This window comes from Sphaerodactylus townsendi, linkage group LG01 (assembly GCF_021028975.2).
Source record: "Sphaerodactylus townsendi isolate TG3544 linkage group LG01, MPM_Stown_v2.3, whole genome shotgun sequence".
Taxonomy (NCBI): Eukaryota; Metazoa; Chordata; class Lepidosauria; order Squamata; family Sphaerodactylidae; genus Sphaerodactylus; species Sphaerodactylus townsendi.
In genome coordinates, this window is record NC_059425.1 from 176,731,835 (window position 1) to 176,803,923 (window position 72,089).

At 46.9% G+C, this 72,089-nt stretch overlaps 1 protein-coding gene across 2 annotated transcripts; it reads right to left on the reverse strand.

Moving 5' to 3' along the window:
• Positions 1-624: 624 nt before the first annotated feature.
• ASB18 (ankyrin repeat and SOCS box containing 18) lies at positions 625-50,384 on the reverse strand. Of its 2 annotated transcripts, none has more exons than XM_048509654.1 (5): positions 50,159-50,384; positions 26,539-26,806; positions 14,461-14,965; positions 10,946-11,059; positions 625-1,215 (listed from the first exon to the last, which is right to left on the reverse strand). In XM_048509654.1, exons 1-5 carry the CDS (start codon positions 50,382-50,384, stop codon positions 1,030-1,032), a joined length of 1,299 nt encoding a protein of 432 aa, XP_048365611.1. In that variant the 3' UTR covers positions 625-1,029. The 2 variants fall into 2 exon arrangements, with proteins under 2 accessions (XP_048365611.1, XP_048365601.1); XM_048509644.1 differs by lacking the exon at positions 50,159-50,384 and adding an exon at positions 41,680-41,920.
• Between the last annotated feature and the right edge of the window lie 21,705 nt (positions 50,385-72,089).

Below are 72,089 nucleotides of genomic sequence, written 5' to 3' on the forward strand. Positions count from 1 at the left end.
ATGCCTTTGGGAGCTCACGTGCAGGATGTGAAAGCAATGGCCTTCTGCGGCTGTTGCTCCCGATCACCTGGTCTGTTAAGGCATTTGCAATCTCAGATCAAAGAGGATCGAGATTGGTAGCCATAAATCGACTTCTCCTCCATAAATCTGTCCAAGCCCCTTTTAAAGCTATCCAGGTTAGTGGCCATCACCACCTCCTGTGGCAGCATATTCCAAACACCAATCACACGTTGTGTGAAGAAATGTGTGATCGGTGTTTGGAATATGCTGCCATTCTTGCCCTTCCTCCCTTGCAACAAACACCCTGTGAGGTAGGGTGGGGCTGAGAGAAGAACTGTGACTAGCCCAAGGTCACTCAGATACTGAAACTCTGAACAATTACGGGGAATATGATCCTTCTGAAAGACCAAACCTTCAGGATCCAATCTTCTCTTTCTCTGTAGCAAGAATTTGGGATGCCATTTGAGAAGAAAAAGGCTGTGGACAAGCCAGAAAGCTTGTTGTACCTTTCCTATGAACAAGCCCCCCCCCCCCCTTCTAAAGATGTACTTTGGCTGACCGGGTTTTTTTTTATTAAAAATGGTGGAAAAAAATTTGCCATTATATATTTTTCATTCCCACTTTATTAGCCTTTTACAATCCAATTCTAAACAGTTTATGAACTCAATAATCACTGACCTTTTACTGGAGTCCAGGGTATCAACAGCAAATGCTTTATTCTGAAATTCTCCTAACCCTTTATTATTCATGCTCTATGCTGTTTATATGGTACTAATAGATCACTACACAAGAAATCTATGAAGCACTAAACAAACCAGAGCATCTGTGAAGTAAAATGTAGCCAGAAAAGTCATATCATAAAAAAAGAAAGGCTTTGACACTCTGTGAAACTGTACACTTGTGTGAACGCAGAAGGCATTTTATCTGCAGCGGGAATGGGAAATCGTTGATCGACAAACGGAAAAGTTTGTTGTACATCAGCGAGGACGAGCCAGCGAAAGGACACAATATTGAAATTCCGTAGGAGCTTCAAAGGAGGACTCCCTCTGGTTCCAACAGGAGGTAGCTTTGTAAAGATTCAGGCATGGGGAGGAGGGCAATGAGACAATAGCACCTCCTGCCAAGCCTTCTTCTGATGGCACAGCGACACAGATGTTGCAGAGTCCGCACGGTGTACATCTGATGGAAGAGGGACTCATAAAAAGGCAGATACCTCTAAAAGGAAACGGATAGTCGGTTAGTAAAAGTTTCAGGCCTCAAACAGAAGTTTCGCCAGACGAAGGAGACAAAAAGTATTTCTACATAGATGGCAACTGGTGATTGTGTTGAGATGTGTCACTTTGTGCAGTGACGTAGGAGGTTAAGAGCTCGTGTATCTAATCTGGAGGAACAGGGTTTGATTCCCAGCTCTGCCGCCTGAGCTGTGGAGGCTTATCTGGGGAATTCAGATTAGCCTGTGCACTCCCACACATGCCAGCTGGGTGACCTTGGGCTAGTCACAGCTTCTTGGAGCTCTCTCAGCCCCACCCACCTCACAGGGTGTTTGTTGTGAGGGGTGAAGGACAAGGAGATTGTAAGCTCCTTTGAGTCTCCTGCAGGAGAGAAAGGGGGGATATAAATCCAAACTCCTCCTCCTCTTCTTCTTTGTTGATGCTGAGTTAAAAAAATATAACTGACTAGCTGTTGTGGGTTTTCTGGGCTGTGTGATCTGATAGTTTTAGCTTCTAACATTCTGCCCAATCTGTGGTTGGCATCTTCAGAGGCATATCATTATAAGATGTGTTTCTCTCTGTAGCACAGTAATACTAGCCAAAGATGCAGGCAGAACATTAGAAGCTAAAACCACCAGACTATGGCTTCACAACCCAGAAAACCCACAATCGCCAGTTGATTCCAGCCATGAAGGCCTTTGACAACGGACTGATTTTAAAATATGTAAAATCGTCAGCATTCTTTAGATACAGCTCCTAATGTCACCTCAACCAGTAGATTTAAAGATCTAGCAGGGAGGAACCTTCTAACAAAATCTGAGTAATACAAATTCAGACTTACACAAAGGTGCACCCATAAGTACTGATCTTCTCACTCTGCAGTGCTTTGGTGATCTGCAAACATAGACTTTTGGGTAACTTATGCACTTTGGCAATCCAGAATGGGTCTCTCTCTCTCTCCCTTTTTTGGTTTCTTGTATAAGTTCCAGCATAGTGTAGTAGTTAAGAGCAGGTGGACTCTAATCTGGAGAACTACACATGAAGCCTCCTGGGGTGACCTTGGGTTTGTCCCAGTTCTCTCAGAACTCTGTCAGCCTAATCTACCTTATAAAGTGTCTGTTGTGTGGAGAGGAGGGGAAGGAATTTGTCAGCCGTTGTGAGACTCCTGATGGTTGAGAAAAGTAGGGGATAAATCCAGAGTTTTCTTCGTCCCAGAGATCTTGTGTGGTGTAGTATGGTGGATTTCTCAGGCCAGTCGCATTCTGTCTCTCTCACTCTTTCTTTCTCTGAGAGCCTGACCTCTCTCAGAAGTTGTGGGGGAAATGGAATATTTCTCCATTTGCACCCTCCCTGGCTGAGATAGCTAAAAGTACTTAGGGGCAAGTTGCTAAAGAACAGAAGAAAACCATTATGTTGTCACTGACTGGTCAAAGAAAGAAATCGGAACGCTTCAGTCAGCTGGCAAGAATCCTGTCACTGCGAAGGCCACCCTGAAAATGTTGTGCCACCTAAGGACATGGAAACCCCCTCCCCCCAAATACACCGTTCTCCTCCTCTTTCCTCAAGCACTGATGACTCAAGGGACACCTATGAAGAGGGAACCATCTAAAGGAGTTAAAGCCAGTGGTGGGATCCAAAAATTTTAGTAACAGGTTCCCATGGTGGTGGGATTCAAACATGGGAACTGGGGCTGGGCGGGGCACGACGGGGGCGTGGCCGGGCATCCCAGGGGTGGGACATTAATAATTTCTTTGTTACTGTAAAAAACTCTTACTGTAAAAAAAAAGTTCCTAATTTCCAGCTGGTATCTTTCTGTCCATAATTTAAACTCATTATAGCAAGTCCTATCGTCTACTGCCAACAGAAACAACGACTTCTCCTCTAATTGACTGCCTGTCAAATACTTAATACTTTCAAATACTTAATTTTGTTTCTAGAAATCAGTGTGATATGGGTTGTATAGGTTAAGTCCGAGCTGTATGGTTGTGCATTTTAGTTAGCATTCTCCTTTTGAGAAGGCTTTCACTCTGTGGCTGGCATACTTCAGAGGATCATCATTCAGAGGGATGCCAGCCACAGATGCAGGCTAAAACGCCCAGGAGAGAATCGCTGCTAGAACACGGCCATACAGCCCGGAAACCACACAGCACCCAAGTGATTCCGGCTGTGAAAGCCTTCGACAATAAAAAGGAGGATACTTTCCTTAAACAAGGAACTGTACCATATTTCTAAAACATTGTTTTTAAAACAGCCCAACAGGGAGAATTATCCCGTTTTCTACCTTCGCTAACCAGCCACATAGGAAACAACAGGACTCTTTATGCGATTTTGAACCTAATGGAATTTCTAACGGAAAAGCAGACCCAATTAGTAACCCCCTCTCGGCACACACAAATAATTAGTAACCCACTCTCGGGAACTGGTGAGAACCTGCTGGATCCCACTTCTGGTTAAAGCGGGTGGAAGCAGCTAACAGGGCACGTCTACTGTTGGAATGTAGCAATGTTTAGATTGTGTACAAAGAAGAAGAAGTAGAATCCTGCAGGGGGCAGCAAGCTCTAGCTAGACAGGGCTGCGGGGGAAGTATTTTCTTGCTAAGGGGCTAGTTGGAAGACTCTCTCGCCTAGAAAAGCAGCAAGATTCATCTCTTCTCTTTCCCATCCGGTTTGTTACTTCTTAAATAAAGTTCCAGGGTTGCCAGCCGTGGGTTGGAAAATACCTGAAGATTTTTGGGGGTGGAGCCTAGAAAGGGTGGGGTTTGGGGAGGGGGAGGGGCTTCAGCGGGTCAACTAATCCACCTTCCATTTTCTCCAGAGGAACTGAGCTCTGTCACCTGGAGGTCAGGCATAATAATGATCGATTCCCCACTTCAAAAATGAAACTAGGTACAAACTGGGTAGGTTTGAGCATGTGCCTTTTGAGCACGGTTTCAAGGTCCCCACTGCAGTTTCTGCCCCATAAGCGGCAGCAACGCAGCAGCCAGGCAAGAGTACTGTCGGCAGATCAAATGCACGATCCGCTCAGGGGCTATCTTGATTGGCTGCTGCATTGTGCTGGGGCGAGATTTTTTTAATTTTCAAACTGACGGATCCACATCTCTGCGAACATGCGCAGAACAACCCTATGCGGTTGTGGATACGACGTTTAGTGTTTCATTGTATTGCCTTTTACTCAGTGAAGCATTCAAACTGACCCCACGTTGTTTCATTTAGACGTGGATCTTTGCTTCGCGAAATTTTTTTAAAAGGGCTGTGAGCGATGCGCTTCCTGATTGGACGAAAGACTCCATGTCACTACCAGCGGCAGCAAAAACGAAACCAGATTCACCCCTGAAATTCCCCACTGCTCCACACTTAGCGCACGTTTTTTCAAAAGGTCTACTTTCTTCCAGGTTCTGAAATAATGCGCGCTGAGGAGGGGAAAGAGCGGCAGAGATGGGGTCAATCCGTTTTCGGCGCTGGTGTAGTGGGGAGTTCTGCTGGAAACCTGGATATTTTCTGTGACAAGCATGCATCTAATCGTGAGTGGGGAATCGACCAATGAGAGATCTCCAGGCCCCACCTGGAGGGTGACAACCCTGACAGATCCATAGGCAGTCTGGCAACATCGGCATGGGGGGGGGAAGAAAGGGGTACATACAGTGGCTGCTGGCATCTGTCCAAGACTCTTTAATCAGATCAGCTAGTAGAAGCTCTTCTGGATTTGGATAAGTTAGGTCACATAAGAGAGAACTTGGAGGGAAAAGGGGGAGTGAAAGAAGAGGTGTATTGCAAAAGTGCTAGCGAGTACGAAAATGCCAGTCTGATACGGCAAAACGTTCTTTTAAAAATGAGAACTGAGTTGGACAGAAAACAGGACAAACCTATGGGCAGTAAATCAGCTTAGAGGGGAGATGGTAGGGTGGAGGAAGCAAGAGACAGGAAGAAGAGACCAACTTGGGTCCCTTCCACACATGCAGAATAATGCACTTTCAATCCACTTTCACAACTGTTTGCAAGTTGATTTTGCTATTCTGCACAGCAATATCCATCTGCAAAGAGAACTGAAAGTGCACTTTTCTACATGTGTGGAAGGGACCCAAGCGCTTAAACTTCTGCTTCCACCTCATCAAGCAGAAAAGATGAGTCTGGAGAGGCGTATTACCTACTAGCTCCATATGGCTTAAGAAGAATAAGTATTCACTGTTATTTTCTAGGGCAGTTCTGGTTGTCTTGGAAGAGAGTAATCGTTTAGTTTAGTTGTGGGAGAATACAACTGATATTAGCTGGTGAGAAAGCAAGAAAATGGCACCCAGTTATGGAAAGAGAAAATTACCCTCTTGGACTGTTGCACTGCCTGTTGGCACGAAATTGGTGTGCCAGGAGATGTTATTCGGGAGAATTACTTCCACATGCTTCTTTGGCTTTCCTTGCTGCAGCTTCCAGTTCAGCCCAGTGGGCTTCCACAGAGTGGGTTTCACCGAGAGCTTTTTCATTTTTTAAAAAAAAAAACAGTAATTGACAATAGCAGGGGCCCCATGCTTTATAAAGAAGAAGAAGAAGAAGAAGAAGAAGAAGAAGAAGAAGAAGAAGAAGAAGAAGAAGAAGAAGAAGAAGAAGAGGAGGAGGAGGAGGAGGAGGAGGAGTTTGGATTTATATCCCCCCTTTCTCTCCTATAGGAGACTCAAAGGGGCTTACAATCTCCTTGCCCTTCCCCCCCTCACAACAAACACCCTCTGAGGTGGGTGGGGCTGAGAGAGCTCCGAGAAGCTGTGACTAGCCCAAGGTCACCCAGCTGGCATGTGTGGGAGTGCGCAGGCTAATCTGAATTCCCCAGATAAGCCTCCACAGCTCAGGCGGCAGAGCTGGGAATCAAAACCCGGTTCCTCCAGATTAGGAACCTGTGGGCACCTTTGGAATTCTGACAAATATAGGTATAATCATGGCTGCTGTAGGAGGTGGGGCAAAGGACAAATATCAGGGATAACTGGAATACATAACTGTAGTAGTAACTCTCAAACATTTCAGGAAGAAGCTCTGCTTGACAAGGTGCCTTTTGAAGTGCACATATTGTTTAAAAGTATTTTGTTGCTTACAGACAGCTTGCCTTCAGTCATGCAGTGGCCATCTTCATACCATGAAGGCCACTGCTGCTGAGGCATTTTTTTTAAAAAAATTGCACAGCTGATCAGATTTCCAGTGGCCTATAAGAAGCCAAACTGGACAAACTTTCCACTTTCTAAAAAAATACTGACACCAGGAATGCCTCCACTTGATGAATGGATACCGCGAGCCCTCTGCGCTATAGCATTATAATGTTACTAGCGGGCCCGGCCACGCGTTGCTGTGGCTGAGTCTGGTAAAGTGGAAGAGAAAAAAAAGGGGAAGCAAACATTTCGAACATGTGTGATTGCACAATGCTTGCAAGGGAGGGGAGGAGCAAGTGGCCCCTCACTCTCCTTCCTTTCTCCCGTTCCCTTGCATGGCAACCCAGCTGTTCCCTCCCTAACATTCCCCTTCCTCCGCTAGGGTGGGTGGGCCATGTGCAGATGGCCCGCCTCATCTCTTTCACTCCATAAGACAGTGGTTTTCAAGGAAGGCATGGTTGGTTCCCTTGTATCAGAGGGTGTGTTGCGGAACAGAACTGTGGTTCCAACTGTCACAGGTGTGGCATGTACACAATAACTGGCACAGTTGTGACATGTACACAACAGGAGGTGTGGAAACAGTATGGAAACCTGGCCACACGCGAATGCGACTTTGTGTGAAAATTTCAAAGCAATTGGTCCAGTAGTTTGGGAGATTACCTGTCAGCAGAAAAACGAACTGATAGATTTTTATATATATAGATAGCGACCTGTCGATTACCAGTTTTTCACACAAATGATAAAAAAGGCCCTCAGATGGCACAGGGGTGTGTGGGGCGGCTGAGTGCTGGTTTGGGCAGAACTAAGAAAGATTTGGACATATGAAGAAGAAGAGTTTGGATTTATACCACGCTTTTCTCAAAGAAGTTTACAAACTCCTTTCCTTCCTTTCTCCACAACAGGCACCTTGTGAGGTACCAGGCCTCCAACCAGACCTTGCTCTGTGTGTATGTGTGTTTGTGTGTGCATGTGGCTGTCTGTTTCAAGCTGGACATTTTATCTAGAAAAAGCTTTGGAACCCCTGGATTTCGTATGATTTTTCCAGAAATATCAGGCGGTGCCTCTAGTTTAGTGATGGAGTATATACTTTAGAATCATGCTTGGGCATTTTACTGTGTGAAACAGCAACATCTAGTTGCAAACAATCACTGAAGTGCATTGAAAGTGCATAATTCAGCATGTGTGAAAATGCCCAGAGTCCATGTTCAATCCCTGTTCTAAAAAATCTTGGGGTTCATTTAGAGCAGGGGTCTGCAACCCGCGGCTCCAGAGCCACATGCGGCTCTTTCGTCCTCGTACTGCGGCTCCGCAGCTACGATGGCAACGATGGCAAGTTGCACTTGGGACTTCCTTCCTTCCTTCCTTCCTTCCTTCCTTCCTTCCTTCCTTCCTTCCTTCCTTCCTTCCTTCCTTCCTTCCTTCCTTCCTTCCTTCCTTCCTTCCTTCCTTCCTTCCTTCCTTCCTTCCTTCCTTCCTTCCTTCCTTCCTTCCTTCCTTCCTTCCTTCCTTCCTTCCTTCCTTCCTTCCTTCCTTCCTTCCTCCCTCCCTCCCTCCCTCCCTCCCTCCCTCCCTCCCTCCCTCTGGTGCCCTTTCCCCTCCTTCCTTTGTCTGGCACCTGGGAAGGAGAGGAAAGGACGCAGGAGGGAGGAAGGAAGGAGGGGGCAGGGAAAGAGGCGCGCTTGCAGCGTCCCAAGTGCAACTTGCCGTTGTTGGTGTCGCCGCTGATGTCTATCCCGCCCGCTTGGCTAAAGGCAGGGCTTGAGGAGGCCGGGGGCAGGGGCGGGCCTTGGGGAGGCGAGGCCAAATGGCTCTTTGGGTGCTAAAGGTTGCCGACCCCTGATTTAGAGTGAGTAGAGGAAATCCTCTCTGCAAGGTGTGACATTAAAAAAAATGAAAACAGAAAGTGCCTAAGAGGATCAACTGAAACTTAATCCTCCTCTGTATTAGCCCTGTTTATATTGAAATTATTATTACTATTATTTTTGCTGTCAGGTTATCCATTTCATTTATTTAAGGAAGTTTATATAGCACATAGGCTTTTAGACAAAAAAATAAAAATTATTAAAATGCATTAGGGAAGAACATTCATCGCTTTGGGAATATTAAATGCATATTTTAAGGTAGCAAATTAAAATTGCAGGTTAAAATAGCCACAGAATCACAGGATATTTAACTAGACACTGAGTTAATGGCAGTCGCTCGAATTTTTAGTGTAGCCGAGATATACTTGGCCGCTGCCAGAGAGATGTGATATTTGTTTCCAGACAGAAGATTAAGTGATAATCCTTTGAACAGCTGGGAAAAGTTACAAGAAGCGGGGTGGGTATCAAAGAGGCTCTTAAACTTCCATAGAATTTGCACGAGAAAAAAATGTGACACGGTTTCAAGCACCTCAAGACCACGGGAGCAAATCCGTAGGCAACATAATACCGTAGTTGGGTTTTTTTGCCATCAAGTCATGGCTGACTTATCGTGACCCCGTAGGGTTTTTTGTTGAAATAAGCGACTTCTGCATGCCTGGACACTGGGGGGGGGGGGGGGGCTGTGTATCTCACTCTAACTGTGATGTTGCCTCTCTTGTTTGCCCTCCTTGTCTGGGCCAGGAGACCGCCCACTAACTTCCTTTCTTCCCCATGCTGGTTTCACTTCTGCTCTAGCCTTTGACCTGAACGCATGGTCAATGGCAGCCTGCTCAGTGGGGCTTTCCCACTGTAGCATCCTCTCACCTGCACACACGTGATGGCACGTTACTTGTGCCCACTTGTCGTAGGGAAAGTAATCTCTTTAGACTAGGGTTTCTTTCTATCTACCTTTTTCCTGGAACAAAGCTGTGAACTGGAGACGCTTGAATAAATGTAAGTTGTACCTTTTACATTTATCTCTTAGGAAGTTTCTATAAACTGCACTCACACACACTACTGGGCAGATCCATGACTCTAAACTAAACTAAATTTAACATTTTTAAGGCAAGAGACATTTGGTTGTAGTTTGCCATTGACTGCCTCTTCATCACAACCCTAATATTCCAAATGCTTGCCAGGATCACGGCAGAGAGTGTCTCATTGGCCCAAGGTCACCCAGCAAAGTTTCTACGGGACAGTAGGGATTCGAACCTGGTTTCCCAGGTCCTAACCCAACATTTTAACCACTATACCATGCTGGCTGTCAAAAAATAATACTTTGGGTTTATGCCTGCTTTTCTCAACCATCAGGAGTCTCAAAGTAGCTTATAAACTCCCTTCCGTTTCCCACAAGAGATACCTTGTGAGGTAGGTGGGGCTGAGAGAGTTCAGAGAGAACTGTGACTAGCCCAAGGTCACCCAGCAGGCTTTATGTGTAGGAGCGGGGAAACCAATCCAGTTCACCAGATCAGAGTCTGCTGCTGCTCATGTGGAGGAGTGGAGAATCAAACCTGGTTCTCCAGATTAAAGTCCACTGCTCTTAACCACTAGACCACGCTGGCTCTCGGCACATACAATCCTTGATTTTTCTTTACATGTGCGTTGAGTCATTCTCATGTGACATTTGATGCATGTACAGCGTGCTTATTAAAGTTCTGGTCCCCAGTTTCATTTGTAAAGTGAATTCACATTGACATTTTCCTCACAAACAGAAGGACATGTGGGGTGTAGATGAGTTCATTGCAAAATGTGAACAAGGCCCTTATCTCATTGCAATTCTGTGGTTGAAGGGTTTCTCTGTCTACCTCTACAACGAGGGAAGGTGAGAAGGAGGGAAGGTGAGAAGGAGGGAAGGTGAGAAGGAGGGAAGGTGAGAAGGAGGGAAGGTGAGAAGGAGGGAAGGTGAGAAGGAGGTGTTTGTCTGCTTTTGTAGAAAACAGTAGCAATAGACTCCCTTCAGAGATTTTGTATTCCAGATAGTGTATTAGTAGGAACCATAACACTCCCATGAGGGGATTGCAAAAATAAATTTCTTCCAAACATGTGCAGAATGGCCTTTCCTTAGCTCAGTGATGGCGAACCTTTTCGAGGCTGAGTGCCCAAATGGCAACCCAAAACCCACTTATTTATCGCAAAGTGCCAGTATGGCAATTTAACCTGAATACTGAGGTTTTAGTATAGGAAAAATGGTTGGCTCCAAGGCGCGCATTACTCGGGGAATAAGCTTGGCGGTAGTCGGTGGCTTTGCTTTGAAGCAACTGTGCAACGCTTTGAACGGGTGAATCACGACCCTAGGAGGGTTTACTCAGAAGCAAACCCCATTGCCAGCAACTGAACTTACTCCCAGGTAAAGGATCATGCTTTCATTCTTCCTATGGAAATCAGCAGGGTTTAACAGCGCTTAACAGGGTTACCTACACCGCTTCCCCAAAACTAGGTCTTAGGTCTAATGCTAATAATCTCCCTGAAATAATTACACTATTATCACATGACGAACTCTGTGCACGCGTGCCCACAGTGAGGGCTGTGAGTGCCACCTCTGGCACCTGTGCCATAGGTTTGCCACCACTGCCTTAGCTGGTGGAATACCCCAGCCAGTCTCCAGAAAGGTATTTTAAAGGACATCCTTCTTGTTTGCTCTTTTCATGGGCAACCTCATTATCACAACACATTCTATCACTGTAGTGATGCAGTTTGTATAATTTTACCTGAAAATCTTCCTCTGGGATAGCTTCCACCCACTTCTCAGAGATGGGCAGATGAGAGTAGGAATTGCAAAGGATTTCGATGATCTCTGGCACAGAAGCGCAAGATTTCAGCACCTAGCATAGACAGAATCAGTCACATTCTCGAAATACACGTACCAGACGGTCAATTCTCTTTGGTTTTGGTCCATAGCAAAACTTTGAAGAGATGGGGAACTGATTCACTTCAAAACTGTGTATTTACGGAAGCATATAATTTGATTCATATCTTATTTATGCATGCATTAAGCATTATGAGGGAAATTGTCGAGCAAAACAGGGTGTTTTGGCTGTTGGTGAAAGACAAAGTGACTTTTGAAGTACAAAATATGGATGTTACTTTAAAGAACAATTGCCACCCTTTTGTCTAGAAATAAATAATAGACAATGCATCGTCAAAGGCTTTCACGATCGGATTCAACTGGTTGTTGTGGGTTTTCTGGGCTGTGTGTCCAAGGTCTGGTAGAACTTGTTCCTAACATTTCGCTTGCATCTGGGGCTGGGGTCTTCAGAGGTGTATCACAGAGAGAAGTCTACCAGAACAATATCTACAAGACCATGGCCACACACAGTGGTGGGATCCAAAAATTTTAGTAACAGGTTCCCATGGTGGTGGGATTCAAACTGTGGCGTAGCGCCAATGGGGCTGGGTGGGGCACGACGGGGGCATGACCGGGCATTCCGGGGGTGGGGCATTCCTAGGCGGAGCTGTGGCAAGGACGCAGCCGCTGTGCCAGTCCTTGGGCGGGAAACGAATGCATGCAGACGCAGGCTGCCACACACACCAGTGCACCTCCTGCTAGACTGCTTCAAGTTCTGCACGCTACTGCTGAGAGGAGGGGCGTAACTAAGGCAAAAATCACGTGGCAAAGTCACCAATTAGTAACCCCCTCTCGGCACACACAAATAATTAGTAACCTACTCTCGGGAACCTGTGAGAACCTGCTGGATCCCACCTCTGGCCACACAGCCTGGAAAACCCACAACAACCAAATAATAGACAGTTTGCTTCCACACAGGGAGGGAAAAGGCACTCCCGCTGTGGAAGTAGCTATGGGCGGAAGTAGCTATGAGTGGAGTGGAAGTGTCTGTGAATGGTGTCTGCAGGCCCTGTCCATACACCACTCTCTGCTGATGCCGTCCAATCCTGCCTCTCCACCATTCTTCCCCTCACACAGGCAAAGAAGCCGTAACAATAACATCAGCCCACCTGTAGACCTGAAACCAACCTTTCCCAATTGATCCATACCTCTTCTACGGCTCAGCTAGGAAGAAAACTAAGTCAGTTAAAGTCCTAATGTATGGGCTGGGGGGCGGGGAGTGGGGAAGAGAAGCAGTATGTTGCACAGTTTAGCTTCACCATTGGAAGGCGAAACTCAGCTATGGCCCCGCCTTACCCAGATGGGCTGAGTGTCATTGTGATATAATGCTTGTTCTTTCCTATAAAATTTAGATGTGAGTCCAGGCCCTGACCTGGGCCCTTTCCACACAAACAAAACATTTTGAGGCAGGGAATAAAAACGTTTCCTCGATGGAGTTCCACATGGTTTTTAGTCCAAAATGTTTTATTTCTTGTCTCAAAACGTTTTATTTGGATGCTGTTTTCAAGCAATCTTTTTTCAAAAAACAGTTTTCTGGAAGCGTTTCTTTTGGGGAAATGTTTTCACTTGCTGTGCCGATCTCTTAAAAACCTTTCCCACTACAGTCCATGGACTTCCTAGTGGGTGCCATTTTGTGAGCTCTGTCATTAAAAAAAAATTCTGTCATTTAATAGCTACATAGAGACAGCACCTAGGTGGATTCCGCATGGGCCAAAAACAGCAGTGTGAAAATGGTGTAAATTCTTTTATACCGTTTTAAACCCTTTTACACTGTTTTCACACCACTGTTTTGGCCCATGCGGAATTCGCCCCAGAGAATCACAGCACGAGGCCTTGAAGCCTTGTAGCATCAAATCTACAAACCCAGAATGACCAGAAAATGGCAGATTGGAAGCATTTTTGAGGGGGGAAGTGCAGACAAACGGTGGATTTTGAAAATGTTTTGCAAACGTTTGCAAGAAATTTTCAGGGGCTTGTGCAGGAAGGGCCCTGGATAGCCCAGGTTAGCCTGATCTCATCGGATCTCAGAAGCTAAGCAGGGATTACTCTGAGAAGAATTTGGATGTCTCTTACTTTAACCCCCCCTCCCCCAGGGATTGCTATAAGTCACATGTGACTTGATGACCAAAAAAGCACCTCAGAGATGAACAAAATTGGAGGGTGTGAGCTTTCAAAAGTCAAAAATGTATTTATACTGTACATTTATTTATACTGTAATTTTGGTAGTCATGTATATGTTTAATGCTTTGTTATTTTTAATGCTTTGTTATCAATGATGCGGCTGGCCTCCACTCGGGCCTGGGCCTTTTCAGCCCTGGCCCCAGCCTGGTGGAACACTCTCCCTCCAGCGGTCCGGGCCCTGCGGGACCTTGGTGAGTTCCGCAGGGCCTGTAAGACTGAGCTGTTCCACCGGGCCTTTGGAGTGTCCAGCCCAGGGGTAGGGAACCTTTAGCACTCAAAGAGCCATTTGGACCCGTTTTCCATGGGAAAAGAAAACACTTGGAGCTGCAAATAATTTTTGACATTTAAAATGAAGATAACACTGTATATATTGGGTTTTTTTTACCTTTTACTCCGCTCATTCTAAGAAGCGCATGGATGCGTCCGCCCTGCTACCTGCAGGGCGGGCAAGGATGGGGCCAGCGGCTCAGCCTCGCCAGCCGCCGGGAAAGCTTTCCCGCTCCGGCTTCCAACAGGGGGGGGGGCAGGCGAGAGGGGAAGCCTGCAGGCAGCGGCCCAGCCCGGCTACAGCTGAGGTAGTTGAGGGCGCTCGCCCTAAGCTGCCCTGCTCACATGGAGCCCGCCCAGTGGCAAGGGCAGAAGAGCCGCATGCGGCTCTTGAGCCACAGGTTCCCTACCCCTGGTCCAGCCGCTGACTGAAGTGCCCATTTTATTCCTCTGGCTCGGAGTTCCCTTTGCCATCCACGGGACCACTTTTTCATTCTGCTTTCCCCCTCTTTGGGAGGGTTTTAATTGGGGTTTATTGTGTGACGTCATCTTTGTTAATTTTACCGCTGTGTTTTAATTTTAATGGGGTTTTGTTTGTATGTGTTGTAAGAGGAAACTATGCTGTGCACCGCCCAGAGCCCTTCAGGGGTAGGGCGGTATACAAAACCCATAAATAAATAAATAAATAAATAAATAAAATTTAAGGTTTTAATTTGATTTTTTTGCAGCCCGCCCTGAGCCCCTCAGGGAAAGGGTGGGATAAAAAAATAGAAAAATAAACAAATAAGCAAATAAATAAAACTCTTTGTCAGATTCTCAAAAGCAAATCCCCTGAAACTCCTGTTGGCCTGTATGGTGCCTCTAGACTCGAATCCAGCTTTTCAACTGTAGACCAACATGGCTGCCCTCTTAAACTGCAAAACTAGATACCTTGACAAAAGCTGTTGGCCATATTTTCGGAGAGCCGTGGTTCAGCAAGGTCTGTATTGTACGGTGGGGCCTCAGCTCTTTCTTGAAAGCTGCTGTCTGGAGGACGCAGGACAGTGGGGACGCCCCGTTGTAGTCCACGGCACTGACATCTGCTTGGCTTTGCAGCAGAAGTAGAACCAAGCTGTGATGAGCGTTCTTGCAGGCCTTGTGAAGCGGGGTCTTCATCTCTTCATCCTCCGAATTCACTTCTGCTCCGTATTTAATCAGCAGTCGGCACACTCGCAAGAAGCTTTCTTGCTTCGCCTCTTCCTTTGCTTCTCTGCAAGCAACACCGAGTGGCGTCTCCTCCAGGCTGTTCTTCATATCCACTGTCGCGCCGTTCCTCAAATACAGGTCGACGTGCTCCTTAAGGCCATGTTTAGCTGCAATATGAAGAGGGGATTCCTGGGTCTCTTCACTGGGCTGGTTGACCAAGGCACCAAAGGTCACCAGAGTTCTTGCACACCTTCAAATAAGGAACATCGTCAATACATGGACAAGAAACAGCAGCGACAAACATTCAACCATTCATGTGTTAGGTTGCTTTATTCCTGACTCTTTAGGCATTACTTTGGCCCCTTCCGCACGGGCCAGTAAACCCAGGGTAACACAACATCCTAATGTGCATTGTGTCTACATTGGGTAGAGAGCAAATCGCTGACCATCCAAGAAGAATCTTTTTGTGCTCATAACTCAACTGAAACTAAAGGTTGGGTACCATTCATTGCTGAGACAGAGATAATGGTTTGGGCTTAATTTCCATGGCTTGTGTTGAGAAACTGACATGTCTGCACATTTCTCTGTTTCAAAAACATTGACCATGTAAATAATTTTTAATCAAGAACTAGAAGTGCACATTTGATAAGCAGACAAAGCGGATTAAGCAAGGAGCAACAGAAAAGGTGACAGCGTGGAATCCTGAGCCTAATTCTTGATGCAACAATGGAAAATCAAGATAGGAGTGGAAAGATTTTAGAACAGCAGTTCTCAACCTGTGGGTCACGACCCCTTTGGGGGTCGAACAACCCTTTCACAGGGGTCGCCTAAGACTCTCTGCATCAGTGTTCTCCATCTGTAAAATGGATAAATGTTAGGGTCGGGGGTCACCACAACATGAGGAACTGTATTAAAGGGTCGCGGCATTAGGAAAGTTGAGAACCACTGTTTTAGAAATTATCTGTTGTTCGGGGCTCATCCACTGTGATCTCAGTCACATCTACTCAAGATGAGTCCAGGTATAGGAAAGACAAGAATGGCTTAATGTATTGACGAAGGCTTTCACGGCCGGAATCACTTGGGTGCTGTGTGGTTTCCGGGCTGTATGGCCGTGTTCTAGCAGCATTCTCTCCTGACGTTTTGCCTGCATCTGTGGCTGGATCCTCTGAAGATGCTGTACCACAGATGCAGGTAATAAACGTCAGAGAATGTTATAGAACACGCCATACGTTCTCGAAACCACCACACAGCACCCAAAAGATGCCAGCCACAGATGCAGTAACGTCGGGCGTCACTACTAAACCTGTCTTAGCGCCAGCTCCCCTGGCACCTAAAATGGCTTAATTTTTCATGGCAAATGGCTGCTCAAAAGCTCTGAGAGAGCTTCTTTCTAATGTTCAGATGTTCTATAAAGTCCTGGGAAGGACCTATCAAACATGATCTTGAAGAAACACGCAAGTGGAAATCAAAAGAACTTCCTGCAGTCGAAGAATGGAAACAAAAAGTCCATAACCTTCATTTGATTGATAGAATAAGTCATCAAATCCAGAACTTGCCATTTGAAACTTATGAAAAGAACTGGGTCATATGGGTTGATCATATCAAGGAAGATAAGGATATCCGCGTCTTATCTATATATTAACATTCAAAGCAAAATTGAATAGATGATAGAAATCTGATCGGTTCATGTAATGTTGATGCGACAATAAGTATGAACTTGTGATGTTTCATTGTAACTGACGTGTGTTATTTTATGGATGTTATTTAATTGGAAAATACATAATAAAAATTATTTTTTTTAAAAAAATGTCAGCATTGTCCTTCCCAAAGCCTAGGAAAAAACCCAAAGAGATGCACAAATGAAACTGCCTCTTTCCTTTCTGTCCCGCGTGTTGGGCTGTCAGAGGGAAACCTACGCAGTGGTTTCGTGAGAACTAATGAAAAACTCAAGGAACACACCAGGAAATCCTGGAACTTTCAGGGTCCTTCCAAATGAAAGTGGACAGAATGATAAGTGCAGGATCTTCGGGTGCCATTGCAGGGGCGTACCGCCCACGGGGACATGGGGTATCACATGTCCCCAAGTGCACGCCATTTGCTCACGTGGAGGGGGGGCACCGGGCGTCAGCTGGTGGGGCACCACGTGGAGCTGGGGGGCACCTTGTGCCTGGCCTCTCCTGTGCCTGGCAGCTGTAAGGTTGTGATTTAGTTAGAAGGCTGGTTTGGCCATGAAAGAGATTCCTCTGCTGCATTGGGCTAACTGCCCAGCATAGTTGTTATCGCTTACTTAACTTTGCTTTCTGTCTGTGTGAAACTGCTTCTGGTTTGTGGGAATAGGTTATTGTTTGTGTCTAGTTCTTGGCGGGAAGAAGAGACCTGTAAAAGTGGTCGCCCGACAGGGGGGTGTTTCAGATTCTGCATTGTCTGTAGAGCCGATCATGAAAGCCAGCAAATAAAGAACTCTTACGGTTACTTTTGGTCTGGACCTTACTGATTCCTTACAGCAGCTCCCTCCATGCTGGGTTGCTGCTTGCCGGCCGGGTTGTCTGCTGCGGCCACAGGCCAGCTCCTGCCCTCCCCAGCCTCTCTGATGACAGGGAGGCCGGCTGGGGAGGGCAAGAGCCAACCTGTGGCTGCGACAAACAACTCACGTGGGCACCTGCAGCTGGCTCCCTCCCTCCCTGCCGACAGGTGTTGCCCCAGGTGCCATTTCCCCCGTATGCCTCTGTGCTATTGTGCTCTATCTACTGGGCTGGAGCTGGTGCTTTGCACTCCTGTAGAAAAATTTGGCTTCATTTCCTTCCAGAATCCAGGGTCCTCATGCTAGTACATCCAGAACTAGGGCAGTAGGCCAATGTACAGCAGCTCTGGCCATTTCCCTGAAGCTTGAACTGTGGACACCTCGTTCCTGAAGCTGCATTTCCTTCAGTGTCACTTGCTTCCAAGCACACATGCACAAGAGTTGAAGCATTTTCTGAGACAGCAGAAGCTCGGGACAAAGGGACAGGGGACCTTTTCTGTCTTCACGATCTAAATTTACAGTCACTGCTTAAAATACCTTCTGACAAACACAAGAGGCTGAAAGATAAAACAGTCCACAGCGATGTTGTGAATGCAAGTAAGTGAATGTGATAAGCGAGTCTAAATGAATCAAGATGACTGCTACTTCGCTGAGTTGTTGGCACTGAGGCAGAGGAAATGGTTGACAGGGCCGAACAGCAAGGGCAAACCCTTCAGAAGGTGAAGAGCAAGAGAGCTGCCAAACAACGCCAGGCCAAGCGATTGTGCTCTGCTCCATTTCCAGCAGGTAGAAGAGAAGAAGAAGAAGAGTTTGGATTTATATCCCCCCTTTCTCTCCTGCAGGAGACTCAAAGGGGCTTACAATCTCCTTGCCCTTCCCCCCTCACAACAAACACCCTGTGAAGTAGGTGGGGCTGAGAGAGCTCCGAAGAACTGTGACTAGCCCAAGGTCACCCAGCTGGCGTGTGTGGGAGTGTACAGGCTAATCTGAATTCCCCACAGCTCAGGCGGCAGAGCGGGGAATCAAACCCACTTCTCCAGATTAGATACACGAGCTCTTAACCTCCTACGCCACTGCTACTCTGGTTTGGCAACCAGGGAGGTATGGAGACCATTTGCTGAGGAGGGTACTGCCATGCAAACGTTTGCACCAGTCATTTTCCAAACAAATGCTTTTGTTGGGCTTTGCAGGTGTCTGTCACAGCCAGTCATGAAAATGTCAACTATCTTTTTACACGTAAACAAGAGTGTGAGGTCACATTCTAATGAGCTGACCTGTTGGTTAGACATTGGCCAGTGTAGGAGCCATTTGTTACATATCTATGAGCATGGAGAAGAAGAAGAGATTGGATTTACACCCCACCTTTCTGTAAGGAGAGTCAAGGTGGCTTACAAGCTTAGTTCCCTTTCCTCTCCGCACAACCGACACCTTGTGAGGTAGGTGGGGCTGAGAGAATTCAGAGAGAACGGGGACTAGCCCAAGGTCACCCCATCAGGAACGTAGGAGTGTGGAACCACATCTGGTTCACCAGATAAGCCTCCGCCACTCAGGTGGAGGAGTGGGGAATCAAACCCGGTTCTCCAGATTAGAATCCACCTGCTCTTAGCCAATACACCACGCTGATTGATACCATTGATACCAGAGTTTATGAAGTTAACTTGCTTTCTTTGTTCTGTGCTCAGTTCCTGCCATGTGCTGAGACAAGAGTAAGAATGTAGCCCGTATATAATAATGTTCATTGTTTTCCTCCATGTTACCCTACCCTTAAGCTAGTAAATTTTTATATCAAGCAACTCACTGGTATCTGGGTCCTTTTGGTATCTGCTAAACTCTGCTACAAACAATAGCTGATAGCAGGAGATTGGCCACCAAAAAATAACAGTACAATATTATCCAGCAAACACCAAGTTCTGTTGTTTTAAGACCACAGCACAGGTGAATGCTATTTTCTTGCTGGGCACATGGAAGCAAACTAGGGCAGAGCTGTTTTCAACTACTTTTCGGGGGGATTAGAATCGAAGTGGGAGAGGCACACTCAAACGCACCTTGCCTACCAGAGCACGGGACATTCCCTTCTTTTGTTTCTATGCTAGGCTCTGCCTCTTTTTGCATTAAACCTGCTAGACGCTGTGTGATCAGGCTCTTTGCAATGCGGATCCTCCAAATATTCGCCCGCTTCTGTGTCCTGAATAATGGGTGACGAGACAAAACAAAGCAAACGTGCTTGTCTTGACCAGATTTGTTCGATCCAGAGAGGGCTGGGCCCCTCTGGGCCCCTTTGTACTTCAATCCAGACTCTGGACGCCTTCTGTACCAACCAGCAGGGCAGATGCTCTCCGTCAAAGGGCAGCCCCGCAATCACCTCCTGATCCCCCTTCTGCAGATCCGTGTAATTAACCAAAAGGTGGTGGTGAGAATGAAGGATAGAGGCCAAACACACTGCCTTGGATGCTGAGCTCCCAGGGGGCCCTGCGGGGTGCCTCCTCCACGGCAAGAGGCTCCTCTGTTTTAACTGAAGTAACCAACCTCATTAAGTTAAAAATAGCCCAGGGGAAAAAACCCGGCAACAATGAACTACACTGACAACCACTGGCAGGAAAGAAGGGGACTGTTTACTGGAAAGGTTGCCCGTCTTGGGCTGCTTCTAGGCTGTTAAGAGCTGGGAAATAGCTAGGCTATTAGGAGCTTGACTTCTAGGTTCTCAGAACCAGAGAACGGAAGAATGGATTGCTCTCCATGGTTGGAAGGTCAGAAAGCAGTCATGGAAAAGTGTTGGTATTTGCAAGCGTCTGTCTCAACTTAGCCATGAAAGAGTTAACTGTGTGTATGTCAACTAGCTACTGAGGTCACTGTTTTATGGGCAGTCTATTGAATAGGCTATTGGTCAGCTAGTTGGACGTTGCTTACATGCTAGTGGTCACATAGTCAGAGGTTATAAAGTTAAGTCTGTTTCTTTGTTTGAGTAGTGAAGTCATGTGCTAGAAGCCACGATGTGACCACATGAGGTAGCAACATGTAACTTAGTGCAGCAGTGGCGTAGTGGAGCAGCAGTGGTGTAGTGGTTAAGAGCAAGTGCATTCTAATCTGGAGGAACCGGGTTTGATTCCCAGCTCTGCCGCCTGAGCTGTGGAGGCTTATCTGGGGAATTCAGATTAGCCTGCGCACTCAATTCATTTATACAAAAAACAACTGTGAATCAGTCTCTTCTCTGCTACTTTGCTAATTTACCCTACAAAAAGGGGGGGGACTCTCCCTTCATTTACCCAGGAAGGATCCCAGTGGGACGCTGGAGTGAGCTGCCCTCACATTGGTCGTAGCACTACTGGGATCCCTTGGCTCAGACTCGGGTCCCATGCAAGCAGCACACACATGATGCTGCCTTATACTGGATCAGACCATTGGTCTATCAAGGTCAGTATTGTCTGCTCAGATTGGTAGTGGCTTTCCAGGGTTTCAGGCACAGGATTTTCGCACAGGTGCGTAGCTTTATAAAATGGTTCCCAGACAATCCCGGGGCTTACCAGTCAGGTGGAACTTGGGGGCGGAGCCAACAGTACAAAGCTTCAGTTGCTCAGTCTGCCTTTGATTGAGCTCTAAGCTGCAGGCTGGAATCCTGCAGCTTAAAGCTGGACCCAAACCTGGCTGAGGCCAAGTTCAAATGGGCCATTGCTGCTCCTGACCTCCACATGGAGATGAGGGTGCGGAAGCCCTGCTCCCCAGCATTCAAATGCACCCCTGTCCAAATTCCCTGGAGTTTGGAGTGGGGTGTAGTTGTGAGCGAAGGTATGGCCCTGCAGTGCCCCCTATGAAGTGATACTCAGGGCTCCAGCCCATTCACCCTCTAGCTACACCACTGCTTTCACATCCCCTACTGTTGTAATAAGCAACTTCTGCATGCCGGGACAATGGGGGTGCGATGTATCTCTAAACTGTTCTATTGTTTGCTCTCCAAGTCTAGGCTCCGCCCACCAACCCCTCCTTCTTCACCCTGCAGCCATTTTCTTTCTTCTTCTCCTTCGCACCAAGCACAATGGTAACGGCTACCTGCTCCTGCTGGGGCTTTCCCATAAAAGCAGTTCACACTTGCACATATGTGACAGCGTGTTAGAATGCCCACTTGCTATAGGGAAGTTATCTCTTTAGGCTAGGGTTTCTGTCTAGCTTAAGGTGACCAGATGGTCACCTTTGTGAACCAAGACGGGGAAGGTCAGGGAGGTCAGTGGTAAGGCTACACAAGATAAGCATGCAGTCAAGTAGGAGCACACGGCTTTCTGGGGCTTGCCATTCCCCGCCCTGTCACCGGGCGGGAAACGGCAAGCTCTTAAAAGGCCAGCAAGTAGTCTCAAGTGGCCGCAAGCAAGACAGGGAGGCTGCCAGACTGCTCCTATGCCTCCCAGTGGCAAAGAGCAGGTGCACTCTGATCTAGAGGAACTGGGTTTGATTCCCAGCTCTGCCGCTGAGAGTTGTGGAGGCTTATCTGAGGAATTCAGGATTAGCCTGTACACTCCCACACACACGCCAGCTGGGTAGGACCTTGGGCTAGTTTCAAGCAGTTCCTTCTTGAGCTCTCCTGCAGCCCCCCCACCCCCCCCCCCCTCACAGGGTGTTTGTTGTGAGGGGGGAAGGGCAAGGAGATTGTAAGCCCCTTTGAGCCTCCTACAGGAGAGAAAGGGGGGATATAAATCCAAACTCTTCTTCTTCTTCTTTATGGACCACAAGGCAGCTTACAATACAAAGTAATAACTATTTAAAAACCTACAATTTAAAGTCACAATTTAAGATAGCCAATGAATAGAAAAACTAAATGCATCAAAGAGCGGCTTAAATAAAACCGACATGTTACAGTTGTCAGAGGAGAAAGGCCGTGCTTCTTTTCAGTAAGTTTTGGGGAAAGTGAGATCCCCAGCAACCTCCAAAGCTTATCTTCAAATGAGCTTATCCTCATTCTGCAATTGGGATCAGGTCTTTTGGAAATGAAATTCTTGTTCAGATTTATCTGGAACAACCTTGCTCAATTCAAAATGCGGGCATTCGCTCCCACCTGTCAAAAACCTCTTAATTTTCCTTCCAACTTCTATACTTTGGCAGTTGCTTCCCCTGTGTTTTGTGGTGGAGTACCCTTTCTGAGTTCATCCTGACTCCGAGACCCTGTTTGGGTCTTCTTCTTCTTCTTTGCCCTGTGGCACGGCCAATAGTGTAGAAACAAAGAACCTTTTCTCCCCCTCAATTCTAGCTCCTACAAAAGCCCGTGTGAAATCTTTTTTTTTAATCATTCTGGCTTTAGCAAAAAGAGTTCAGTGAATTTGCAGACTTCTCTTACCCCACCATGTTAATTATCGCTACTATAAAAAGAAGGTCAAGGTGCGGAACTCTACTAAATAGGGCGAAGTTGGCATGCATGACTCCTAAAGTGAAGGAGATAGAAATGAACTTTGCTGGAACTTTTTTTTTTTAAATAAAAAAAAATCTTCAAAAAGCTTCTAGATTAAAGCCCTGTATCTTTTTTGGGGGTTGAATTCTCATGGAGTCTGAAAGTTGAAATGGTTGGAAGGAAGCCCAGATCATTTTTTAAAAATCCCAGGCACTGAGAGGCTCAAAGGTTTTAAGTCCTGCCCCCATGGTGAATTACAGACTCTATGGGAACACAGAGGAACATGACACATTGGTGTTCAGTCCATTGTCACAAAGAGGGAACCAAATAAAATAGCTCTCTATGTAGGTCAATGACCTGCTTTATTGTCAGTAAAAAATTAAGTATGACCTCAAATCTGTTACTTGGGGAGGAAAACAGGGGAAAGTCATGTCCTCTAATCAAAAAGAAAATGTTTGTTACCCAAAGCTTGACCTCCTCACTATCTAACTTTGGCACAAGTCTTTGCTGTGGAAAAGCAGTGGTCAAATCTTCACAACCTGTGTGAAATATCTGTTAATTTTTGATCCTTCAAGGTACACGGCTTAGTTATTGTAGAGGCCTCCAGTGGCGCAGCTGTAGTTAGGGGACTGCCAGCGTTTCCACTATAAAGCGACAATATTCAGGGGCACAGAGTTGGCTCGGCTCTTTCAACGTGGCATCTGTGAATGATATACCTGGATTATAGGATGGCAGCTCAAATGCCACCCTCCTTTCCCATTTGTATAAAACATGATGTAAATCAAGGAAGGTTTCCTCACAATTGGGCAGCCATAGTGATGGGCTCAGAATCACGAGTCCACGGGAAAAAGGAGGGATCCTTGTTTTGACAAAGCCAAGAAGCATGTGACAAATTTATTTTAGTGCCCCTGAGATATATGATGCACCAGCGTCAGGTGACTTCGTCATGAGGAACAGCTACATTTTTCAATATGGTAGAGAACGAAAGGGCCAGGGATGCCCCTTTCTCTTTTACCCCTTCCTCTGCAATCAACATAGGATGCTCCAATTCATTCCATTTCTAGGACACAGTTTTAATGAACTGTGGCAGTCACATGAGGAGGCGGTATTAGATGATGCTCTGAGGCAACTATAATCTAGGCTCAAGGCTCTATTATGTTAAGCAATTATGTTTAGCAATTGTGTTACATCGAAACACTTCAGGGTCCTTTGCAGTTGCTGGAAACTTTCTGCAATGGCCTCACCCCAGTGGTGGGATCAAAAATTTTTAGTAACAGGTTCCCATGGTGGTGGGATTCAAACAATGGCGTAGCGCCAATGGGGCTGGGTGGGGCACGACGGGGGTGTGGCTGGGCATTCCGGGGGCAGGGCATTAATAATTTCTCTGTTACTGTAAAAAAACTCTTACTGTAAAAAAAAGGTTCCTAATTTCCAGCTGGTATCTTTCTGTCCATAATTGAAACTCATTATAGCAAGTCCTATTGTCTACTGCCAACAGAAACAACTCCTCTGATTGACTGCCTGTCAAATACTTAATACTTTCAAATGATTTTGTTTCTAGAAATCAAAAGAAGGACACTTTCCTTAAACAAGGAACTTTACCATATTTCTAAAACATGTTTTTAAAACAGCCCAACAGGGAGAATTATCCCGTTTTCTACCTTGGTTAACCAGCCACATAGGGAACAACAGGACTTCATGATTTTTGGACCTAATGGAATTTCTTACGGAAAAGCAGACCCAATTAGTAACCCCCTCTCGGCACACACAAATAACTAGTAACCCACTCTCGGGAACTGGTGAGAACCTGCTGGATCCCACCTCTGCCTCTCCCTCATATCAGTCTCTTTAGCCTTAAATTATCAATTGCCCACAGTCATGAGAATGGGTGACATAGGTTTCTGCTGAAGTGTTTGTATTGTGTCACAGTGTGACCCCAGATGCTATTATAACAATATGGGACATGTTTATGAGGTAAATTTAATCCCTCTTTTTCTATACGTTTGATTGGAGAGATAAAACACAGGTGAAATCCCAAACAACATGTTTTATTCAACAGAAAAAAAAGGATTCGACAGAGTGTTAGGGGTGGAATGTTTCATCTTATGTTTCAAACTCTCCATGGCGATCCAGCAGTTACAACCTTTCTCCCTTGAGACTGAATATGTTGTAACTGGACCCAACTTAAGGGTACCATCCCCCAGGTGAGCGCTGGAGATTCCCCAGAATTCCCCAGTACAGATAACTTCTTTATTATTTATTTATTTGAAACATTTATTCCGCTTCTCTTGAAGAAAATGATTGTTACAGAAGATAGCCTGCGTGGCATTGTATCTCATACCAAGGTCTCTCTTCTCCCTAAACCCTTTGCTCTCAAGGTTCCAACTTCAAAACTCCAGGTATTTCTGAATTTAGAGTTGGCAACTCTAACTCAATTATGGTTGGAAAATAAAAAAATTCCTGCCCCAGCACAACGCAGCAGCCAATCAGGATAGCCCCTGAGTGGATTGCGCGTTTGATCCACCAACAGTGGGGACTCCTGCATGGCTGCTGCGTTTCTGGGACACCAGGGCAAGGACACCATGGCAAGGGAAGAGCAGCTTGGCCCCAGCCATCAGTCTGAGAAGAAGCAGACACGTGTCCGCCTCATCTCTGCCAGGAAAAAAGCGAATAGCCCCAAAACTGTGCAGAAGAGTTGGTTTGTATAGCCTGCTTTTCTCTACCTTTTCAGCAGTCTCAAAGCAGCTTACGATCACCTTCCCTTCCCACAACAGGCACTTTGTGAGGTAAGTGGGGCTGAGAGTGTTCCAGGAGAACTGTGACTAGCCCAAGTTCACCCAGCAGGCTTCGTGTGGAGGAATGGGGGAAACTTATTCAGTTCAGCAGATTAGTGTCTGCCACTCATGTGGAGAAGTGGGAAATCGAACCCGCTTCTCCATATTGGAGTCCACTGCTCTTAACTACTACACCACAGAAAGGGCCTCCCTCATAGGCCAGAGGGCTACAGGACAGTTCCACCACTTTCATCCAAGCCAGACTGCCAGCCAGAGAAGATCAGCTTTGGACAAGTTCTCTGCTTCCTTGCTACTCTCTGAATTTATCTAGTTTGAAAAGTGATCTTCGCTTCTGAGGTAAGCGCTCTCATTGTTCCCTAGCTCCTCTCAGGGGCTTTCCCCACTACAGAAGGGAGCTAAGGTCGCTTCAATGGAGGGCGATTCCAGGCTGTCCCCACAGCAACTGAGTTGGCCCCCTGGAACCGAGCTAAGTGGGCGGGATCATCTTGGTGCCTGTTTCGCTCCTTGATTGTGATTGGCGCTTGTGTTACGGCGGGAAACGGGAGCGTTTTTTAAAACAGTTTTTACAGTTTACAGTTACATGCGCTTTCTGCCCGCCACGACTCTCCCGTTCTGCGCATGCCACAAAAGCGGTTCGTGATTGGTTGAACAGATGAGGTGTCGTTTCGATGCTTCGCCACTTCGAAGCTTTGAAGCGGTATCGACCTTGTTCCGGCAGAAAAGTGTAGTTCATAACTGCGACAAGGATGTCGCAGTTCTGAGGGGGGGGGGGGCTGAGACAAAACAATGTTGAGCTTGGTGGCAGTGGAGATTCACTGAGGCGAACCTAGGTAGAAACCAGTTCAACTCTGTCAGTGGGGAAAGCCCCTCAGAGTTCATATAAAGAGGAGTAGGAGATATGACATCCCAGCTCTACATCCACAGCCACATGCACACACACACTAGCAGCAAGAGGGACTCATGACCCCAGAAAGTGGGGCTCTGGAGCCCACCTGAGGGTGCTGACCCTCGAATGGAAGAACACTGCACCAACACAGAATCAGCCATTAACAACAGGCATGCCAAATCTTGCACATGTGTCTGATTCCAAGAATGACATGGGTCGATACAAAGCTGCGGAAGGACTCGCCACTTACCCCAGAGAGTCCTGGCTGGTGCACAGGTGCAAAGGTGCTTGGCCATCATCATTCAGAAGGTTGGGGTTTGCCTTGTGTTCCAGCAGAAGCTCCACGCAATCGGCGTGCCCCCCTCTGCAGGCTTCATGCAGCGCGCTCTGCCCCCCTGGCATGGCATTGGGGTCTGCCCGCCAGAACAGCAGGTGACGAAGGCAGGCGGTGTGTCCGTGGCTGGCGGAGATGCAGAGGGGGTTGGTGAGTTCCCGCTTGTATTCGAGAGACCACAGGCCTAGAGCAGGCAGAGTTGGATGTGCGAGAAAGGGGGGGAAAGGGAGAGAACATAAGTTATGCAAAGAGTTGACACATGATGCACGCAAAGTTATGCAAAGAGTTGACACATGATGCACACAAAGTTATGCAAAGAGTTGACACATGATGCACACAAAGTTATGCAAAGAGTTGACACATGATGCACACTGAGTCCAACTGTTGGTCCATCAAGGGTAGTATTGTCTACTCAGAGTAGCAGCCGTTTTCCAGAATCTTAGGTGGAAGTATTTCTCATTATCTACTGCCTGGGCTTCTATAACTGGCAGAGGTGGAGTGCTCACGGGGACATGTGAGGTCATATGTCCCCAGGCGCATGCCAGCTGGTCATGTGGGGGGGGGCAGATAATCGCCCCACACACTCCTTCCCTCGGTCTGTCCCTGCCAGGCTGCTCCTTCAGCAACAGGGTGGGGGGCTAGCCATAAAGCCATACAGGCATACACGACTTGACCCCCACACCCATGCTCCTGGATGTCACTTCCAGATGCCAGGTGGGGAGGAAAAACAAGACATACCGCAAAACTGCTTTACAAGCGCCTCCTACCTGGCAGTTCACTTGGAAGTGGCTACAACCTGGGCTATCTAAAAAGAATCACGAATAGCACGATTCTTGAAAAACCCGTTTCGAGGGGGGGAACATGGGGCAGCCTCACGTTAGGGGTGGGAGCCGTGCAAAGCCCCCCCCGAAATGGCTTCCCCTCCTGTTCCCAGCCTGGATTTAGTGAATTGTGGCCCTTTCCCCACTTACCTTAAGCCCCGCGCTACTCTCCTAAAGTAGCGCGGGGTCCAGCTGCACTCCCCACTTCAGGGGCAGCGAGAACGCAGCCGCCCCGACGCTGCCTCTCTCGCGCCCCCTCAGCGCATATAATTTATGGCGCCTTTTCAAATGGCGCCTTTTGATGACCCCGCACAGAGCGCGAGATTGTGGGGAAGCCGAGGCGCGCGCCAGGAATTGCGCGCGCTGTGAATTGCCCGCAGCAACCCTCCGACAAGGGTAAGTGGGGAAAGCCCCTGTGTGAAAGGGACCTAAGTGTTGGATATCAAAGTTGTCAAATCATTGCAAAATAAAGGCTGAGGAGAGTTTCACTGCAATCCTCAGAATGCTTTCCTGAGAGTAAGCCCCACTGAATAGATGAGCCGGGTTCTGAGTTGATTTGCTTAGAATTGCTCTTATGTCCTTTCAAGAAGGCCAGGGAATTCGGTCATATGTGAAGAACAAGAACACCAAATGCAGTCAAGTCAAGGGGATACCAGACGTTTCCTGCTTCACGGCTGTGGAAAAGAGGCCGCAGAGAGGCAAAACGTGAAATGCAGCTGCTCTCGGTGCATCGTGCAATTGCGAAAGATCACTGACACCTTCTATTCAACCATTTTGGATTACTCCGACAACCTCTTAATCTTCGCATGTGCCACTGAGTGCCCTCGCCGGAATGCGAGGGAGGAATTCTATACATTTCTTCTCCAAAAGCTTCTTGGGGTGTGAAAAGACTGCTTGGAGATTGTTAACCAGAATAAGCCATGCTGGATACAGGAGCAACAATAAAAAATCTCCCCGGTGAATATACATCAGTGGTCTGGATTTCCCTTACAGAGGTACCTTCAGATGGAGGAAGAAATTATCTCTGTAATGAGCTGTGGACTTAACATCTCCCCTGAGCTCACAGTGGAGAAACATGGACCAGACAGGGTACTAATTGCTGGCCTGCGTCCAAAGCAGATGCATACCCAACTAGGGCCTGGAACATCATGTAATATCCGGAGTGAACATGGGAAAGCATGTGTTAGCCAGGCTTATACTTGGTTGAAAGAGATAAAACAGAAATATTTACCCTGAGCTCCTTGTCAGAATTGAGCAGGCAACTAATATACGAACCCTTCCCATTGTTCAGGGTGTGTTTTGTACAGATCGCTTTACCAGATGTTTCTTATTTTCTTTGTGTCGAATATGAATGAGGCTCCAGGTTTATCTTCTGGCTAAAAAGGAGCAATTTGGCAGCAGTGCTGTAGCTTTAAGAAAATAATGCCCGCTGAGCTCTTAGTGGCCATTTTGGAAGTTGCTTAGGCAACCAAAACAATATAGCTGAGCCTTCTAAACCTTGGTTTCTACAAGGCTATGGGGAGTAGAGACCAAAACACTTAGAGACCAAAACAGCAATGTTCCCCTTTGCTTCATGACCCCTGGTGGAAACGGAGTCACTGGGGGAAAGGCTCAGTGGCGACCACCAGAGACCCAGAAGTGATGCAACTCAGCCTGGTGCTGGTGCAATTTGGTCCAGAGCTTGAGGCTGCCATGTAACTTGGCCTAGTGCTGGAAGCCAGACTCAAACTAAAGACAAAAAGGCAGATAAATGTAGGTTGGCTGGTGGGTGTGAAGAAGAAGAGTTTGGATTTATATCCCACCTTTCTCTCCTGTAAGGAGATTCAAAGGGGCTTACAATCTCCTTTCCCTCCCTCCCCCACAACAAACACCCTGTGAGGTGGGTGGGGCTGGGAGAGCTCTGAAGAACTGTGACTAGCCCAAGGTCACCCAGCTGGCATGTGTTGGAGTGCACAAGCTAATCTGGTTCACCAGATAAGCCTCCACAGCTCAAGTGGCAGAGCAGAGAATCAAACCTGGTTCTCCAGATTAGAGTGCACCTGCTCTTAACCACTACACCATGCTGGCTCTCAGTGAGAAAGAAGGAAAGGAGGAGAGGCAAAGGGGGCTGCCAGTGAAGGAGAAGAGGAAACAGTGGGAAAGGGAATACAGAGAAAATGGGAGGCCGCCCGCAAGTTCTTGTAGGTTTCCTGATTGTCAGTTTCTAAAGCAAAACTTGTGTGTCCTATTCAATAAAATAACACATCTCAGTACTTTAATTCTTATATATTCCAAACTGCTGTTTATCAATCATATATGCATTCATTTACTTCACAGCTCACCTTTCTCAGATTCAAGGTGGATTGCAGAATAAAAAAGAATGGCACAATGACACATCACAAGACAATACATCCAAGGAGCAATGTCCTAGTGTAACCCCCATGCTCAGAATGGGTTGACCCAGAAAGGGGTGGAGACTCAAAGGCCGTTTCCGCACGAAGGTGGAAACGGCCGGGTTGGCGTTTCTGACGCCGACCCGACGACGCTGGGACCATCCGCACGGACGGTCCTGGGAACAGCCGGGCAGCCGGAGCCACAGAGCGCCGGCGCCCGGCCAACCCAGCATGTCCCCAGGCCTCCGGCGCGTCGCCAGCGGGCCTCCGGGCCTCCGGCGCGTCGCCAGCGGCGCAGGGCAGGGGGGCGTGTCCCCAGGCCTCAGCGACGCGCCGGAGGCCCAGGGACAAGGTAAGTGCCGGGTGGGGGAGGCGCCGTGAAGCCGCTGCCGTTCGCTCGGCAGCGGCTTCACGGCGGCGTTTCCCCAAAAAGAGTGCTGGGAAGCGCTCTGGGGAAACGCCGGCTTCAGGCCGGGCGGGCGGCACGAGGGTGGCGCGGCTGCGTTGCAGCTGCGCCTCTCGTGCGAATGGTGGCCTGGAGACGGCGTTTTTACCATCTCCAGGCCGCCATTCATTGCCCGTGCGGAAACGGCCAAAGCTACAGAGCTCATGTAGTTTGGAGGAGACAAGGCTACCAGACTCGGACCTTGATTTGTATAAGCCCTTAACACCTTGTTAAGGTAACTGCAATGTTGTTGGGAACTACTGGGAAGGTAGTTGTTTATTTTTGCTATGTTGTAAATGTTGGAGATTATTGTTTCAGGGTTCTTTTTGTGTTTGTAATGGGTGAGAGTTCTCCTGGAAACCTTCATCATGTTGAATCCTGTTCACCAAGCCCTTGGAGTCTTCAGGAGCCAACCTATTTGCAGGAAGAATTGGACTTGGCAATATCAGAAGACTGTAACTAGAAGGACTTGAAATGAAGCCTGAACAGGACCTTGAAGTGTGACGTTAAATGTTGATGTTTGATGTTATATGTTAAGAAAATAAACCATATTGTTTTTAAAATTTGCAAACTCATTCCAAGTTCTGCCCCACAAAACCCACAGATAGAGGTTACACTAGCACAGGCGTTAGAGAATCAGAAAATAAGTGAACAGCAAACTGCTTAAGGAAAGCCATACTAAACCATGATTGTTTTTCACCCGGCCATGAGCTCTTCTCAGGTTCCAGGGGCCCTATCTAATAAGGACACAACATGAACAGATGAAGAGAAAATCATTTATTAGAGAACACCATGAAAACTTTAACATCCCGACATACTGGGAAAACTTTGTACAAGACTGTATGCAATTAAAGTTTAAACATCTTTCAGACCTAATGTGATTCTTGAGCTTGGTGCTTTTCTGCAGGTTTCATGATATCAGGTTCCAAATTAGACAATGAGAGGCCGAGGTCACCGCTTGTCGTCATATCAGTTCTGTTCCTGGATTCTGTCAAGGAGACTATCTTGCTGAATCCACACTCGACCAATTATGTTGAGGAAAAGGCAATAAGAAAATCTTTGAGCTTTTCCCCACAGTGTTGGAAATTTATTCGCCGATCACTTTTGAGCCAAACTTTTTTTTGAAACCGACCAAATTGACAACATGCACGTATATCATGCTGAAGATCAAGCAAACTCTCCTGAACTTCGGCCTCAGCTTGGGTGAGCTGTACTTCTAATGGATTCAAAACCCAGTCCAGGATACTGAGGTCTAATAAGTCACCAAATCTTTCTTGCATATCTGCTTGAGATGTCTCACATAAATGGTAAAGTCATCATCTCTCAGTACCTCTGTGATCATTTTCAGGTTTAGAAATTGTAAAAATTCCCGATGTCCTATATTGTGCCAACAGAGTTTGAGTTTCTTAAGGAAAGAAGCAGTAGCTTCCTTACTATTGACGAGGTTACTGTTTTTGCCCAGATAAAATATGTCCGCCTTCACTTCAACAAGTTTTTCTCTATGCTCTTTATCAGACATGAAGGAAACTGTGGTGTCCCAGAGTATGACAAGACACTGAAGACATTTCCCCTTGGAAAGCCACCCAATGATGGGATCCAAAAATTTTAGTAACAGGTTCCCATGGTGGTGGGATTCAAACTGTGGCATAGTGCCAATGGGACTGGGCGGGGCACGGCGGGGCAGGGCATTCCTGGGTGGGGCTGTGGCAAGGATGCAGCTGCTGCGCCAGTCCTTGGGCTACCACACACGCCAGTGCACCCCCTGCTAGACTGCTTCAAGTTCTGCGCACTACTGTTGAGAGGAGAGGCCTAAGGCAAAAATCACGTGGCAAAATCATCAATTAGTAACCCCCTCTCGGCACGCACAAATAATTAATAACCTACTCTCGGGAACCCGTGAGAACCTGCTGGATCCCACCTCTGAAGCCACCTCACCTCAGTATGCAGCAGCAGCATCTGGAAGTTCTTCATTATATTCTTCACACAGCTGCTGGAAAAGACGATCCTGAAGGGCATGGAATTGGATGACGTTTACAGCCTTTATGACAATTCAAAGCAAAAGATTGAGATGTCCTCCTAAGCTTTTAGCTATTAGGTGCTCCCTGTGAATTGTGCAATGAATAGTAAAGACAGAAGGTGTAACCCTGTTTAGATGGGTGATGGATCGACCAACCATTAACAGCAGCTCCATCAGTTGCACAAGCCATTATATTCTCCGTTAGAATACTGTTCTTGTTTAAGTAACGTTTGACTTCTTCAAAAACAGACAGTCCCTGAGTATCCATTTTAATCCTCCTGGCAAACAACATCTCTTCCATCAGGTTGCTTCCATTCCAGAATCTCACATAAACCATGAGAAGAGCACTGCCGTCTTATAAAATAGGTTCACCTATTTGTAAAGAGCATTTTTTTTTATTGGACTGAACTGACCAATTTCTCTTCTGTGCCCCATGCCATCTCACTGATTCTTCTGGCAACAGTGGAATTACTCAAAGGAATTGCCCAAATTGCTTCTTTGGCACTCAAACCCATGACATCAGATATTATTATGGAGTAAGCAGCGATTGAAGAATAATCAGCATGGGTCAAAAGAAACGAACGAGAGACGCTGAAGGAGACGTCTAGGGCTGCGACCCTCCCTTGGTAACCAAACAACTAAAAATTGATAGCCTTTACGAGGCACAAATGCCCACAACAAACCGACTTGAAGCTCTAATGGTCAATGAAGAGGAGATATCAACCAAAGAGCTCAAAAAGAGTTGCAGTGGCAAAAACAAACACAGTGTAATGTAGCTAATGATGTCACTGGTATTGCAACTGAGAAACTTGGGACCCTGCTCATTAAAGAGAAGAGAAGAGGAAGAGTTCAGATTTATATCCCCCTTTCTCTCCTGTAGGAGACTCAAAGGGGCTTACAATCTCCTTGCCACTCCCCCCTCACAACAAACACCCTGTGAGGTAGGTGGGGCTGAGAGAGCTCCGAGAAGCTGTGACTAGCCCAAGGCCACCCAGCTGCTGTGTATTGGAGTGCACAGGCTAATCTGAATTCCCCAGATAAGCCTACACAGCTCAAGTGGCAGAGTGGGGAATCAAACCCGGTTCCTCCAAATTAGAATGCACCTGCTCTTAACCACTATGCCACTGCTGCTCTAAGAGATAGAGAAGGCTTCCCAGCTAATCTTGGCTTCAAATAAGATCTGTTTGGTAATACTTAATTACACAGGCTTGCTCTCGGTTTGGGATAATAAATATTTTGTTAAGAGGCTACTGGGAATATTACTAGGAAATGAAGTTAAATATTTGAAATTAATGATGGTGGAAGCTCTGAACCACTCAAAGCAGAGGTAAAAAGTACTACTAATTTTTAAAACAGATCATGTCCCCCGAGTCTTGATGTGAGCAAAAGGCAATTTGGCGGCAAAGGGAATAATTCTTTTGCGTGTTTAATAATGCTGTTGTAGTCCCCCCCCCCCCAGTCTCCTGAGCTAAACAGAATTCCAGCCCCTCACAATTTAAGTCTGATAAGGGAGCTCTCTCATCGGACCTGAAGGGAAACAAATGCCATATCAGCCTTAGAGATCAATCTCTGGAAGTAGGAGGAAGGGGAAGTTTATAATCAACTACTGGAAGATAACCTTAAAAACTCTTTTTTAGCTCTCCCTGGCTCCAAGCAAGATGGTATAATAGAGAGACTAGACAAACTGAAATATGAACTGATTGAAAGCAAAAAAAGTGTAACAGGAAATGCCTAATTGAGTATAACAGGTCCCAAGGGCAAAAGGAAAGGGCATTATACTTTTCCCCAAGTGGGAACAAGAAGATCCATAAGGAGGAGAATTTGCCTGAAGACCCTAAAATTTGAGCATTCCTACTGGTTCTGAGCAGTGGTAAAGCCACCAGGGGGCAGGTGTGTGTGTGCGACGCACCGGGCGCACCATTTCTGGTCACATGGGGTGGAAAAATCCCCTCCCCTCCCCCCACAGCAACCCCATGCCCCCCCCATGGTGCCCCCCCGAGGCGTCCCACTCGCGGCACCCATCTGTGGCACCCCCCCTGCGGTGCACCACCCCACTTACTTTTAGGAATGGAGCAGGCTGGAAGCCTGCCTGCATTGCCTGGGCCTGGTGGGAACTACATTTCCCAGGGGCTCATGGGAAATGTAGTTTTCACCAGGCCCAGGCAACGCAGGCAGGCTTCCGGCCTTCTTCTCCGGCCTGCTCCTTTCCTAAAAGTAAGTGGGGTAGAGTGTGTGTGGGGGCACCGTGGGGGGTGCGTGGGGGGCACCAAAGCCAGAGTGTGCACCAGGTGAACTATGGTCTAGCTACGCCTCTGGTTCTGAGTCTCTGGAACTAAAGACCCAGTCGATCATATCACCCTTGTTTCGCCATCTATAAAAAGCGTCAGACAACAAGAATGAATGTGATATAGAGCCATCCTCTCCACTGAAGCAAGAGCAAGTGAATATAGTGGAGATGCCACTAGAAATAGAATTAGAGTCACATATTTTTAGAATGCTGACTTGCGAAAATAATCACAACCTATACAACCTATACAACTGTCACTAAACTGGCTCGGGAATCTGCATCTGTATCACAAACAGTTAATCAAGCTGATCTGGGAGGAAAATCAGTGGCTGTCGAGTTTCTCAATCTAAATAAGGAAAACCTCAGTGTTGTACAACCTTCCATCCTCACTAACAACGATCAGCAGACAAAATGACTGTTGTGGAAACAACTTGGCAAGTGGTCGAATACTTTTGTTAAAATCATCTCATGGAATGTGGTAGACTGGTTCCGCTGCAGGGGTGGAGTGAAGGGAAACTGCGCCTGGGGCATCACCTGCCCCGCCCCCTGAAATGCCCCTGGAACACCACACCCCCTTGGCAGCCTGGCCACACCTCCGCCACTGTTCTGCCCGGGGCATCGCACCCCATGTCCCGTGGGCACTACGCCACTGTTCTGCTGTCTTTCTTCATATTCAGATCTCCCCTTTATACAGCATGAGTGTGATATTTTCATCTTGCAAGAGACTTGGTCAGTGCAATCCTTAGAACTTGATGGATATTACAGTTATACTTTAGAAGCAATTCAAGGGAAAGGAGGTTGGAGACTCAAAGGCGGCCTTGGCATTCTTATATCCACGCCTCTTACACCTAAATGCCCCTTGAAACCACCTCTATTGCATTTCGCTTTGTCTTCATATCTGACCTGGGGAGAGGGCAGTCTAATTATTGTTAAAGTGTATTTACCACCAGCAACAAAAAAAGTATTTTTGGATGAAAGCTGGTTAGCTCTTGAACACTATATAACGCAAATATAAAATTTTAAGGGTCAAATTTTAATAGCAGGTGATCTAAATGCTCGCCTAGGCCCAAACGACACTTTTTTGGCAACCAGATTTTAAATTTTGCTGGAGCCCCTGGAAGGAGTGGGAGGAAGGACATCCTATAATCTTTAAAGACCAAAAGGCAAACTATGCTGGCCTCTGCTTAACTAAACTTGCTTGCTGTGGAGGTCTAAACATTTTAAATGGTGCCTTTGATTGAACTGACTTTCGTGGCAGGCAATAGAGCTAGCACTATTGACTACATGCTGGTGTGTAACTCACTTCTGCCTACTGGGCAAAAATTTCAGGTTCTTCCTTATTTAGATGATGACCATTTACCTCTTTACTTGCAAGTAGAATTACCATCAAATCAGATACATTTAACTTGCCGTTATCTGACTCAGCTGGAGTTTTACAAAAGTGACGCTGGTAAACAAATGCAGTGGTAGAAATTTAAGGGAAAGAGAGACTTTCAGTAATGATGAAGAACAGGCAAAGCTATGGCTAGAGAAAGGCACATCATGAAACATCTGTTCAGAGGAATGTCTGTGCTATTAAGAAGAAGAAGAAGAAGAAGAAGAAGAAGAAGAAGAAGAAGAAGAAGAAGAGGAGGAGGAGGAGGAGGAGGAGGAGGAGGAGGAGTTTGGATTTATATCCCCCCTTTCTCTCCTGCAGGAGACTCAAAGTGGCTTACAATCTCCTTGCCCTTCCCCCCTCACAACAAACACCCTGTGAGGTAGGTGGGGCTGAGAGAGCTCAGAAGAGCTGTGACTAGTCCAAGGTCACCCAGCTGGCGTGTGTGGGAATGTACAGGCTAATCTGAATTCCCCAGAGAAGCCTCCACAGCTCAGGTGTCAGAGCTGGGAATCAAACCCCGTTCCTCCAGATTAGATACATGAGCTCTTAACCTCCTACGCCACTGCTGCTCCTATGCCACTGCTTAAGTGATGTATAAGATTTATATTCTGGAGTGAGGAAACAAACAGGCTAGATACCACATGTGGTGGACAATAGGCTTTGGTGAATTTGCAGTGGCAGGATATATGTCAATCCTTGCATCTTGAGTTAGATGGTCTGCTAAGTTAAATCTTGAGTAAAAAGAGCTAGTAACCCCTGACATGCTTCAAAAGTGTTGCTCTATGATCACATCTGTCAATAACGATCAGGATCCTTTAGATCAGGGGTAGGGAACCTGCGGCTCTCCAGATGTTCAGGAACTAAAATTCCCACCAGCCCCTACCAGCATGGCCAATTGGCCATGCTGACAGAGGCTGATGGGAATTGCAGTTCCTGAACATCTGGAGAGCCGCAGGTTCCCCACCCCTGCTTTAGAGGTTTATGAAGAGCTAATAATTCAGCTAAGCTCCTGAAGTCAGAAGGTAGCAACTCATGTCAGGCAAATAGAAATAGAAAAAGATATAGTAAACCTTGGTTTGACACAGAATGTGTACAAGCCAAAAAAATAATAATCTTAAATCGGCATATGCCTCCACAATAAACTGCACTCCTGACACAAAAGGTGAGGCTTACTTAGCACTTCTAGGATATAAGAAGAAATATAAACAAATCATTATTTGGAGAAAAAAACAATTTATTAAAAAATCATGTGAGGCACTGATAAGAACGTAAGAACATAAGAACGAGCCTGCTGGATCAGACCAGAGTCCATCTAGTCCAGCACTCTGCTACTCGCAGTGGCCCACCAGATGCCTTTGGGAGCTCACATGCAGGATGTGAAAGCAATGGCCTTCTGTTGCTGTTGCTCCTGAGCACCTGATCTGCTAAGGCATTTGCAATCTCAGATCAAGGGGGATCAAGATTGGTAGCCGTAGATCGACTTCTCCTCCATAAATCTGCCCAACCCCCTTTTAAAGCTATCACAGGAGGCTATCACCACCTCCTGTGGCAGCATATTCCAAACACCAATCACACGTTGCATGAAGAAACATTTCCAGTGTATGCCCCCTGGTTCTACTATTGTGAGAAAGAGAGAAAAGGCCTCCAGGCAAAAGAATCCAGCCCCTTTTTTGGAACTTGTGACTGTCAGTGAATAGAGGCAAAGGTCTCAGTTGCAGATGGAAGTATCCATTCCCCAGGATTAGTGGATGTACTTTTTTTCAGAGGCTGTAGGATGACTATGTCACCTGTGTCCTTATGTGAAAAGACCAAACTGGTGACAATCGCCAGCTGCAGCTGTCTCTTGGACGAGTCATCGGTGTGGGTACTTTTTGGAAAGGGAAGAGGGAACTTGCATTGGTGGATATAGATGGAGGCTCATTGGATAAGTCCAAGTCTGTTGTTGTTTATTTGGATCAGGAAAGTGTTCATGCTGCTGGGCAACATGTCATGTCCATTCTGCTCCCTCAACAATCTGGATGGCATGTAAAACTCATCCAAAGATTTATGAACTTATAGATGGAATCCATTTTGGTCTCTCTATTCTCTTCAGGCAAACAGGCTCCCAGGGAGAGATTGAACATATAGTAGCGGATGCCAAAGCAGAGTCTTTTTTGAGCTGGAGATCCTTTTCAAGATCAGGACTGGCATGTTCTTGAGATGGTGACCCATCATAGGCTCAACTGGGCTGGATCCCATTGGAGGACAATGAGAAACTTGTTGAGTAAACAAGAATTTTGCAAGCCTTGTTGGCCATTCTCCAACAACTAGGTTCCATGCTTTTGGTGGGGAGAGGGATCTCTACCGATAGCTCAGCTTGCTTGCCCACTAGGCTGGTGTCTACAGCATGCAGTGCTGGTAGCTGGACAGTGTAGTCTTTTGCAGGGTTAATCCAGTCCAAGCACAGCCAAAGCATTATGCCTGTCCATGGCCTCAATCTCCAGTTTTAAGTATCCACAGATGGAGCTATGTTGAGAATTAGATAGATTGATGTTTGGATCCAATCAAATACTCATAGTCTAGGTAACACAGCTGCCATCCTCTTCAAACAAGTCAACCAGATTCCTTCATGCCGGAACCCTTTCTCCAATTGGCGGATCAGCACATATCCAATCTGCTTTGCACTCCTGTCTGCACCAATCAAAAAAGCTTACTTTCCCAGACTTTCTCCACCTTCCAGCAAGCACACGCTACAGGGGTCAGTGCTATCAGTCACAGACCAGGAAAGGGATTTAGGCGTCTTAGTTGATAGTTCCATGGGAATGTCAACTCAATCCATGGCAGCTGTAAAAAAGGCAAACTCTATGCTGGGGATCATTAGAAAAGGAATTGATAATAAAACTGCAAAGATTGTCATGCCCTTATATAAAGCAGTTGTGCAACAGCACTTGGAGTACTGTGTCCAGTTCTGGTCACCGCATCTCAAAAAGGATATTGAGGAGATAGAAAAAGTGCAGAGAAGGGCAACAAGGATGATTGAGGGACTGGAGCACCTTCCCTATGAGGAGAGGCTGCAGCGTTTGGGACTCTTTAGTTTGGAGAGGAGGCGGCTGAGGGGGGATATGATTGAAGTCTACAAAATTATGCATGGGGTAGAAAATGTTGACAGAGAGAATTTTTTCTCTCTTTCTCACAATACTAGAACCAGGGGGCATTCATTGAAAATGCTGGGGGGAAGAATTAGGACTAATAAAAGGAAACACTTCTTCACGCAACCTTTTCGAGACCGAGTGCCCAAATTGTAACCCAAAACCCACTTATTTATCGCAAAGTGCCAAGACGGCAATTTAACCTGAATACTATGGTTTTAGTTTAGAAAAAATGGTTGGCTCCAAGGTGTGCATTACTTGGGAGTAAGTTTGGTGGTAGTCGGTGGCCTTGCTTTGAAGCAACCATGTAATGCTTCGAATGGCTGAATCATGACCCTAGGAGGGTTTAGAAGCAAGCCCCATTGCCAGCAACCGAACTTACTCCCAAGTAAAGGATTGTGCTTTTGTTCTTCCCATGAAAATCAGTGGGGTTTAACAGCACTTAACAGGGTTACCTACATGTCGTGCCCAGCGGCTCAGGCCAGCCTAGATGTGTGTAGGGTGGGACGATTTTCCGCCCTCCACATGATGAACTCTGTGCACATGTGCCCACAGAGAGGGTTCTGAGTGCCACCTCTGGCACCCGTGTCATAGGTTCGCCACCACTGCACTAGTACATGTGCCTGCTCTCTCAGTTGCCTCTTATCATGGGTTGTGATCAGACTTATGGTGTCTCTTTGGATTTATGGGTTTGGAATTGCTGCTGGGTTTTCTGACTCACTCCCCTTCTCCATTTGCCAAAAGCCCTTCCAGAAACCTTTAGGCCTTCAGCTAATGTGCACGTCTGAGGACCAATAAACAGATGTAAAGCCTCAAGCTATTCGGTGGGAGTAATAACATTCCATTCGATGATCCAAGAGGCTTCTGACCAGTAGGAAGATTGAAAGCAATGTAGAAGAAGGACTGCGTAGTCCTGAATTCTTTCTCCAAACCATCTGACAAGAGGTCAGGTTTCAGTAAGGGAGAGAATGGAGAAGACGAGGCTAGAGATCAGTATGGTCCTAGAGAATATAAAGGATAGCAGGTACGATGGAGGAGGTCTGTGGCACAGAGAGGTAAACTGCAGTATTGCAGTCAAAGCTCTGGTTGCAACCTGAGTTTGATCTTGATGGAAGTTGGTTTCAGGTAGCCAGACTCAGCCTTCCATCCTCCCAAAGCTGGGAAAATGCATACTTGCCTTGCTGGGGGTAAAGTGTAGATGACTGGGGAAGGCAATGGAAAGACACCCTGTAAATCACATTCACAACATTCACATTTAGAACATAAGAAAGAGCCTGCTGGATCAGACCAGAGTCCATCTAGTCCAGCACTCTGCTACTCGCAGTGGCCCACCAGGTGCCTTTGGGAGCTCACATGCAGGATGTGAAAGCAATGGCCTTCTGCTGCTGCTCCGAAGCACCTGGTCTGCTAAGGCATTTGCAATCTCAGATCAAGGAGGATCAAGATTGGTAACCATACCAATGTAGCATGTAGCCATGTAGCATGTATGTGAACTTTGGATTTTTTGCCACTATGTGCATCACTTTACATTTTGCTACATTGAACTGCATTCGCAAATCCAAATGGGAAACCGACCTCCTCCATAAATCGGTCCAAGCCCCTTTTAAAGCTATCCAGGTTAGTGGCCATCACCATCTCCTGTGGCAGCATATTCCAAACACCAATCACGTGTTGCGTGAAGAAATGTTTCCTTTTATTAGTCCTAATTCTTCTCCCCAGCATTTTCCATGTATGCCCCCTGGTTCTAGTATTGTGAGAAAGAAAGAAAAATGTCTCTCTGTTAACATTTTCTACCCCATGCATAATTTTATAGACTTCAATCATATCCCCCATCAGACATCTCCTCTTCAAACTAAAGAGTCCCAAATGCTGCAGCCTCTCCTCATAAGGAAGGTGCTCCAATCCTTCAATCATCCTCGTTGCCCTTCTCTGCACTTTTTCTATCTCTTCGATATCCTTTTTGAGATGTGGCGACCAGAACTGAACACAGTACTCCAAGTGCGGTCGCGCCACGGCTTTATATAAGGGCATGACAATCTTTGCAGTTTTGTAATCAATTCCTTTCCTAATTATCTCCAGCATAGAGTTTGCCTTTTTCACAGCTGCCATGCATTGAATTGACATTCCCATGGAACTATCAACTAAGACGCCCAAATCCCTTTCCTGGTCTCTGACTGATAGCACTGACCCCTGTAGCATGCATGTGAAGTTTGGATTTTTTGCCCCTATGTGCATCACTTTGCATTTTGCTACATTGAACTGTGTTCGCAAATGCAAATGGGAAACCAATTTCAAATGCAGTTGTGAATGTGACTGCAATTGCAACAGCAAATGAACTCCACCCAGACATATGCAAATATGCCTCACCTTGCTGGTGACATACGCTCACCAAACAATCACTCCACCCTATGCCATGGAGGGAAACACATCTCACTGTGACATGTCTCTGAAGTTGTCAGCCGTAGATGCTGGCAAAAAGTTAGGAGGAACAAACGACTGCATCGTGGCACACAGCCCAGAAAGCCCTCAACAACCAGGAAACAAAAAAGCTATACTGGGACTTGTAAACCCTGTTTCAATCTGAAAATGGTCCTTGAAGTCTTGCCTACCTGACAGTCCAAACGTAGCGTGGCTTTTCACCTGCCATTCCAGCTCATTTTCACTGATCTCAAAGGTCATGTTGACATCTTCATAGTACTGATCTATCAAGGCTTTGAGCTTCTTCAGATCTCCTCTGACTAGAGATTTATAGTATTTATCCACAGGGGCATGATTCTTCGCCCAGCGCTCAGATCCCACTTTTCCAAAGATTTGTAACTTCTTAGAAGCTGATCCTGGCAGTCCTTCCATTTGGGGAGCCACAGCTGATTTTAATCCAAACCTTCTGGTACAGATCGGTGGGATTTTGTGATGTGCATTATTTGGATTGTCCAAATGGGACTGTCCAGTTATATTCTAGTTAGGGCTCCGACCCTGTTTATTTTTAAAACTGACAATTGTTACTTGATATAATTGAAGTCACGTGGACCTCTGGCTACAGCAACAAGCACTTTACTACAGTTTGATTACGTGCAGGAGTATATATAGACTGATAACTCATGATTTGGTTTTGTGCTGGAATTTCTGCAAGAAGCAGTATTGATTCCAAGGAGCAGATTGTCAAAGAAACGTATGCTTTTCTCATCTACAGTGAAACATTAGTATAATTTAAATCTACGCAACGTAGGTCAATGCATTTCAAGGATTCCATGCATTCCTATAGCATTTCTTTGTTTGTAGATCTTTAGCATGCTGTAGTCTGAGTGTTTTCCAGAACCAAAATGCCCTTGCTGTCAAAGTCACTTTTGCGGTACACTCTGCCTATGAGCACTAACATCCAGTTTGCATTGCATCAACATATTCAAGACTCACATCATTTGTGAAACAGAATAATCAAAATCACTAATACTGTGTCCCACTGCAGAAACTCTATGGCCATTTATGCACATATGGGCTCCTTTGCATTCATTGTACATTCCCTTCAGATTGGATTCTCGGTTACACATTTCACCAAAATTCAATGTGCTGTCAGATTAGAGAATTTCCACAGTTTCCAAAACCGGATAAAGTGCAACTGTGCATTTACAGAGAAAGTGAAGGGAATCAGTAAGTATTTCTCTTTCTTTGGGTTTTCTCACTTCTCTCCCTTGCCCCCCCCCAAAAAAAATTCCCCTGCCTACCCAACAGCAGTTCTTCCCCCTCTCTGGGCCAGCATTACTGAGCAATTCAAAGGGTTCCCCCCTTTTAATTTAAATACTTTGGGTCAATCTGTTACCTGAAATGGTGGGAGTCTGTCCCTTTTAGAGTGGGGAATTAGCGAGAGCAGACACTTGACTTAGCAAAAGGCTGGACAAGTTCGAAATCTTTATTGCCTATGTATACCAAGGTCAGCGTTTGCAAGAAATCCCCAGGAGAGCAAAAATAAAGTTTAACAAATTTATTTAGGGTTAATAGGGGTACACAAACACACAATAATCAAAGCAGCAGGACACACACACAGTCCTAGGATAGGTGTTGAGAGAATAGGTTTGGAAAAGATGGAGGAAATTGGGGAGATAAGGTTATAGTCATCTGGTTTGGGAGCAGAAAGGTCCAATTAACAGAGCTGAGTGACCCATGATAGCTCTTGGAGAAGAAAGAACTTTGGGACAATATCAACAGACAGTCCAGAGATATTGAACGCTAGTTACTGGGAGATGGGGCTTTTTATAGGGAAAAAGGGATCCTTAGAGTTATGTAGAATGGCCCTTAATCTTTCAGGACAAAGGGGTGTCTTGCCTTTCTTGGTGGAAGACAAGAGGCAGACATCAACTTTAAGTGTTGAGTTGTTAAGCTAATGCTTTGAGTGCTTAACTTGATGGGCTAAGCTGGGAGTGCCCACAGTTGGGCAGTGTGGTGAGTCTATCATAACTACAAAATAATGGCAATGTAAATAAGTGGTCATTAGAAAGACATTAATCAGAGGAAGAAGTTTTGGGTTAGTACAATACTGGCAGGAACACTTGGGGCAAACACATTAACAAGTCCTTTGTCCTTGCAGGGCGGCTAGTCCAGGGCTGGAGATGGGAATGCTTTCCAAGGCAGAGACACTGTGTTAGCTTTAATCCTTTTAGGAAGGGTGTGAGGCAGGTATTTGGCAAGGCAGATGTTGGTGATGGCAAGTCTAGACAAGCTTTTACTGTCCTTGTCGGTATCCTAGACAATGCAGAGGATGGTCTCCCCATTCTGGAGCAGCACTGCTAAGCACCCCAAGGGTCAACAGGATGGATTCTCCTAACACTGTTGTCCTAAAACAGAGTCCCCTCCCCGCCACCATGGGTCAATTTGGTAACATATCGCTTGAGCAATACACCCTTGAAACAGACATGAGATTTATAGTCTAGCAAAGCAATGCTAGACCACAAGTGCCCCCACCCCAGGCAGCACACCCAAAGAGGGAGGTTGCACAGAAAGACCAAGGAAGCGGCAGGTGGGCAAAATAGTGGCTCAGCTGAGGATACTTTGTGGCAGGAGGATCCCTGTTTAAACAAAAAAAACTGCGGGGAAACCCATTGTGAAGCAAACAGCCATGTGGGAAGCAGGACGGGCACAAAAGCCCTCGTAATTAAAGTCTAGAAACAGACGTAGTAAAAATAGATTGCAGTGAAAAGAATAATCTAGGCTAGTCTGAGTTTGTCAGGATCAGCGCTGGTTAGTATTTGGATGGAAGACAGAGATACCAGCCTCCAGGAGGGAGTGGTGAGGGGGAATTCCCCTGAAATTAAAGCTCATCTCCATAACACAGAGATCATATCCCCCGGAGAAGATGGATGCTTTGGAGGGTCAACTGTGTCACATTGTACTCCACTGAGATCCCTGTCCTCCCCAAGCTCCGCCCCCAAAGCTCCAGGACTTTCCCTCCTGTGCAACCCTACCCCCATCCCCCACTAATGGCCCAGGAGAAAATGGCATGCCTAATGGGAGAGCGCCAAGGAAGTCCAGGGTCACTATGCAGAAGTTGGCCGTTCTTCTCTTGCCTTCAAAATCGTACAAGTTGCCATAAGTCAGCTGTGACTTGACAGCATGTTCCATCACCAATTTTATCAGCGGTTGATTCCAAAATCTAACGTGATAAAGAATTAGCAAAGAAACTGAAAAATGGATGTAAATAGGTTGACTAACTGGACTCTGATTTATAGATGAGAGCAAATGAGAACTGACCGGCGGTGAACCCTATCAACCCTATCAACAATTTCCCCCCATCAGGTGATTATTTTAATTCTTGAGTAATTATATACTTGAGTAATTACGAGCACATCATTCCACTACCACCTTTGTACCATAAAAATCATGACTAATTTTTTTTGACCCTTCAGGAACACTGGCTTTTTCCACACAAGTCACTTACAACATTTCCAGAACGTTTTTGACGCCCTCCCCTTTACTCAGTTTGCCCATACTCAGTTTGCCCAGTTTGAGAAACAGATGTCTCTCTGTCCTGCTCCACACAGGTCCCCGCAGCGGCTGCACACCGGCATATATGAGGTGTGAGCAGCCAACTGAGGTGTGAGTGGTGTGGACAGCCCCAGAGCGGCTGCAGCCCACGGAGGTGCCTCCACATGGAGGCACCTCTGTTTTGTTTCCCCACACTCACCTTCTCTCCCTGTGGATCTCTGCAGGGACAAGGAGACACTCCCATGCTGCCCTCTGACCACTGGGGGTTGAAGGGCAGCGTGGGTGTGACTCCTTGTCTGCACAGAGTGTCTGCTTGACCTGCACGAGTGTCTCCTCAACTTGCACAGAGGCTGGGGGGAGAGCTCAGTGCGGGTTTGCATGGGAGCAGGCCCGCCCCCCACCGAGTCCCACCCCTGCCCGCTGTTCAGGTCGGAAGGACCTGGGGAGGCCCAAAGCTGGCTTGCACAGAGGCTGGCGGGCAGGGCTTAGGGGTGGGCCGTCCGCCCCTGAGATCCGCTCCTGGCCTCTTGCAAGTTGAGCCCCGCCCCCAAACTCTATGCAGGCTGGCAGGGCCTAAGAAGGCCAAAAGCTGGCCTGCAGGGAGGCTAGGGGTGGGGCTCGGTGATGGTGGGTGGTTCAGGTGCGCTCCGTGGCCACCCATGGCTGAGCCCCGCCCCCCACCTCAGCCTGCAGGGAGGTGCAGGGCTTGGTGGCATGCACCGTGGGACATGGGTAACCCCATGTCCCTATAGGCCATACGCCTCCGCTGCACAGGCAGGGAAAACATTGTGCTTTGCCTGCTCTTGGAAACTTTGGGGCTTGTCAGATCTGCTGTACAGTGAGTTTGGGAGGGGGGAAAATGTCAGTAAGGGAAACTCTGTCCTGAAGGGAGTGTGTGCTCACAGTAGGGCAGACCAGAAATGCATAATAGGCCTTAGATAGAATCAGACCCTTGATCCATCAAACTTAGTATTGTCTACTTAGACTGGCACTGGCTTGCTCAGGTCTTAGGCAGAAGTCTTTCAGATCACACGCTGGCTGGTCCATTTTAGCTGGAAATACTAGGGATTGAACCTGGGACCTTCTGTAGGCCTCTGAATAATAGCTGAATAGTATGTAGAGACACTGTTCAGTTCCTCTGCAAGCATCCAGGGCCGGTTCTTTGGAGAACCTGGATGAGCTTCCTAAATCCCCATTGTAACATTTCTGAACTCCCAAGCTCCAATGCCTGCACTGCTTGACCTTCTACCAAAACACAATGGGTGCTTCTGCCTGTTAAACAGCTCTCATCTGACCTGACTTCTGCCCTATTGCTCACTTTGATTTCATCATAGGTTCTGCTTTTAAACAAAATCTGGGTCAATGCATGATTTCAGATTTCCATGAGGCAAGTCCTACAGAGTCAGAAAAACAAGCCAAGAATAAAATACTGCAGATAAACTCACAAGCACCTCAGTGCCGGATTTAGACAAAGAGGGGCCCAAAGCGATTCCACTTGCAAGACCCCTCCCAAGCTCCCACACTCATGACGAGAAAATTCGGTTCATTTCGGCGAAGTGCCGAAAGGACAAACTCAGTAGAAGAAGAAGAGAAGAAGAGTTTGGATTTATACCCCCCCTTTCTCTCCTGCAGGAGACTCAAAGGGGCTTACAATCTCCTTGCCCTTCCCCCCCGCACAACAAACACCCTGTGAGGTAGGTGGGGCTGAGAGAGCTCCGAGAAGCTGTGACTAGCCCAAGGTCACCCAGCTGGCATGTGTGGGAGTGCACAGGCTAATCTGAATTCCCCAGATAAACCTCCACAGCTCAGGCGGCAGAGCGGGGAATCAAACCCGGTTCCTCCAGATTAGATACACGAGCTCTTAACCTCCTACGCCACTGCTGCTCCAGTACAGAAATCAATGCTAATGCCGAGTTATTCGCTTAAGACAATATTATTCTGAAATGGAGTGCCAGGAAAATTACTGAAGGATTGTTTAGAGACTACAGTGTATTATGACAGCATGTATAAGAACGGCCTGACAGTGTCTAAATTATTATTCACCTTGACCAGAGGCCACCTAGATTTTGAGGCCCTAGGCTTCGGCCTGCCAAGCCTGCAGGTAAATCCGGCACTGGAGCACCAGCTGGCAGTCCCGCACATTGTTTAAAGGCAAAGGATGCTAACTACCTCCACTCTCTGGAAGTGGAGAATTGCAGTTCAAACACTTTGACCAGTTCCATAAAGTGGCAGAATTAAATTCCTGGGAGTAGTGTAGGGTTGCCAACTCCAGATGGGGAAATTCCTGGAGATTTGGGGGCACAGTAGGACTGCCAACCCTCCCCCCATCAGGGATGGGGGATTCCCCAACCTCAGTCATCATTTTCCCACTGCTGATCAGCTGGTTGACTGGGGAAGAAGTGGTGCAAAAACGGGAGGAGGGAATGCCAGCAGTGTCCTGATATGCTGACGTCATTCCATGTGCACCTGGACAAGACAGCAGTGTGTAGCTGGCAACGCTGTGCATGCTCAGGTATTCGAGCAAAATTCTAAGGTAGAACCATAAATTTTTTTCAATACCAAAGCATTTCTGGCACCATGCTGACATCACTTCCAGTGTGTGCAGGAAGTGATGTCACTGAGTCACTAGTGATGTCACCATAACAGTGGCCTGGGCCAATCCTGCCTCTGGTAAGTCCCCCCTGCCCCTTGGTTGCTAAGGGGAACCTGGCGACCTGAAGGTGGAGCCTGGAGATGGCGGAGTTTCGAGTGGGTTGAGAGCTCTGTGGGGCTGTGGCAACGTAGAGTCCACCCTCTGGAGTTGCCATTTCCTCTAGGAGAACTGTGGTCTGAAGAAGAGTTGTACTTCTAGGAATCTCCAGGCCCCGCATGGAAGCTGGTAAAGCTCGAGCAGAGAAATGTGCTGATACTATGGATTCTACACGTTGTTGTGAATTCAGTTTGGCTTATGTTCAGCAGAATGAGGCAGCTAGGAAAAACATGGGATCACACACCAGTGGCGTAGTGCCCACGGGACACGGGGGGCGAAACATCCCAGGCGGAGCAGCGGCAGAGGCAGGGTTGGGCCGTCGAGGGGGCGTGGCAGGGGTGTGACAGGGCATTCTGGGGTGGGATGGGCAATACCATGGCAGGGGCGCAGTTTCCCCTTGCTCCGTCTCTGACATACACAGATGGGTAATTTGCCCACTCAAAGGAGCTGCACATACATTAGGTGCACATGGAGCCCCTCAAGAGACCACATAATGCTCCCTGGGCATCACTGTGGCTTTAGAAATGGGTCCAAAAGGAAGGCAGGAATCCCTTCAGCCTCCGTGCCACGGTGCCAGACTTCTCTGGGCCCTTGTGGTGATTTTAAATGGAGTCGTCCCCCACCCCACCAGGAATTCACGAATTCAAGTCCCCTGATAGGCTCACACATGTTGTAACATATAACATACCCCCAGATCATTATACCTTTGTTTTTGGGAAAATGTTGTTCTTTCTCTGACAGGTACGGTTTGCAGCCTCCAGGGATGACTGGCGATCTCATGCTATTACAATTGAGGGCAAGGGAGACCAGTTCTTCTGGAGAAAATAGCCACAAGGTGGCCTCTAGGACATACCTGTCAGTGGGGAACAGCCCCTTCCCTCACCAAACCCCGCCTTCCTCAGGCTCCACTCACAAAATCTCCAGGTATTTTCCAATCCGGAGGGGGCTACCCTACAGGCAGGTGAATAGGGTGGAGTAACAGAACTCCCCTTTCCTCCACCATGTTTGACCTGGGAACTTCTGTATTTTAAAAAAAAAATCTGTGAAGGATGATTACTCCCTTGCTGCTCACTTCAAACACGCAGACGTTCATGTATCCACTTCAAAGAAACAGGTGGGCAGACTTTACCCCTCTTCCTGCCATTTTGCGAACATTTTAAACAGGCTTTTAATGCCCTTGTTCTTTGTGGGATGCCTGCTTCCCCTTCTTTGTCACTAAAGTCCCTGTGAAGCAGTCTCTTCAGACACAGGGAGGATAAGAAACCGGGGCCGCTAGACTGGATCTCATATAAACGGAGAACTAAAGAGCACATTTTTTTATAACAGTCTGGATAAGCTTTGGGGAGACTCAAGCGGAGCGTGCTCCAGCAACTCCATTCCCTCAGCCTTCCGCTGCCCCCAATCAATCCGGGGATGTAATTTGCTTGATAAAATTACGTGTACTAATTATGCAAATAAGCAACTCAATTAGCATGCCTGGGCTGCACAATTTCTCATTCCTATCGAGCATAAAGGCGCCCTGGGAGGGAGGGGGCAATGGAAGGTCACCTTTCTTGGCTGCTTGGCCCGCTCAGAGGTCCAGAGAATGGCTTTCACGCTCTCTTCTCCAACGTTCCCGTAGCACTTAGGGTACGTGGCGGAGGTGGCCGGGAGTTAACTCTCCGTGCTTCATAACCCCTTCCAAAACAGCAGTGGGCTAACTACCTGTATGGGGGACAGGTACAGATTCTAGATGTGTGTGTGCAAGGTGAAGGGCAGGGGCAACGTTTTAAAAATGGAGCCAGAGGTAACTATCTAAACACAGTGGAAATGGCTGGAATGACATTCGCTCTCCCGAAAACATGGCCTGGAAGCTAAAAGCTCCAATTTCTTCTGCCGCTTTTAAAGCGCCCTGCCCCAAGCACAAAATGAAGAGCTCTCCAGCCTTTTTCTGTTCCTGCAGTCCCAACTAACTAGGGTTATCAGGGCCCCCCTAGCCACCAGTGGGGAGAATAGGGGTGTAGGGTTGTCAGATCCAGGTTGGGAAACTCCTGGATATTTGAGGATGGAGGCTGAGGAGGACGGGGACCTCAGTGGGGTACAAGACCACAGAGTCCACCCCCCCCCCCAAAGCAGCCATTTTCTCCAAGGGAACTCATCTCTGTTATCTGGAGAGGAGCTGTGATTCTAGTGGATCTCCAGGCTTCACCAGGAGGCTGGCATCCCTACAATATACTCAGAAGTAAGTCCCATTTTGTTCAACGGGGCTTACTCTCAGGCAAGTGTTCTTAAGACCACAGCCCATTTCACGCAGCAAGTTCCATAAAAGGACAGCAGAAGAATGCTAAAGAGAAACCAGCGTGTAACCGCTTCGATAATCTGGTTACCTACTAACACCAGAGGGTGCAGTTGGGCTGTGGGGGACTTCATCCAGTCGTCGTTTGATAACTCTATGGTGGCGTCCACGTGCTTGACTTCAGTGCAGAGGATTTCCATCATGGTGTCTTTATCCCTTGCTTCCGCCGCCTTTTTTAATCTTGTAACCAAATCGGACTGGAGCGGATGATCAGGGATGTAGTCCGGAGAGGATCTTCTGTAACGTTTAGGAACCATTTTTCTTCCAGACAGAATTCAGCTAGCTGTAAATGAGACCTGGCGCAGCTTGCTAAAAATAGAATAAGCTTGGCTTCTATTTCACCAGTGGGATTAGCAACCAGAGGTGTGTGTGTGTGTGTGTGCATGCACATGTGACAGAGAGTGAGTGAGACAGAGAAAGAGAGAGAGGATAGAATCATTGCAAAGAACCAGAATGTATACTTTTGTGTAGAGTTTGTAGCAGAGAAACATGATGGACTATTTCTTTCCAAAACACATGCAGTGAAAGCGCTGCTATGTTTACATGCCATTGTGGGTATGTGATGTCTTTTCCTGGACCACTTCCTAACACTGGCCGATCTGGTCATTCGTAAACAGATATATTTTTTTTGGAGGAACACACTTTCACTGATACGGGTGATGGCAGGTTCTTTTTCAAAATGCTACCCAGATTTTCCTTCAGGATAATTTGAATTTACATTCAAACTGGTTCACAATTTAAAATCCTCTCATTCCCTTATTATTATTTTTTTACTGTTGCTTTCTCTGCCCAGCTCACTAATAGTATCCCAAACATTACCAGAGAGGCAATCCTATTTTACATGAATTAACGTGGATTTGACTAAATGTTCCTCAGAGCCGCAATCGATATTGTCAGTGCCAAATTTGAGAAAGCCAATTTTAATTATATACCCCTTTTAGACGGCAACATTCAAAGAGCAAAATATGAAATCCAATTATTAGAACTGGGGATCTTTTTGTGAAATGCAAGTTCTGATTTCAGTAAGACAATTATGACACACGCACCCACCTGGAACTGTTTTTGAAATAATAATGGCCAGAATTTCTCATTGTGGTTGACCGATTTAAAATTAAATAACATCTGGAGGACAATGCACCTTCTCTCAGGTATCAGAATCAAGCCTTAGGAGCCGATTTGTCAAACTCTTGAGATTTTAAAACATTTATTCCATTCCCTGCACATGCCTATATTAAAAATGTTTGTTCTTCACAGCTTGGGAAGTCTATTCTGCATTTGGTTCCCTTGCTCGTCATGACTATCGCTGGCTTTTAATATGGGTAACAGCGAAGAATGAGGCTGACGTAGGCCATTCTGGGCCCGACTGGGAACAGACCGTGATCCGTCGCCGGCTTTTGTCTTTTCCGGGTCCCATGTGATTGCTTTGCTCTTTTTCCACTTCTGCTGTCATGATTTCAAAGCACACGGAAGAGAAATTCCCTTTATCCGTGATAAACTGGGCCCTCTTCCCACTGCATTACGCTGTGCCTCCAAGACAAAGTAACCCCGAGGAGGTTTCACTTGAAAGTTCCCCTGTCAGAGAGATCCACACTCTATGGGGATGGAAAGAGGAGAGAGCAGAGGCATATGCTTGCCCTAATGGAGGAGATGAGAGGAGTCATGCCGAGTAACGGGAATAAGCCCCTTGATGCGGGACCCTCCCCCTTCAGATGGGAGACTTCACAGGTAGGAACGTACTGTGATGTCTCAGTGAAAAGTAACCTTCATCTAGCCTCGCCAGTGGCACCAAATGAATAATTTTGACTGACTTCTTATGAGACTTACCCACACAACATTTTAAAAAAAATCACAGTTTTGTGTGTTTTTTTTTAAAAAAAGGTTTAAAGCCCATTTTACAAACCCTATGGAACATAACTGGCTGATTTTTAGTTCCACCAACGTAAATCTACTAAATCATCCAAACTGCTTTGCGGATTGAGGACTTCACTTGTGAAGCTCTTGACAAGGACAGTGACAAACCCAAAGAGAAACTGTGGAAGAAGAAGAAGAAGAAGAAGAAGAAGAAGAAGAAGAAGAAGAAGAAGAAGAAGAAGAAGAGGAGGAGGAGGAGGAGGAGGAGGAGGAGGAGGAGTTTGGATTGATATCCCCCCTTTCTCTCCTGCAGGAGACTCAAAGGGGCTTACAATCTCCACAACTCAAGTGGCAGAGCGGGGAATCAAACCCGGTTCCTCCAGATCAGAATGCACCTGCTCTTAGCCACTACGCCACTGCTGCTCCCTAATGCTGTTTCATCCCCAATAAATTCCTTTGAACTTTGGAAAAGAGGCATGAACAAATTAAAATAAAGGAAAAAATTAAAGGAAAACACTGAGAAGTTGAGGGTATTCATCACCAGAGTGGCACAGGACGTAGCGTCGCCTTTCCCTCCATTGGTTTTTATTTATTTCACTTCTCTACTATTTTTGATATCATGGCCTGGGATATTACACAGCTGATACTCTTGGGCCATTTCTGAAGCATGGCTCTAACTTTAAATTTCCGTACGTGGTTTGTTTGTTTTTTAAATACTCAGCCAAATTGGTTTTGAATATTTAGGAACTGTTTGGTGTTCCTCATCAAATTTTTAACATTGGAACCATCTCACTTGATGGATTCAGAAAATCCACATTAAGAAAATTAGGTATTGCTCACTTCATTTGATGTCTCCCAGATTTATTGGTTCTACTGACAGTGGATGATATGCAACCAGTTCTGTTCAAATAAAAAACAGAAATCACATTTTAAAGTGAAACTCTGAATATACCGTGTTTCCCCGAAAATAAGACAGGGTCTTATATTCATTTTTGCACCAAAAGATGCATTAGGGCTTATTTTCGAGGTAGGGTTTATTTTCGGGGAAATATGGTACCTTCACAATTCATGAAGTCGGGTTCTCTGCAACCTGTTGTTTCCCTGTCATGATGACACAAGCTGCATCCTCATTGGCAGGGAGCACAGGGCATTGTCTGCGATTTGTGATCTGTAAATACCAGTAGGGCTTATTTTTGGAGGAGAGTTTATATTTTAAGCACGCTCCAAAAATCCTGAAAAATCATGATGGGGCTTATTTTTGGGGTAAGGCTTATTTTTGGGGAAATAATCTGTTATTTGACCAGATTCCTTGGACTGAAGAAGAAGAAGAGTTTGGATTTATATCCCCCCTTTCTCTCCTGTACGAGACTCAAAGGGGCTTACAGTCTCCTTGCCCCTCCCTCCTCACAGCAAACACCCTGTGAGGTAGGTGGGGCTGAGAGAGCTCCGAGAAGCTGTGACTAGCCCAAGGTCACCCAGCTGATGTGTGTGGGTGTGCACAGGCTAATCTGAATTCCCCAGAGAAGCCTCCACAGCTCAGGCAGCAGAGCTGGGAATCAAACCCGGTTCCTCCAGATTAGAATGCACCTGCTCTTAACCGCTACGCCACTGCTGCTCCCTAATGCTGTTCCATCCCTAATAAATTCCTTTGAACTTTGGAAAAGAGGTATGAACGAATTAAAATAAAGGAAAAAAATTAAAGGAGAACACTGAGAACAAAGATTTCTAATTTAAGCACAAGAGATTCACGGTGAAGGATTTCTACGTAATAAATAAATAAATATGGAATGTCGGCTCTTTCAAATTATGTATTTCATTACGTTCCAATACTTTGAAAATGATTTGTCCTTGTTCATTAATGAGGTCACTCAAGGCATAATTAGATTCAAAACAACTCTATCAAAAATACCATGGTTAATTTTCTTTATTTTCTTTTTTCTCATTTATTTGTTTAAAACATTTGTTGGCCACCTTTCTTCCTTGTACAATTCAAGGAAGCTTACAATACAAACAAAACATTATGAAAAACACAGTAAAAACAATGTATTGTCGAAGGCTGTGTGTAACAGACTTCCCTCTGTGATACACCTCTGAAGATGCCAGCCACAGATGCAGGCGAAACGTTAGGAACAAGATCCACCAGACCACGGCCACACAGCCTGGAAAAGCCACCACAAACAGTAAAAACAATTAAAAACCCCATAAAAGTCACAGTTTAAAAACTACAATTAGGACGGCTAATAATGAAAGGTAAATCAATCAAAATGCAATTGGAGCAGCTCAATCTGGGGGGGGGAGTCCTCTCTGGAGCTGGCACAACCCTGAGCTGCCACGGGTGCCCAGCTCACTAGTGCAAGGGGCAAATGCACCAGCAGAGGGGCAACTTACCTGGGTACCCAGCAGTGGTGGGATCCAAAAATTTTAGTAACAGGTTCCCATGGTGGTGGGATTCAAACAGTGGCGTAGCGCCAATGGGGCTGGGCAGGGCATGACGGGGGCATGGCCGGGCATTCTGGGGGTGGGGCATTCCTGGGCGGGGCTGTGGCAAGGATGCAGCCGCTGCGCCGGTCCTTGGGCGGGAAACGAATGCACGCAGGCGCAGGCTGCCACCCATGCCGGTGCACCTCCGGCTAGACTGCTTCAAGTTCTGCGCGCTACTGCTGAGAGGAGGGGCGTAACTAAGGCAAAAATCACGTGGCAAAATCACCAATTAGTAACCCCCTCTCGGCACACACAAATAATTAGTAACCTACTCTCAGGAACCTGTGAGAACCTGCTGGATCCCACCTCTGGTACCCAGGGGCTGTGCAGCTCAGTGGCGCCCAACCTGAAAGGTGCCACTTGTTCCCAGGCCCATCAGCGCAAAAAGCTGTACTGGTGTCGCCGGGGACCTGCCAAGGAGTGGAACTGACCTTAGTCAGCCTCCACTGCCCCTCAGCCGCATGCGCTGGCAGAGCAGGCCTCGTTTTTTGTGGTGTATCTCTGTTATCCCCTATGGGAATCCTTGCCGGGGTTTTGTTTTGTTTCACGGGCTTCCCGTACCATGGGAAAGCCCTTTGGAGAGAGCAGGGTGGGCAGGAGCAGCCCCACCCCCACCCAACAGACTGCTCTGGATTGGGCTGTAAATAAGTCTCTTCAACTGCCTCCTGAAGATCAACAACGTGGGGGCCTGGTGCACCTCCCTAGAGAGGTTATTCCACAATTGTGGGGCTGCCATGGAAAAGGCCCTTTCTTATGTACCCACCAAATGAGCATTTTTAATTGATGGGACAGTCAGGAGTACCTCTCCTCACAATCTTAATTGGGAGAAGACGATGCTTCAGGTACCCCAGTCCCAAGTCATGTAGGGCTTTAAATAAGATAGTAAATGGGATTATTTTTGTTAAACGAAGTTCTGGACCTTTATCTGACAGTCGCAACAGTAGTGGCCTCCTGTTTTTCAAGACACAGGTTCTATCTGTTTACTATATGATATGATAACATATATACTTAGTTACAAGCATATTGGCCTAGTGTTCTACACGTGATCCCACGGAGTGTTTCGGCAGCCTTGGGTGATGCTTGCTAATTGTCTCTCCAATGCAAACTGCCTGTAAATGAAGAAACTGCAGCCCCCGGAAACTGGGGTGAGATCGGTGGAAGTTTGTTACAGTTAATGTCTCATGAGTACGCGCCCCCCCCCCCCCGAAGCGCAATCTAGAATCAGAAATCATCTGCCCGTCATGGATGTCAGCAGAGAATGCTTTGCCAAAATTGTTCAGAATCCTTCTTATTTGGGGGGGGAGGGGGGTATATGCACAGCGTATTTCCAAGAGGGACATTCCCATACTTTGGTTGGTTTGTTCTTCCCTTTCCCCGAAAGAGACTCCTGAGATTTCTCCCCTTCATCAGCACAGCCTGTACTTTGCATTTGTGTGGCACATTTGCAAACCTTGACTGGGGGAGGGGGGGGGAGCGTGGGTGAGATTTCCCAACTGGGAAGGGGAACGGGAATGCAGCATCCACAGCATTGTTCTGCAAATGGCACACATTCCATTTCTGTTCCCAAGTCAACTGCAGTCATCAAGAGGGTTAACAATGTAGCAGCTGCATGTTCCAAAGGATACAAACCATGTTGGTACAACCCCCCACCCGCCCCCCACCCCCACCCCCAAGATACATTTTTAGTCTTGATTTCAAAATAATAACAGGGAAAAACAGCTTGGGGGAGGTGCAATATAACACTTTCCCCAGAATACATCCAGACTCCACAGATGTAGGAGCCTCGTGGCGTAGTGCTTAAGTGCTTGCACTGCCACTCACACAGTCAGGGGTTCGAGCCCCCTGTGGGTCAGATATCCTGGCAGCTGGCTCATGGTCAACTCAGCCATCCATCCATTTCTTGGTCGGTAAATGAGTACCTAGCTCATAGCTAAGGGGGTAAAGAATAGCCGGGGAAAGCAATGACAAACTATTGTTGAAGGCTTTCATGACCGGAATCACCTGGGTGCTGTGTGGTTTCCGGGCTGTATGGCCGTGTTCTAGCAGCATTCTCTCCTGACGTTTCGCCTGCATCTGTGGCTGGCATATCTGAGATCCTCTGAAGATGCCAGCCACAGATGCAGGCGAAACGTCAGGAGAGAATGCTGCTAGAACACGGCCATACAGCCCGGAAACCACACAGCACCCCAATGGCAAACTACCCCACAAAAAAGGCTTGCCTATGAAATCACTGCTCGCAGCGGTACCCCAGGGTCGGACACGACTGAAGGGGAAACTTTACTTTTACCACAGATGTGCAGCTAATGGTGATGCTTCTCATGAAGCAAAGGACCTTTTGTCAGTATGGTACGCATCTAGAGTCAAGGGAATGTGCCATGCACTGGGGAAAGCTTCGCCATTAGTGGAATGAGATTGAGAGGGTTCCAGACTTGTGATTTCTGAGCTTCAGCGGCATCGGCATCGGTACTAATTGCTCCTTCATCTTCTGATTGGCTGAGAGCCTTACGGTCAACATTTTGGTCAACGTCAGTCCTTGGTATTAGATCGTTTAGTAACCTGGACACTAAGCCCAGACTTTTCCACATGAAGTCTGGGCTTAGTCTACACAAAGGCTACATGGACATTTCTGTGTCCTTTTTGCTCAAGAAGTGGTGTACAGACAACTTGCGAAATGCTAGCAGGGGTATCCAGCTACAGAAGAATGTAGTAGATGTATATGTATTAACATGTACATTTGTGCATTGCATTTTGACGTAGGGTTTCTGAAGAAAAGGCCACCCTAACAAATGGGTACATTTGTAGATCAAAAGATGGGGATATAAAGATCATTCAAATAAATAAAAAGATGCTTGCCCTGGAGCAGTGGCGTATCTGCCAGAGGAACATGGGGGTCAGTTGGTATGTATGTGTCATGTATGTTTGTATGTGCAACTACCATCAAGTTGCAGCTGACTTATGGGGTTTTCAAGGCAAAAGACTTCAGAGGTGTTGGGAAGTTGAGATTTCCATATCCCTTGGTTGTGAAAGCATATTTAAAATCCTTCATTTAGTATCCCGCAAATGGAAATTTATGCAGTGATGTGTCACATATCTTTTAGATACCTTTTCTTCTTCCACTATATCTCCTCCCAAATATGTCCAAACTCTGCCAAAAAAATGTATTGTTGAAGCCTTTCACAGTCAGAATTACCTGGCTGTCGTGTGTATCTGGACTGTGAGGCCGTGGTCTGATAGTTTTCGCTCCTCACGTTTCGCCTGCATCTGTGGCTGGCATCTTCAGAGCTATGTCATGGCAAGATGTGTTTCTCTCCATGGCACTGTGAAACACAGCTCACCTTATGTACCTCTAAAGATGCCAGCCACAGATGCAGGCGAAACTTGAGGAGCGAAAGCTACCAGACCACAACCTCGCAGCCCAGAAAACCCACAACAGCCAGTCTGTCAACCTCCCCCACACACCTCTCCCCAGCCTTACCTAACCACCCAGCCACCCAGCCACCCACAGAGAGTGTCACATCCCAGGACTTTTCTGTTTCAGCAGTCTCTGTGTGTGTGTGTGAGAGAGAGAGAGAGAGAGAGAGAGAGAGAGAGAGAATGTCACATCCCAGGACTTTTCTGTTTCAGCAGTCTCTCTCTCTCTCTCTCTCTCTCTCTCTCACACACACACACACACACACACACACACACACACACAGAGAGACTGCTGAAACAGAAAAGTCCTGGGATGTGACATTCTCTCTCTCTCTCTCTCTCACACACACACACACACACACACACACACACACACACACACAGAGAGAGATGTCACATCCCAGGACTTTTTTTCTGTTTCTTAGTCCCAGTCAGTCTCTCTCTCTCTCTCTCTCACACACACACACACACACACACACACACACACACACACACACACACACACACACACACACACACACACACACACACACACACACACACACACACACACACACAGAGAATGTCACATCCCAGGACTTTTCTGTTTCAGCAGTCTCTCTCTCTCTCTCTCTCTCTCTCTCTCACACACACACACACACACACACACACACACACACACACACACACACACACAGAGCACACACACACACACACACACACACACACACACACACACACACACACACACACACACACACACACACACACACACACACACACACACACACACACACACACACACACACACACACACACAGAGACTGCTGAAACAGAAAAAGTCCTGGGATGTGACACTCTCTCACACACACACACACACACACACACACACACACACACACACACACACACACACACACACACACACACACACACACACTCTCTCTCTCTCTCTCTCACACACACACACACACACACACACACACACACACACACACACACACACACAGAGAATGTCACATCCCAGGACTTTTCTGTTTCAGCAGTCTCTCTCACACACACACACACACACACACACACACACACACACACACACAGAGACTGCTGAAACAGAAAAGTCCTGGGATGTGACACTCTCTCTCTCTCTCTCACACACACACACACACACACACACACACAGAGAATGTCACATCCCAGGACTTTTCTGTTTCAGCAGTCTCTCTCTCTCTCTCTCTCACACACACACACACACACACACACACACACACACACACACACACAGAGACTGCTGAAACAGAAAAGTCCTGGGATGTGACACTCTCTCTCTCTCTCTCTCTCTCTCTCACACACACACACACACACACACACACACACACACACACACACAGAGAGAATGTCACATCCCAGGACTTTTCTGTTTCAGCAGTCTCTCTCTCTCTCTCTCTCTCTCTCTCACACACACACACACACACACACACACACACACACACACACACACACACACACACAGAGACTGCTGAAACAGAAAAGTCCTGGGATGTGACACTCTCTCTCTCTCTCTCTCTCTCTCACACACACACACACACACACACACACACACACACACACACACACACACACACACAGAGACTGCTGAAACAGAAAAGTGGGGGGATGTGTCTCTCTCTCTCTCTCTCTCTCTCTCTCTCTCTCTCACACACACACATACATACATACACACACACACACATACACACACACACACACACACACACACACACACACACACACACACACACACACACACACACACACACACACACACACACACACACACACAGAGACTGCTGAAACAGAAAAGTCCTGGGATGTGACACTCTCTCTCTCTCTCTCTCTCTCTCTCTCTCTCTCTCACACACACACACACACACACACACACACACACACACACACACACACACAGAGTGCTGAAACAGAAAAGTCCTGGGATGTGACACTCTCTCACACACACACACACACACACACACACACACACACACACACACACACACACACACAGAATGTCACATCCTAGGACTTTTCTGTTTCAGCAGTATCGTGCAATATATTTCACAGGGAAGGTATCTTCTCTTCTGACTGTCTGCCCCAGCAGGAAAGCTTTTTCAGACGATGTCTTTTCTTGCTCAAGAGGCAGATGTTCTGCCTCCCCACCTCAGGGATGCTGGAGCCATTCCTTGACATTGAGACTAGCCCTGGCGGGTCTGGAATAAAGTACTTCTCTCTCTCTCTCTTTCTTTCCCTTCCTGGCCCAGCCCCTTTTGCCTCTGAAGCATTCTGCTGGCAGGTAGTGCGGATACCCCTACGAAGCTTTTTGTACTCAAGTGCTGACCTCCGGATGATCGCGGTGCTTGCAGCCCACAGGTCGAAGGCATCGTCTGCTGCGCTTCTGGGCTGTGAAAGTCACCTTCCTCCCTTGAAAAAGGGAGCAATTGAGCAACTGAATCACGGAGCCGGCAAAAGGGTCATCCCAGCTCCAAAGGGCCAGCGAGAGATCACACCGCTTCCTTTCATCCGAAGAATGCAGGACAAGACTCACCAGGGTTTGTTTGTTCTGTAGGAGGAAAAAGCCCATGTTTGCAATGCATCCCGAGAAAATACCTTTGCAGGCTCCGGTACTTGCCTTATGAACTCTGGCAACATCTAATGTTTAGAAAGCAGAGTAGTTGGGGAATTAGCTGGGGCTATGTGTAGTTTTCTCCTTTTGTTTGGCCTGCGAGAGGAGTTCTGTCAGGCAGCGGGGTGGCTGCTAGGTGAGGCCGTCTATAAAGCCAACCATTTCCCTGACTCCCTATGGACGACGATCAGGATTTGCTGAACCCCAAACGCTCCCGTGCAGTTTCACCTACTCACTAGGAGGACAGGTCAATCCGGCAGGCGCTACAATGGTAGAACTCACAAAAGCCAGTGCTGGAGAAAAGAGCCCTTAAATGATTTGGGGTTTTAATACAGCCCGTTACCTTAAGTAATTTTTAATCACAGCGAGAAATGATCCCTTTTTTATTTCCGAAAGAACAAAAAATGGCTCGGCGCCCTCGGAAAATAAAAGAGAGCGCCGCATCGCCCAGCGATGATTTGCAAGGCTAGACAAGACTCCATAAGGCTTTTTAAAATAGACTCCAATATTTCCAGTGCTTAAAGAGGAACGAGTATGTGACGGGTTTTGAAGTGCCGATTTTACAATAGACCCTAGCTGAGCACATTATAATTTGCCACCAGAAGTTCCAAAGTACTAGTACTTTCAATAATGAGACGAGAAGCCCTAATATGAGATTTCTGCATTGTATCCAATAAAAAAGAGGGAAAATGTGCTAATTTGTCGGCCTTGTTGTGGTGGGTAGCCTTGAAGGCTTTTGAAACACCTTACTGACTTGTGAAAGATTAAGGGAAAAGTGACATTTGCTACTAGCGGAAAAGTCAATTATAACGTCCCCCCCCCCCCCTTTAGAAACTTCCTGCCGCAGGACGGACGTTAATAGAACAGTCAGCTTCACTTTGTATTACAAAGTTTTGTATTTGCTTGGGAGAAAAAGGCATATTCTGTTTTTCTTAATGGGCATTTAAACAATGAGCTTCGCGTGCGGAACGCAGCGCTGTTCTGTTCGGCGTGCTTGAAGGCGGACGGCTGAAACGGGTATCTGGAGCGGCGCTTAAAGAGCCACAGTTGGGAAGGAGGACGGGCCAGGTGTTGCCGATGGATGCGGGGCTCCTGTGAGAATTTATGGGAAACAAAAGCAGGCCTTGAAGAATGAATACATCTGCATACAGAACGGGAAAAAAGCGTTTTCGAAGCTCTGCAGGCAGCGTCGCTATTGTTATTGGCAGCCCGAAGCATCCTGCGGCACCCAATCCCAGACAATAAGGGGTGTCTGTCAGCACATATTTCTTGCAAACACTGATGTAGCTGAGGCTGGGGAAATGATGGCTACTAGAAGGCGGGAATGGTGAAGGAGAGCCAGGTTCAAATTCTGCCGCACGTACAATGGCTGACCTCACAATTAGAAGAGTTTGGATTTATACCCTGCCTTTCTCGCCTCACAGCAGACACCTTGTGAGGTAGGTGGGGCTGAGAGAATTCTGAGAGAACTGTGACTAGCCCAGGGGTCTGCAACCTGCAGCTCTCCAGATGTTCACAGACTACAAATCCCATCAGTCCCTGCCAGCATGGCCAATTGCCCATGGTGGCAGGGGCTGATGGGAATTGTAGTCCATGAACATCTGGAGAGCCGCAGGTTGCAGACCCCTGGACTAGCCCAAGGTCCCCCCAGCAGACTTCATGCGGAGGAGTGGGGGAACAAATCCAGTTCACCAGATCAGAGTCCACCACTCACGTGGAGGAGTGAGGAATCAAACCTGGTTTTCCGACAGTGTGGCTAACCACTATGCCGCACTGACTCTCAGGTGAGTTAACTGGCTCCTATCAGATCTCAGAAGCTAAGCAGGGTTGGTCCTTGTTAGATTTTGGATGGGAGACCACCAAGGAATACCAGGCTCACTATGCAAAGGCAGACAACGGCACACCCCTTCTGAGCGTCTCCCACGGGGTCACCATACATCAGCTGCGACTTGACAAGGAACAGCTCTGTGCAGTAAACCAGTCTGAGAGTGTGGGACTGGCCCAAAGACTCCCCACAAGCTTCCATGGCCCCCCAGTGGGAATTCAAACCTGGCTCTCCTAGAACAAAGTCTGACATTCTAATCATCATACCACACTGACTGAAGAAATAAGTAGGGATTTGCTTCCAGATTATCATTGGTCGATTCCCCACTCACGATTAGATGCATGCTCGTCACTCCAAATATCCAGGTTTCCAACAGAACTCCCCACTGAACCAGCGCCGAACGCGCATTCATCCCGTTTCTGCCCCCCCCCCCCCCGGGGTATGTGTTATTTTAGAACCTGGAAGAAAGTAGATCTTTTCAAAAACGCCGTGATCAATCCGGGATGAAAGAGAGCAGTGGGGAAGATCGGGGGTCGAATCTCCCGCCCCTGTGAGTGATGTGGAATCTCCCATCCAATCACAGTGGGCTGTGCACAATGCGCGCGCAGCCCTTTAAAAAAAAAGTTTCACGGAGCTAAGATCCACATCTATATGAAATAACGTGAGGGCAGTTTGAATGCTTCACTGAGTAAAACGCAATACAAAGTAGCGTTAAATGTCGTATCCACGTGGATATGAAGGGACAAAGCAGCACGGGAACGGGGCTTGCCCTTAATTGCCTGTTTCCCCGTAGAGTTGCTCTGCGCATGCTCGCGTGTCCCTTTTTCATTTCCCATACCTGAGATCGACGTGGATACCAGGCAATGCGGGGCCGGTTTTGAATGTTTCACTGAGTAAAAGGCAATGTAATGAGATGCTAAACATCGTATCCACGTGGATATGAGGGGACAAAGCAGCAAGGAAGCAGGGCTTTGCTTTACCCGCCTGTTTCCACGTTTCCACGTATAGATGTTCTGCATATGCTCGTGCAGACGTGGATCTGCATGGTAGGAATTTTTTTAAATCCCGCCCCAGCACAACATAGCAGCCAATCAGGGAAGCCCCTGTGCGGATCGCGCATTAGATCCGCCGACAGTGAGGAATTTTGCGTTGCTGCTGTGTTGTCGGGACCGAGGGTTATTTGGGGACGACAAGCTGCAGTGTGGACCATGAAACCGTGATCAAAAGATGCCCGTTCTTTTCAAACCTGGATGTATCTACATTCATTTTTTCAGTGGGGAAACGACCATTGTGTGATACTTTTCATCTTATCTGTTCTGTTTGTGCTACATGCAGACACTGCCAAAGTTGTTCAGTGCCTCAGGAAGAATATTCCAGGGCTTGTTCTGGTAGGTTTTCTGGGCTGTGTGGCCGTGGTCTGGTGGATCTTGTTCCTAACGTTTTGCCTGCATCTGTGGCTGGCATCTTCAGAGGTGTATCACAGAGTCTGTTACACATAGTGAGCCTGGTATTCCTTGGTGTGTAACAGACTTCCCATTGTGATACACCTCTGAAGATGCCAGCCACAGATGCAGGCAAAACTTTAGGAACAAGATCCACCAGACCACAGCCACACAGCCCGGAAAACCCATCAGAACCAGTTGAATCCGGCTGTGAAAGCCTTCGACAATACTTTTCAGGGCTTGTTTTCCTCAGCAATTTACCTCAATAAGAATTGTTGACATTTGGGCCTAAAGTTAATGCAAATGATTTATTTAGGGAGCTTCATCTGCAGTGGCTCATTCATAGTAGAGGCTGGTCCACTCAGTCAAAATGGAGATCTATCACTGGGGCCACTGGTAAGAAACCCCTTTTCCTAAGGCCTCTCTGCTTTATGTACAGTTGCCAACTCTGGGTTGGAACATTCCTGGAGATTTAAAGGCCAGGTTTGGGAATGGATTCAGTAGGGTATAGTGCCCTGTAGTCCACCATCTTAGGCAGCCATTTTTCTTGATGGAGTTAGAGTTCCAGGCCCCACCTGGATATTGACAACCTTAGCTTATTTATGAATTCCCAGAAACCCCTCTTTAGCAGACATGGCATATGGATGAATCGAATGGAGTGCTTTGCCCACTCTTGAAAACTATGGGGCTTCTCTGGCTTCTGGCATGATAAGTTCCGAGGAGGGAGAAACACAGGCACAGTTGAGAATCTGACCCAAAGATACTAAACACTTGACCTGAACAGACCAAACCTGTACAAAAGCTTCCTCTCAGTCCGATTGGTCCATAGATCTCTAGGAAGAGAAGAGTTTGGATTGATGCCTCGCCTTTCTCTCCTGTAAGGAGTCTCAAGGCGGCTGACAAACTCCTTTCCCCACAACAGACACCTGGTAAGGTAGGTGGAGCTGAGAGAGTTCAGAGAGAACTGTGACTAGCCCCAGGTCACCCAGCAGGCTTCACGTGGAGAAGCGAGGAAACAAATCCAGTTCACCAGATAAGAGTTGCTGCTCATGTGGAGGAGTGGGGAATCAAACCTGGTTCGCCAGATTAAAGCCCACCTGCTCTTAACCACTGTACTATGCAGGTTTATTGGCTGGGATGGTTGATCTTTTCCAGGGAGCAGGAAGAAAAAAAATGGACCTGTCTCAGAGGGCAGCCTCTCATAGCTACTAAAGTCCCAGCGGACTGTTACACTCTTACACAGGAGCAGCAGTGGCGTAGGCAGTTAAGAGGCGAGCTCGTGTATCTAATCTGGAGGAACCGGGTTTGATTCTCCACTCTGCCACCTGAGCTGTGGAGGCTTATCTGGGGAATTCAGATTAGCCTGTACACTCCCACACATGCCAGCTGGGTGACCTTGGGCTAGTCACAGCTTCTCAGAGCTCTCTCAGCCCCACCTACCTCACAGGGTGTTTGTTGTGAGGGGGGAAGGGAAAGGAGATTGTAAGCCCCTTTGAGTCTCCCACAGGAGAGAAAGGGGGGATATAAATCCAAACTCTTCTTCTTCTTCTTCGTCAAAGCTTCCATTTTGTTCCTCCGATTCAGAACCAGGCCTATTCAACAGAAGGAATCCAGGGTTTGTGTTATGTTTTTAACCATATGTCCATTTCACTTTGAATATTTACTTTTCCAAATGGCAACCTTTTCCCATCAGTAAGATGCAAAATCCCAAAGAGGAATCATAACAGACGGTATTTTACGGTGAAGTTTGCTGCTGCTGTTGCAGAATAAGATTGTCAGCTGAGCTCCAGCATGAGTGATTCCTAAAGATTTGGGGACAATATCCAGGAAAGGGGTGGGAGGGAGCTTCGTAGGGGCTGTAACTTTCTGTCTGAATAGCATTTTCTTCACGGAGATTGATCTGCAGTCTGAAGATCAGTTGTAATACTAGGAGAACTGAAGTTCAAGGAGAAGGGGAAGGCGAAAGGAAGGTAACTCCTCCAGTAACTCAGTTCTTGAAGATAATATAGTGAAGAAAAAAAAGCCGGAGCTCCATCCTTCAAAATACATTTCCCTGTCAAGAGTAAATGAAGCAATCCGACATACGTTTTCCTTGAGAGTGGAATTGAATCCTACTGAATGTTAAAGGACTTACTTCAGGTTAAACATGCACAGGATTGTAGGATTAGTGGTAAACTGAAGGCACTCTGTACATGCTTTCACAGCTGCTGAAAAGAGTTAAAGGAAAGGTGGTCGAACTCTTGAAAGTCTCATTTCAGAAACCCGAAACCCTGGTTTTTGATGGTTGTATGGAGTTAGGTTTTTTTAAAAAAGAAAGTGTGTGTGCCCCCCAGCACTGGCAGCTACCACAGAATAAAAACAAACCAAGCCCATGAAATCAGGTCATCCAAACCCTGCCAGAACATAAAAGACCAGCATAAAATAAACAGAGGAGTACAGCCAGGAACAAACTGTAAAACAGCTGTAAAGACAGATCCCCCTCAGTTTAAAAAGAGATGTTTTGGCCCTGTGCCTAAAAGGTAGTAGCGCAGGTACCAGGCAAGCTCTGAGGGGTGGGGGAGGGTATTCCGGACACAAGGGGCCACCCCTAAAAAAGCCCTACCTCTAGTTGTCACCTACTTTACCTGAGTAGGTAAGGAAACAGAGAGCAGAATTGAAGAGGCCAACTGGTGGGCTGGACAGTATGGGGGGCAGTCACTTGTTAATTACCACTGATGAGGGAATGTCTACCAAAGGCGTCTTTTCTTTGTGTTTCTTCACAATACAGAAAACGAGCTCTTCCGTGGGGGATTTTTGTGAGTTCTGAGAACTGCGGTGCTCATTGCCTCCTTTGTCTCTTCTGATCAGCATGCTGAGTAGTGGGTTTTAGGAAGGGGGTGGGGTGGGGAACAGGGCCGTCTTTCTGGCGTCGGGCATTCCAGCTGCTGCTTCAAATGTTTGCAAAGGGAGAGGTTGCGCCAGGTGAGCGCCTTCCGAGGTTCTCCTTTTGTACAGTCAGACAAATGTTTCCATAAGGTCTTTGAAAAGGCGGTTTCTCTCTTCGGCAAGGGAGGAAGATGCCTCGAATCAAAACCGGGGTTACTTGGCTCCATCTACTGTCGATTCTGGCCCCTGCTAACAGTGGCTGCTCTGCTATTCAGCCTACCTACCCCAATGGGTACCAGCCTCCACTGATTATGTACATATGCAACCCACCGAGGGATGAACGTGCGTGGGGGAATTAGTCCCGATGGCCCACCTTCCCAGTGGAAGCCGCCATTTCACTGTGTGGAATCTACAAAGCCTTCCCTTTAATTGGGCAGGAGGGCTCACTTCTAGTTGCTGGCCGACACACCTGGGCTTGAAAGGAAGGCGCTTGTTTGTTTAAAGCATTTAAAGCAGCTCGAGGCAGTTTGTAACGAGGAAACCCTCTGGTGTCCATCAAACCAGGATCAAGAATACAATCAAACAACAACGGTGCAGTGGGAGGACTGTGCAACACTCCTTTGAACAGAGCACGGGGGCAGTAGAGCTGGAAAGGCTAGATAGGTCAGTTCTTGCATCCTTCCTCTTATCTGCTGTGCTTCTGTATCTTTGTTTACCCAGAAGACTACTTTTAGAGGTTCCTTCCACCCAACTAATTCCTTCTCTCCTTTTGCTAACTGCCGTGTGGGCAAAGCATGTGCTTAGCGGTCTACTTCCATCCTTCCCAAGATAGGATGCTTTACTCTAGCTTTACTGGCCTGCTATTGGGTTCCTTCGCAATGAAGGACTCTATCTCTTTCTTAAAGCAACAAGCTTTATGTGGGCTGAGAAATAAAGTCCTGGGAGGCCCAAGTTTAAATGCCTACTGTGCCATGGATACTTGCTGGCTGACTGTGACAGCCATGTGTTCTCAGATCGACCGACCTCACGGGGGTTGTTGTAAGGATAATATGGAGGAAAGGAAGATGATGTAAACTGCTTTGGGGAGGGAGCCAGGGTATAGGTCAGTGATGGCGAACCTTTTCGAGATCGAGTGCCCAAACTGCAACCCAAAACCTGGTTATTTATCACAAAGTGCCCACACAGCAATTTAACCTGAATACTGAGGTTTTAGTTTAGAAAAAAAGTTGGCTCCGAGGCACACGTTACTTGGGAGTAGGCTTGGTGAAGCAACCGTGCAACACTTTGAATGGGTGAATCATGACCCTAGGAGGGTTTACTCAGAAGCAAGCCCCATTGCCAGCAACTGAGCTTGCTCCCAGGTAAAGGATTGTGCCCAGGCTAGCCTAGATGTGTGTATGTGAGGGGTGATTTTCCGCCCCCCCCCCATGATGAACTCTGTATACGTGTGCCCACAGAAAGGGCTCTGAGAGCCACCTCTGGCACCCGTGCCATAGGTTCGCCACCACTGGTATAGGTCAAAAATAAATGAATACAGCAATGGCCTCCTTCCACAGTGCAAGGGAAGCTTTCGGTTAACAAAAAACACATTCCTAAAATTGTCTACCCGATTCAAACACTTTTAGGCACCTTTAGCTCATTTCTGTCTTTCTCTCAAATATTATTCTTTCACAAAGAAATTGGGGAATTAAAGCAACATAGTGGGTCGGCAACCTGCGGCTCTCCAGATGTTCATGGACTACAAATCCCATCAGCCCCTGCCAGCATGGCCAATTGGTCATGCTGGCAGGGGCTGATGGGAATTGTAGTCCGTGGACATCTGGAGAGCCGCAGGTTGCAGACCCCTGCAAAATCACTTGCTCATGGCACTGAGGGGTTATATGAAACTCCCCCTGGCATTTATCATTTTAATGGCTCAGGGAAAATCAGAAGCTTATTTATTCCAGAGCCAGTGTGGATTTTTCAACCAATAATTGTTTAGTGTTTTAGTTAAAACACTTTATTTAAAATCGGCATAATAGACCATGAAAGGTATAAAAGATACACAAATAACATATTTAAAGTGTAAATGAGAACAGATGGCAATTCTATTTTGCCTACACTGAATGTGAGAATCCAAAATTCCCAGTTTTTTTTTTACTAAAGAGGAAGGAAAGGCACCCCTGCAGAATCCAGATTTGAGAATTTTGTACATCATATATTGCTGGGAGCATGTATAGAATGGGTGTGTGGGGAAAAAAAATCACATTTCTAAAGCTGAATTGTTTATTTCAGGGCATTATTCTGATCATACAAGTGACACTCAAAATGAAAATGCACAGACTCAAAGCACATTGCCAGTTACAGAGCTGCTGTTCTTTTCCTTCGATTTATAATAGCAGACAAACAGCTGTTCAAGAGGTCTCATTTCAGTGGTTATCAGAGCAGGCTTATGCTCACGGAATACATTTCTCAAGGATGTTAACTGTGCCTTAAGACAGCAAGAAAAAGAAATATCTGACTGGGGTTGTTTCAGCCTTAACCAGTTCAGGCTAACCTATGCTAAAAAAATGAAACGAGACATATAACAATATGTCCATCCTACACTACACTCACGATTTACCACAGAGTCCACAATGTGACCAGGGCAGTCTTTGGAAGTTGCTGACTTGACTGATCAATTCCAGAAGATGGCGCTGGAGAGCTGCTTCGGAGCACTTTGGCATTTAGGCCACGGAATCCCATGGGGTCCATTTTGTCCCCCGTACTGTTTAATCTCGACATGTAATCACTGGAGGAGATTGTTTGGGAGGTTGAAGCGAGGTGTCACCAATATGCAGATTTGTTTGTAACTGCTGGCCCAGGTGGGGTCTGTGGAAGTCCTGCACAAATTCCTGGTGATGGGATAGGTGAAAGCCAATGAACTGAAGCTCAATCCGGACTATCCTGAAGTGTTGTTGGTCGATGGAGAACTGCTCAAGGACTGCAAATCCAGCCTGTCCTAGAGAGGGAGGCCCTTTCCCTGAAGGAGCAGGTTTGTAGCTTGGTGGTGGTGCTGGATCCTGGCCTAGGGTTAGGGGCCCAGCTCTCTGCTGTGGTACACTGAGGCCCTTTCTGCACGGGATTAAATCGGGATAACACTGGTTAAAAACCCAGGTTGGGGCGGAACTTCGCATGGATCCCAATCCTAACGCGGATCCACTCCGCGTTTCCCCCCCAACCCGGCTTTTTCAACAATTGTGTTATGTGCGATTCTTCTGTTTTAACCTGGTTCACAGCTGTGTTAAAACAAGAGAATCGTACATAACACGATCCTCGAAAACCCCTTCCCTGGCTCCCATCTGCGGAGCTACGCAGGGGAAATGAGCCGTATCATGGCCCGGAGGTCGGTCATGCCCAGAGGTGGGATCCAGCAGGTTCTCACAGGTTCCCGAGAGTAGGTTACCAATTATTTGTGTGTGCCAAGAGGGGGTTACTAATTGGTGATTTTGCCACGTGATTTTTGCCTTAGTTACGCCCCTCCTCTCAGCAGTAGCACGCAGAACTTGAAGCAGTCTAGCAGGAGGTGCACTGGCGTGCGTGGCAGCCTGCGCCTGCGTGCATTCGTTCCCCCCCAAGGACCGGTGCAGCGGCTGCGTCCTTGCCACAGCCCTGCCCAGGAATGCCCCGTCCCCGGAATGCTCGGCCATGCCCCATCGTGCCCCGCCCAGCCCCATTGGCACTACGCCACAGTTTGAATCCCACCACCATGGGAACCTGTTACTAAAATTTTTGGATCCCACCACTGGTCGTGCCTGCCTGCGAAGCGAAAAAGGGCAGGCAGGGAAAGAAAAACAAAATGCCTTTGTGTGAAGGCGTGTGCCCCAGCCAACACACTGACTGGCCATGGGACAGCCAGCTGTGTGAAGGGGCCAGGGTGAGGGTGGGTTCATATAGCCCACCTTTCCCCGGGTTTTATTGGCTCACCCGGAAAGGGCCTGAGCAATTTACCAGTTTCAGCTGATAAGCCAGCAACAACCCTTCCTCGGAAAGTTTGATCTGGCTCTGATCACACAATGATAATTACTGTAATGAGCTCTATGCAGGCTGCCTTAGAAAACTGCCTGATAGATCAAAACGTGGCTGCCAGGCTGCTGTCGGAGGTGGAATACAAGGATCGTAGCACCCCTGCGTTAAAAGAGCCGCACTGGCTCAGGGGCAATTCAAAGTGCTTAAAGATCCCAGTACGGATGCAAAGTTACTGAAGGGTAACTCCTCCATTAGTTAGGCTGCCTAAATGATTAACGGTTAAAGTTGTTTTTATCCAGTGTATCAGTTAATGTTAATTTATCTTTATTAATAAGCTTATAAGTGCATTTTATAATCCATTTTATACCTAATTTTGATATGGGCTACATCCGATTCTGATTATATAAGATTATGTGTGTTCATTATACTTATTTCTTAATTATGAAGACTGTTATGATTATGTTTGCTTATTTTTTATCTTTAACTTTTTTTCCTGTATTTTTTTTAGTGGGTAAAATACATGTTAAAATTATGTTAAAAAAAGAAGGATAAATGCTCCCATATTATCTGACTTGTCAAAAGTGAGGTTGGCGGAACTCAAAACTAGTTCCTTCCCCCAGTGCTCAAATATTTTTCTTTACTTTTAACTGAGGGGGTCATAAGAACATAAGAATGAACCTGCTGGATTAGACCAGAGTCCATCTAGTCCAGCCCTCTGCTACTCGCAGTGGCCCACCAGGTGCCTTTGGGAGCTCACATGTAGGATGTGAAAGCAATGGCCTTCTGCTGCTGTTGCTCCCGAGCACCTGGTCTGCTAAGGCATTTGCAATCTGAGATCAAGGAGGATCAAGATTGGTAGCCATAGATCGACTTCTCCTCCATAAATCTGTCCAAGCCCTTTTTGAAGCTATCCAGGTTAGCGGCCATCACCACCTCCTGTGGCAGCATGTTCCAAACACCAATCACACGTTGCGTGAAGAAGTGTTTCCTTTTATTAGTCCTAATTCTTCCCCCCAGCATTTTCAATGGATGCCCCCTGGTTCTAGTATTGTGAGAAAGAGAGAAAAAGTTCTCTGTGTCAACATTTTCTACCCCATGCATAATTTTATAGACTTCAATCGTATCCCCCCAGACGTCTCCTCTCCAAACTAAAGAGTCCCAAACGCTGCAGCCTCTCCTCATAAGGAAGGTGCTCCAATCCTTCAATCATCCTCGTTGCCCTTCTCTGCACTTTTTCTATCTCTTTGATATCCTTTTTGAGATGTGGCGACCAGAACTGAACACAGTACTCCAAGTGTGGTCGCACCACTGCTTTATATAAGGGCATGACAATCTTTGCAGTTCCATCTCTATCTGAGCACATAACCATCCATCAAATCTCTGTACTGGTGGAGCTGCCGTTTCACACATGCAAAGTGTCTTCTGCCCAGGCGATTTGATATGAGAACAGTAGTAGAAACTTATAGAC

Coding starts and splice junctions, on each gene's coding strand:
- ASB18 (XM_048509644.1), bottom strand. CDS start 41,920: ATGGAAGGACTGCCAGGATCAGCTTCTAAGAAGTTACAAATCTTTGGA. Junction 11,060..14,460: donor GGCCAACAGCTTTTGTCAAG/GTATCTAGTTTT, acceptor TGTCTATGCTAG/GTGCTGAAATCTTGCGCTTC. Junction 1,216..10,945: donor TCCCAGAGGAAGATTTTCAG/GTAAAATTATAC, acceptor GTTTCCTTTTAG/AGGTATCTGCCTTTTTATGA.